The sequence below is a fragment of the Choloepus didactylus genome, chromosome 7 (assembly GCF_015220235.1).
Source record: "Choloepus didactylus isolate mChoDid1 chromosome 7, mChoDid1.pri, whole genome shotgun sequence".
Classification (NCBI taxonomy): Eukaryota; Metazoa; Chordata; class Mammalia; order Pilosa; family Megalonychidae; genus Choloepus; species Choloepus didactylus.
Window position 1 is genome coordinate 122,833,327 of NC_051313.1, and position 72,089 is coordinate 122,905,415.

A 72,089-nucleotide genomic window follows, 5' to 3' on the forward strand; every position below is an offset into this window, starting at 1 on the left:
ATGCTGACCAAATCAAATACATTACTACTAAATGTTCAGTTGTATTCTTCCTAAAACAGAATGCACATGTGAAAACTTATTCTATTAAACATACATTGCTGAGAGTAAGAACTTTATTTTCACTTTTCCAAGATTTTATTGTAATGTGAATTGAGATACTGAAAGCCTTCTAGATCAGTGATGGAAGTGTTCAGAATTAATTCTTTCCATACAATTTCCCCAGAGAACCTTGATTCTTGGTCACTGTTGTGCTTGGTATTAATTGCTCTATTGGGAATAGACAGTTTCCAAGATCACATTCTGGGCCTGACACAATTTCCTGCTTGTTCCTGCTTTGTTACAAGTTTCAACTGCTTTATGGCTCAGAAAATAAGCACTTGGACCCCAAACCTGGTCTTGATTTCAGATATCCATGTTCAGAATCTCATGGTTCTGGAAGGCTCATGTCTAAGTATCATCTTCTTGTCTCATGAAACTAATTAGAAGAGTAAAGAGACAGATTTTTAGAGGTGAGCAAATGGTGAGGACCACATCCTTTCTCTGGCCCATCAGCATAAACTGCAAATTATCTATATAGAGAAACCATGACAGTTGCTTTTTGCAATTGCTCATGTAGCTTTTCAACACACCCAAACCAGTAATTAATGTAGCTTTCATACATGCTTCCTATGAAGTGTTTTGGTTTCTGAATATCACATTAACTTGACTCATTTTTGTAGAAGGAAGTTCTATGTTTAAGATAAACTGTATTTGTACAGTTGCCTTAATTTTGAAGAATGTACATTCTAGAAGGAGCAATGCAGGAAAAAAACACAAAAGGGTGGTTTCTCTATATTTGGGGGAATTTCCTTCTCACACTCAGCTTTCTTACATTCTTTCCAATTATCCAGTTTGTTTCAGACTGAAGATGAACTATTTCTCATCTATCCAAAAATTTGGATACACAAGTATTGCTGAAGCAGATTGTGTTTACATATGTGTATGTGTACACCTATGTCCTTGCTCCTTTTCTCTGGAACATTCTGATTTCTCAAGACTGATTGAGAGTTGAAAAGGCTCCGTTCATATTCAAATATACAGTTTAAAATGTTGGATACTGTAAATCTTGGTCTCATGGATTCTGTTTTCCTAAGGACAAGTGAATTAGGGGAACTGGGGTGACATAATTGTATCAGAAGTAAAGTATATATATATATGTCTATATATTTTAAAGGATATGCCTGATATTGCTAGGGATGTTGATATTTCTTGACTAAATAATTGAGTAGGGTGGTATGTACTTTGAAATACATGGGTTTTTTTAAGTACAATATTATGACTATATTATATTGCTATGTGATTAATATATGCTGTAAACACGTATTTTTTTGCTGGTTAGGAGATGAGAAATCGATGAGAAACAGGAGGAAAAGCAGTTTAATAGAATCAGTAAAGACATTGGTTTATTCAAGCTGAGTTTATTTGATGCCTATTATGTTCCAAAAATAAGCCTGCATGCTGATGATGATAAGAAATACATTTAAGAGAACTATCTTGCTCATTAGGAGTTTATTTGCTATTTCAGGACACATGGTATTCTCAATGAAATGGTCCTCATGCAAATAACAGCTGATTACAAAAAAAGTGGTGCAGGATTCCAGAACAGAAATGTTTTGTAGAAAATAGATTTGAGTGCCTCTTGGAAGATGCTGGCCTAGAGATAAATGTTAACAGGTGGGCAGAATTTGTTAAGAGTAAAGGGAATGGAATAGTCATAGCAAGGAAGAGACAGAGGATAGGCAAATAATTTGAATCAGAAATTAGAACTTTGTGTGAGTAGAGAAGTAAAGGATTATTTTGGCCAGAACAAATTAGATGTGTTGAGAGATAAGTCTGAAAACCAAAAGGGGAATAGAAATTGTGCAGACTGACTAACACAATGATGAGGTTTTTGACTTTCACATTTTAAAAACTGAAAATTGTATTCTGGAGGACATCCTATTTTTATAGATTCTGATAGTAGTAGAGAGAAAAGCATGAGGACTACAGACTGAAAGATAAGAGAACCCTGAAACCTTATCTATGTGCTAGTTAAATCCTATTCATTCTTTAGTGCTTTACTTACACACCCCTTGCTGGGAAAGGCAGTCTGATTGCAATCAGGAAAAATGATCTACAACATTTTTTATCCCATTTTCAAATATACTATCTTTTTCTCATCCTCAACTTCTTCTGCAGGTCAGCAGTGATCTATGGAATAAAAGTACCACTAAATTAATCAGTGGCATTGTGTGGTGTAGTCAAACAGGCTTCTTACTATACTAATGTATAATATAAAGTAATATAAAGGAAAATACAAATTATACTACAAACAAAAATTAAATGAAATTCAAGGAATGATTTAAATTTTAGGTACTTTAGTTAGCATAAAATTAAAATGACCAATTCTAATAAAATGCTATCAGTAAGGCACTAAAATTATTTACAACTTATAATAGTGCTACTTTCTGGAGACTGTTAATGTCATCTAAACTAGACTGTCCAATCTTCCATTTTAAGAAAAATTTGGGAGGAAAGGTATTCAAAATGTAGATGTTCTCTGTGAAGTAATTAAAGCAACATGAGATTCACATTCCATCTTAACATGATATTGGCAAATACATGTATCAAAGTAGAATATTGAAATAATTATACATAAGAATTTTTTTGAGTAAGTACGTGATCCTAATTTACTACTTTTACTACTGACAACTGCTAAAATAGCTACAAAGAATATGTTCATTTATTGGGCAAGAATTCCCTTTTTCTTTTACTTGCAACTTACAAGATACTGTTAAGGAGGAAGGGGGTGGATTTCCAGAAAGATAAAAAAAAAAAAATGGAAAATTTGGAAGTACTGAGAAATCATTAATTATTAATTACTTCTTGTATGCTCTTTTATGCCAATGCTTCTTTTAACAGTTTTCTTTAAGTTCACACTTATATTTTACTTTGGAGACCTGAGGGTTGGTGGGTGTGACAACCCATGGCCTGAGAAAAACAGGCCTGCAGAGTTTTGGTGCACAGCAGTCTGCATGATCTAGGCAGCTAAATGATTAACCTGTTGTCTTTCTAAGCCAGAAAAGAGAAAAAGGGTAAATTGACTTTAAAATGTAACTTTATGCAAGCAGATAGGAAGTGAGAGGCTCTTAGTCTCACAAAAAGAGCAAATTGTAATTGTTCAAGTGCTATTCTAGTCCTCCCCACACCACCCTCCAGGTCAGAGTAACCTGTTCCTGCATCTATGCTCCCCCAATCCTTAGGAGGGCCTTTGTCTTAAACCCTTATAAAAGACTTTCTGTCTTTTTGCATCACTTGGTCATCTTCCCTGTGAATGCGATGCTTGCCTGGCCTGAGAGAGCCATCATGATCTCTCCACAACTTCTCACCCTGTAAGTAAGCCCTGAATAAAGGTTAAAGTATCAGGAAATGCTTGTTGTCTTCTTTGGCCTTTGGACTGGCATGGCCCTCATGGGCTGTGACAATTGGCAGGGCCAGCCTGGAGAATTAAACAGCTGCCAGCTGGAGACTAAGGAGATCCCAGGCACTGATGACATGAACTTGGGGAGGGGAAAGGAGAAGGCCCTGGGTGGGATACCGGGGAGGCCTGTGATGTCTATGTGGGAAGGGCTGCTCCCCTCCCAGTGGAATGGATGTCTATGTGGGGAGGGGTGGCTACCCTCCTACATGAGTGGAATCTGTCAAGGGAGTATGGAAACATCTATAACTCTCTGGCTGGACAAATAGTCATCCTGTATTAGGCCGCAGGACCACTGGAGATTCAGAAAGAAAAAAAGGGCTGCCAGATTGTGGCTGCGGTGGGCTGGCCATTGTTAGAGGCTGTATGCACTGCTACTGAGGAAGCTTTAGTAGCAAAGGTGGCTGTAAGCTACCTGGAAGGTAAATTAAAGCTAGAAAAAGATATGAGGCTAGCACAAGTGGAATTGAAAGATGCTCTGGATAAATGTTTAGAAGTATTGGCATACCAGCACACTAGAGTAAGAGGGCATAAGCTACCCAAAGGACAAGTTGGGTGTATCCTGGCTTCCCCTGACTGGGACCATAAAGTGTGGGACCCTGTTGATTCCTCATCATAAGATGATGACCCCCTGTCTGAGTGGGAAATTGATACTAAGGAAAGTAGGCATACTCGACCTCTGTTCCAACAAAGGGTTCAAGCAGAGGAAGTTCAGCACCCTGATCCCCCATGGAGGGAGGAAGGTGGAGCAGTGGAAGCAGCTTCTAACCAGAAGATGTTCATTTCATCTGGAGTTTTTTCTGCAGCCAAATTAAGAGATATTAGTAACCAATATTCACAAAAACCTAGGGAGCCAGTAACAAACTGGTTCCTCCTGTTTCATTTGTGTTAAACCTTGCTAATATGTTATTTAGAATATTTTTAGATTTTTTCCAGTCAACCTGTGTTAGGCTTCATGTGGGGAAAACAATGGACATTTGCTGTGCTTCCACAAGGAAACCTTCAAATGTGGAAACATCCAGAAGCACCTGACTACTCTATCAAGATCTTGGGTATTGTCTGGTTGGGTAAAACTAAGGCTATTCCTTCAGCTGTTGTTGTTAAAATGCAAAGTTATCCCACATTGCCTACTTCTGAACAGTTGATGGATTTTCTTGGTTTATTAAGTTATTAGGAAGTGTTTATACTCCATGTAGTATGAATTTTAAAACCTTTGTATACCCTAATTAGAAAAGGAAAAGGATGTGTTTAAAAAGACTAAGCAAACTATTTTGCAAACACAGGCTTTAAGGGGGCTGGACCCTGTTATACCCTGTGATTTGGATGTGGCCAGTGCCAATATTGGCTTTTGGTGGGGTTTGTGGCAAAGGCAACAAGCTAAATGTGTACCTATTAGATTCTGTTCCCAACTATGGAAGGGCAGAGGACTCAGATATAGCCCTTTAAAAGAGCAATTGTGCACAGTTTGTAATCCTCCTTTGCAAGTGTTGAAGGTCTAGCTGAGGTGCCCAGTGACCTTACAGAAGACCATACCCATATAGATATGCAGATACAGGACACTATAAATAAGCCCCATTTGGGGAGTGTTCAGGTGAGCATACTGACAAAATGGAAAGTCTACCTCCTATGACATGGCATCTTTGACAACGGCTCTTTAAAAACAGAGATGCATGAAATTTTAGGACCAGCTTCCTATGTGAAATAGCAGCATACCCTGTTTCCTGTTGATCCTCCCAAGTTGGCTCCACCCATGCCCACTATTATAGACAAGGAAATACACCTGAATAAGCATGAATTGGCATGTAGGCAACCTGCTACCTGGACAGCCATGACTGTCCAGCCCAGTACTGACACCATCTGGTGGGAAAACACCTGGGTTGCCTGCTACAAATGTAGGGTAACCATTTTTCATGTCTCTGCCCACAACGCCAATTCATTGCCAAGTAATATAGAAGCAGATGCCCTAGCGAAATTCCACAGCCTAACACCAACAATGCATGAAGTGACTGAATGGCTTTGTCGGAAGACTGGGCACTGAGGACACCAGATTCCTGTCACTTGTTGGCAAGTAAACTATATTGGCCCCTTTCCTCTGTCCAAAGGGACAAAATATGCTTTCACCACCATGGATATAGCTGAACACTTAAAGGATGATATAAACAATGGACTCGAGGACTGTATCAGCATTAACTCCAGATAAAGGGGCCGGCTGCCTTCAAGCCACAATGGGGCAATGATAATAACTCTCTCTTGCCTGTTCCACAAACACTAGAAATTGGGGAAAATGAGGTCAATTGGCTCTGGTTCTGGCCCATGCAGTCATGCTGGTTGAGAATCCTAAGCCCATGGGTATTAGAATTACATAGGAAACTAACTGTAGTTCTGACACTGAGGGGCTCCCTGCACGGGGAGAAAACATGGTGTTTAAAACCCCCTCACCTGGAACCCTTCTATCTACTATGAAGACTCCATTTATATATATACGGGTAAACCACTCAACTGTCCAATTTAATGCTTACATGTGTTGTTAATTCTTGTTAAAAAAATGTGTTACTATTTCAATAATGCATTGACTAAAATGTCTTCAGCATTTAGCCTTCTAACAAGTGTAATGTTATTAGTAATAATATGTTGTGAAATGCTTAAGAACAATTTCCAAAATTATTTTGATGACCTGAATGAAGAGGGCATGAGATGTCTTTTTTAATTATTATTGAAGGAAAAGGAAGTTGTTTTTTCCTAAATGACTGGTTGTATCAGAATAAAAAAGTAGGGGATATGGAACAAAACCTAAATAGGTGTGAAAAGTTGCAGAAAGTTGGTGGAGGGGGAAGTTTCTTTCTGTGGTCAAGGTTGAGAAAATAGTAAAAACTTGATATAAAATAAAGCAGAATGCCTGGTAGTGTTATACTTTAGCTATTTTAGCCCAGGCAGTACTTGTGCTAAATGGTAAAATTCATTAACCTGGCCATAGCACCACTTGCTAATAGGTTTATTATCTCTCTGTACTGGTGTCTTATTACTATGTTGTTTATTGTATTGTTTTGTGAACTATAGATGTAAAGTCTGTCCTTGTAAACGCGATGCCTCAGAGAGCTGTCATGATCTCTCCATGACTTCTCACCCTGTAAGTAAGCCCTGAATAAAAGTTCATGTATCAGAAAATGTTTGTTGTCTTCTTTGGCCTCTGGGCTGGCATGGCCCTCTTGGGCTGCAACAGTGGGCAAGACAGCCATCATCCTGGTCTCCTGCCTGGATCCCACGTTCCACACAACCTTGTACTACTTTCTCTCTAACCTCTCCTTTGTTGACCTCTGCTTAACTACCAGCATTGTTCCCCAGCTGCTGTGGAACCTCCATGATCCAGGCAAGACTATTACCCCTCTGGGCTGTGCCATTCAACTCCACATTTCCCTCACCCTGGGATCCACGGAGTGTGTGCTCCTGGCTGTCACGGCATTTGATCATTATGCTGCTGTGTGCAGACCACTCCATTATGCCACAGTTATGCATCCATGGCTTTGCCAGTCTCTTGCTGGAGTGGCATGGTTGAGTGGAGTGGGCAACACCCTCATACAGGGCACCATCACCCTCCAGCTGCCCCTCTGTGGGAACTGCAGTATTCACCACTTCTTCTGTGAAGTGCCAGCCATGATCAAGTTGGCCTGTGTAGACATTCATGCCAACAAGGTCCAGCTCTTCATGGCATCCTTGGTCCTGCTCCTCCTCCCCCTAGCCCTCATCCTGGTCTCCTATGGCTACATCGCCCAGGCAGTGATGAGGATCAGGTCAGCCCAAGCCTGGCGTAAAGCCCTCAGCATGTGTGGGTCCCACCTGTTGGTGGTAATGCTTTTCTACAGGACCATCACAGCTGTCTATTACCAGCCCAGCAGCTCCTATGCCCACAGTCGGGGCAAGTTCATAGCCCTTTTTTACATGGTAGTTACCCCCACCCTCAACCCCCTCGTTTACACTCTGAGAAACAAAGATGTAAAGGGAGCTTTGAAGAGGCTGGTGCGAAAAGATCAGCCCAAAGTAGAGTGAAAAGTTCTGATGAGCAAACTGCAGCCCTGGCCTAACTACGGGGGGTGGTATTAAAGGAAAAGATGCTGGGAGGCATTACCCAGACACAGCCTGACAGATGGGCTGCAACACTAAAACCGCAAAGTTCTCTGGAAAATCCATAAGCTGCTGAAACTGCTTCTTCCACCCCCCCTCCTTAATGTACCCCAGGCTACACTGACATCCCAGGTTCTTAGCAATGGTATCTCTGGAGAGATCTAATTATATTTATTGATAGGTCTTTATTTCTTTATTTCATTTAATAGATAGAAATGTTTTTTTTTTCTGTTTTAAGCCATGTTTAATTGTATTTAGTTATTTAATTTCATTGAGAACTGATAAAATTTTCTGTAATAGTTTAAGAAAAATCTCAGTGTTCTTTTTATTCATATAGAAGGATATAATTAATTAATTATGTTGGTGGTGACACTCTTCTATGGGACCATCACAGCTGTCTATATCCAGCCCAGCAGCTCCTATGCTGTTTTCTCTTAAAATATAATCAAGCTCTGATTGATATAAAAGGTTAATAAATGCTTATTAAGGTTTAAAATAAAAGAAACAGATTTTTAAGAACATACACCCTTATTGTTTTTGTTTTTGTTTGTTTTTAAGAATCACTGACTTACTTTTAATTGTTTGTGTTTTTTTTTTTAAAGCTGTTTATGCTTTCAACTTTTGAAGTGCAATCAACCAGAATGCAAGGGTATAGGGGAAATAATCTTGCAATAGTTCTCATGTATGTTCAAATTTCAGAGATTCCTTTGGTGGAGTTAAAAGGCTATTTGCCATTTAAAGTTTACTGGAAGTTGCAAATATTATTTCCCCTTACCCATGTTTTTAGAATTTCCTGTATTTCTCTTTTCAATCTTGGCTGCCACAAGCAGACCAACAGAAAGCATGAGGACCTTTTTTTCTTGGATCTCTAGTGGCTTCCTTATATTTTAAATGATGCATTGGCTCTTTAAAAACTTTATTTTTTTTACTCAAACTGCAACTCAGAGTTTAAAAATAAATACTCTGAATTTACTTAATTACTTTGTTTATTTGGTTAGAAGAAAAACAAACACAACAAAACTGCATTAGTTATAAACAATTTAAAAGGTTTTACATGTGAGGTGTAATTATATACAGAAAACTTTCCTGTATTATTCTTAAGATGATTCCATTGAAATATTATACTGCTTAATAATTGTGACATAAAAACAGCTCTATATTATCCTCTTGTAAAAATGTTAGCATAAACTTCTGCTTCATATAATTTTGGGTTTAACTTTGAATAAAAAGTCTAGATAATTTGAATTGTCTATATATCAAACATTGCTTTTATTGAATTTAATGTAACATCACTGTGATTAGTATAAAATTTTTAAAATATGTTTAAATAATTTAATTTATCATAGATAGTTTTTATTTAAAATGAAAGAATTATGTAATGCTTCAAATTGTAGGGATTCAGTATGTCAGCTTACTTGGTGATTTCCAGATTTCATTTAACATTGAAACTATTGTTGATTTCATTTATGACTAATCTTTGCATACCTGGACATGCTCTATGTTAAAGAGAGAATACAAAACACTTGCAACTGAGCGTAGTGTTAAATCTACCACTTTATCTTCTATTTATACATTATAGAATGGACATTGACAAACAGAATAAACAAACATACAATTACGTTTGGATAATGTTAATGTACAAGCTCTTTTTTTTCTAGTTTGAAAGAAATATCTAATATATAATTGGGGATAAAAATAGCTAGACAGTTTTTATTCCATTATCTACTTTCTAATAATCTTTATGCCTGTGATGGAAAGAAAAACAAATTTCTTTGTTTAAATTTTCATTAATATAAACTACCAAGACTGTAGTGTATTCAGTACTTTCAGAGAACATGAATATGCTTGCAAGGTAATGGATCAGATTTCTCTGTTTATTAAGTTCATTAAGATGGAAATTTAATTTAATGTACATTTTATATCATTACTTTCTACTGCCTTATGTTAAATATTTAATGTTAAATGTTTTAATCCCACAACTTCCTGAGGCTATGCATATCAGTAGACTAAATATTATGCTAACCAAGAAGTTTAAAAGGAAAAGGTGAAGAATAAGATGCCCATATAGGTTTTGAAAAGCCCCAACATATTCCTGGAAATCTGGAAGGTCATGTGTATGCCCACAGCTAAGTGGAAATCTCTGGAGAGATCTGAGAAGGCCCTCATCTCTCACCTCTGATGACCCTGAGGCTCTGTGAAAGCAGAAAGTAATGGGTAAGGCATAGTTGTAAACTACCTGGCTGAGTGTTGAAAGTGCTCCCCAATAGGCACACAAAATCCCTCAGAAAAACTGGCAAAGTTATTGGTGTCAGGAATTTAAGGAAATCTCTGTGCAATCATTAACTGCTCACTTAGTTAACAAGTAGAGACTTCAGTGACCACACATGATAAAGACAGAGATTGCACACAGTTACTTCAGCAAAGACACTAAACAAATAAATAATTACAACTACAACAAGAAACAGCAACACTAACCATTGGGAAGGAAGATAATTTGGCTTCCAGAGTTGCTATGATACTATTTAAAATGTCTAATGTTCAAAGAAAAACAGTAAGGCATACAAAGAAACAAGAAAATATAGACCATTCACAGAAAAAAACCAAACAAGCAACAGAAATTGTCCCTGAGGAAGCCAGCCATGAGATTTGCTAGGAAAATACTTTAAATTGCTATTTCATTTTCCAAAGCTAAAGGAAACCTTAAGAAATAAAAGAAAATATCAGAAATATCTCACCAAAAAGAGAATATCAAAAAAGAGAGAAATTTTTGAAAATAGCAAAATAGAAATTCTGTAATTGAAATATGCTGTAACTGAAATGGAAAAAAAAATTTGTTAGGAGGGCTCAAAAGTAGAGTTGAGTTGGCAGAGGAAGAATCAGCAAGTTTGAACATAAGGAACTGAGATTGCCCATTCTGAGGAAGAGAAAGAAAAAAGAATGAGATAAATAAACAGATCGTCAGAGACCTGAGGGACACCATTGGACATAATAACATATGCATAATGGGTGTCCCAAAAAGAGGAGAGAGAGAAAGGGGCAGAAAGAATATTTGAAGAAAAAATGGCAGATAATTCCAACTTTTGATCTGCGGTCGCAGTTGATTCGTCTGGGGGGGGGGGGTGGCGGCCAGTTGCTAAATCCTAGGCTCTCAGGATTGCTCGGAGGGTACCGGCGGCGGGGGCTCTTTCCCGGAGGCGAGGGCGAGGCGGGGGACTTGGCCAGGTCCCCGGCGGGGTGGCGTGCAAGGTGTGGAGGGCGGCGAGAAGGAACAGGCGGGACACGTTTCTTTTAAGGTGAAGAAACCAAGAGAGAGAGTTTATTAGGGGAGAGTACAAGCTTATAACGGGTGGTTTAGAGGGCGGGGTAGCTGTAGAGGTTAAAGGCTTGGATTGGTTCTGAGAGGGCGCGGAGGTTGTCTTTGGTTGTTGGGTGTTGCACAATGATTGGTGCATGCGCACTGGCAGTAGGGGACGTTGCATTGTAACGGAGGGGTTGAGTGGTTAGATGAGGGAGGCGGTCTTACCCGGCAAGCTTCCTCCAACGGTTGGTTTTGGGTGAGGAATTGGGGCCTGCCTCCGGCCTCACCTTCTCAGGCCCGGGGGGCTGTGGAGGGCGCTGTCACCCGTACCCACTACCCTCCCCAGGGGTGGATCCGGTCCCCCGGCCCAGGCCCGCCAGGTTGAAGCACGTAATCAGTAACCCGCAATTCCCCCTTCTTTTCTAATTAAAGGAAGAAGCTTACCGGAGAGGTCCGCTAAGGGATGAGGGAAGGGGGAGGCTGGGGAGGGGAAAAGGGGTTGACGGTGGCTCAGAGAGGCTGGAGCTCGGCATTGGTGTGGCTCCCGGGCGCTCAACAGGGGCCTTGCTGCTTGCGGGATGAACGAGGGTGGGGGGTTTAAAGTTGGAGGTTCAGAGAAGCTGGAGCTCGAGGTTGGTGCGATGTTCAGGCGATCGAGAAGGGCCTCGCGGTCAGCGGGTTGACCGGTGGCGGTGAGGTCGCGGAGAGTTGGTTGTCATCTCGGAGTAGGGAGCGTCAGAGGTGGCGAGTCGCTGGTACTGGACTTGCACGAACGAGGAAAAAATAGCATCCGTTTGTTTCCTTACAAGCTGGACAATTCTGCGGATAATGCAGGGTCCTAAGGTGAGAGCTAGAATAATCATTAGTAGGGGGCCGAGGAGGGGGAGGAGGTAAGGGAGGAGGGAGGTAAAGATGTGGGACCAATAGCTGGTGGCTTCACGGTCTCTTTTGCGTTGTTCCAGTCCCTCTCGGACCTTCTTTAGGCTGTCCTCGGCGAGACCTGTGGAATTGGCATATACACAGCACTCTTCTCCTAGGGCGGCGCAAAGGCCTCCTTCTTTGAGGAGGAGAAGGTCGAGACCTCGGCGGTTTTGGAGCACGACCTCAGAGAGGGAGTTAACAGAATTTTTAAGATGGGAAATAGCGTCTTGTAGGTGACGAATGTCCTCGTCAACAGCCGCCCGGAGGTGAGTTAGGGCGGAGCCTTGACTGGCTAATGCAGCGATTCCGGTGCCAGCGCCTGCAAGACCTAGGAGGGAGGCAATCGTGAGGGCGGTGATGGGTTCTCGCTTTTGCAGGGGGGCAGAAGCTGCAGTTCTTTCCAGGCGGAGGAAGAAGTCTTCCTCGCTGTGGTATAGGACCCTAGGGATAAGGACAATTAGGAGGCAAGTTTCATTAGTTGTATTGAGGGTTTGCACGTTAAGGCAGGGGGTAAGCCCTGTAGAGGAGCAGAGCCATTGGGAGGAGTTATGAGGAATGAGAAATTTTGCAGAGCTGCTGGGAGATGAGTAGTCGGCACAAGCTGTGAGGTTGGGAGAGTTACTTGAGCGAGGGTGGATGCACTTTCCTGTAAAGGAGACTGAATGAAAGGTTAGGGGGACGGCAGAGGTATTCCAATTGCATTCCGAGGGGCTGTCCTCTGTGTTTTCTGAAAAGGAGAGGTTGGAGGTAACTGGCTCATACAGGGGGAAGGAGGTGGAGAGGCAAAGCCAACAAGAGGAGGTAAGATTGGGGTTGGAGGAATTCACTGAAGTGAAGGCCGCTTGGATAAGGCTGAGGAGGGGAGAGGAGTAACGAGAGGGTGGCAGAAAAGGTTGGGGTGGTGGGGTTGGCGATGCACTGTTTGCAGCTGAGGTACGGCTTCCGGTCGCGCTGCTTGTACCTGAGGTGCGGCTGGAGAGCTGTGGAAAAAGGGGGTTAAGGACTTGGTTGGGACCTATGCCAGAGGGTGGTTTTACTGCAGTATTTTGGCATGGTTGGCTTACAGCCTCCTTTTTTATGAGAATAAGTGATCCTCGGTCGGCTCCTTTCTCATAGATTCTGAAGCCCCAAGTTTGACCGAGTAACCAGGAGGGATCAGTGGGGAGCTGCACTGTAAGATTAAGATGTGTGTAGGATCCCTCGCTTTCTTGGCCAAGCCAGTTAACTGTAGGGAGTTTGTACCCTGTAGGGGCCCACTTTAATGTAAGGTAAAGATCAGGAACAGGAGGCTTCCAATTAGTGGCTAATGTTTCACACCCCCAGTATGCACAGTAGTACTCGTTGGGGGAATTACAGTACGATTTTCCAGGATTTGAGGATGGGCACATGTAATATTGGGCCAGGGGATCACTTACCTTTCGAGCGCAGGTTTCTTCGACTCTGGAGACAAAGGTGGCGAAAGGCTTACTCGGCTCCTGGAAGAGCTTGGTGAATTTATTAGGCCGACAGGTAGAGCAGTTGACAAACGCTCGTAAGGCGATTCCCCAAAGGATAGGCCAAAAGGTGGCAGGTGCATTAATATAAGCAGATGCATTTATAAACGCTCCCGTGCCTAAGTAGGCTTCGGGGTGATGATAGACTCCAGTGGCTGCGTCTTGCTCGCTTTGCTTAGCTGCTTCCGCCTGGAAGTGAGCACGCCAATCAACAAACTGGCCGGGGTTAAGAATGGTACGGGCAAGCGAGGCCCAGTCTTGGGGGAGGCAAAAGTCCATGGCGAGATCCTGCAGTATTTGGGAAGCGTATGGGCTACCTAACCCGTCCTCCTTGACGGCCCTGCGAAGCTGCTTGATAGTATCTGAGTCAATGGGATACCAGTCGTACGGTTTCTGTGGTGTGGGGGGTAAGGTTAAGAGGAAAGCAGCGAAAAGCACGAGAGAAAGGAGGACGCGCTTGCAGAGGGCCTGGCACAGGGGTGGGGGCAGGGGCAGCGTTGCCCCAAGGGTTGCCTTGAGGTGTAGAAGGCAGCCAGGGGTTGTTAGTCGGCAGGGTGGGAGGAGCGGCGGCAGCTGCCGGTAGCGGCTCCGAGGGGGAGCTTGTTGAAGGGGAAGGCTGAAGTGGGCGGCCCCAAGCGTCGCAAGATGGCGGCGCGGTAGGCGTGGTTAAGACACAAGATGGCGGACTAGCTCCGCCCTGTGAAAGGGCGGGGCCTAAGGCATAAGATGGCGGACTAGCTCCGCCCTGTGAAAGGGCGGGGTAAAGCGCATGCGGTTTCCGGCCCGGCTTAGGGCTGACGTCATCACTAGAGCACTTCCTCCCCTCAGTGGAAGAAGAAGGAGGAAGTTCGCCATTTTGGAGAGACTCGGTACTGCCTCGTCCCTGGGGGGCGACCTCGAGCACGCCGCCAATTCACTCGACCAAGGACCCTGTGCCCGAACCGCGATCCGCATCTGTCCCACCGTCCGAATCTGTCGATTGAGTCGACAGGGCCCCCCCGGATCCAATGGGGCCTCGACCAGGGGGGAGGGAGCCCTGAAGGCAGGAGCGGACGGCCATCAAGGTGGGGAGCAAGCCGGGAGGGAAGCGCCCGCTCCCATGCTCCACGGCGCTGGTGACCCGACCAACAAGGCGATCACAAGTGACGGGGCCCCAAAGATGGCAAGTGGTGAGCCACGGGTTAAAGGGCAGCAGGAGGTTCCAGCACACCCGCAGCTGCTGGACAGACACCCCGCAACGACGTGCGTCCAGAAGACCCGCCAGAGCCCGAACCCGAGGCTCCCGGCGCGCGGACAGACGACCACCCACAGCGGAGGGGAAAAGAGGGGGGGGCCGTCCACCGAGCAAGAAGAACGAGGCAAACCGCGGCCGCGAGGCTGAAGAAGACAATGAGAACAGAAAGCAGGACCCCCCGGCAACGGGAACAGTCCGGGGGGGGTGCGGCCATGGCGAGGCACACCGCGCCGAACAGAGAAACGAAGACACAGAGGACCACACCAAGGTAATGAAGGGGTAGAGGGAGAATGTTAGGAGGAATGGGGGTCATAGAAAGAGAAGACGAAAGGTAGTCGGGGGCAATAGCCGGGTTAATTCGGGAAGGGAGGAGCGGCCCGGGCGCGGAGCGGCGAGGGAGAGGCAGCTCCGGGCGCAGAGTGGCGAGGGAGAGGCGGCTCTGCGGAGCGGCGAGGGAGAGGCGGCTCCGGACGTGGAGCGGCGAGGGAGAGGCGGCTCCACGGGGTGGCGAGGGAGAGGCGGCCCTTACCTTGCAGGCAAGGAGAAGGGGTGTTGGAGAGGCGTCCGGGTGAGCGGGTGGTTTTACTGGACCGCTGCATGGAGAGGACTTTTAATCCGTATGCCCCACGTTGGGCGCCAGTTGCGGTCGCAGTTGATTCGTCTGGGGGGGGGGTGGCGGCCGGTTGCTAAATCCTAGGCTCTCAGGATTGCTCGGAGGGTACCGGCGGCGGGGGCTCTTTCCCGGAGGCGAGGGCGAGGCGGGGGACTTGGCCAGGTCCCCGGCGGGGTGGCGTGCAAGGTGTGGAGGGCGGCGAGAAGGAACAGGCGGGACACGTTTCTTTTAAGGTGAAGAAACCAAGAGAGAGAGTTTATTAGGGGAGAGTACAAGCTTATAACGGGCGGTTTAGAGGGCGGGGTAGCTGTAGAGGTTAAAGGCTTGGATTGGTTCTGAGAGGGCGCGGAGGTTGTCTTTGGTTGTTGGGTGTTGCACAATGATTGGTGCATGCGCACTGGCAGTAGGGGACGTTGCATTGTAACGGAGGGGTTGAGTGGTTAGATGAGGGAGGCGGTCTTACCCGGCAAGCTTCCTCCAACGGTTGGTTTTGGGTGAGGAATTGGGGCCTGCCTCCGGCCTCACCTTCTCAGGCCCGGGGGGCTGTGGAGGGCGCTGTCACCCGTACCCACTACCCTCCCCAGGGGTGGATCCGGTCCCCCGGCCCAGGCCCACCAGGTTGAAGCACGTAATCAGTATCCCGCATTGATCTAAACATTGAAGAAGCTCAATGAACTGCAACTAGGATAAACTGAAACATCCATCTCTAAGCCCCTCATAATCACACTGCTGAAAGATAAAGAAAAAAATTTTGAAGGCAGGAGAGCAGTGATTCATCACATGAAGGTATTCTTAATAATATTAGAAGTATATTTCTCATCAGAAAAAAAATGGAAGGCAGAAGGCTGTGAGACAACATACTAAAATTGCTAAAAAAAAAACAAAAACAAAAAAACTAAAGAAAACAAAACAAAAAACAGATAATCAGGGACTGTGTATACAGAAAAAGTACCCTTCAAAATTGAAGGATAAATTAAAACATTCCAAATAAGCAGAGACTGAGAAAGTTCTTCATCAGCAGACTGATCTAAAAAAATACTTCAGGAATTTCTTCAGGTTAACACACAGGAATAAATCAAGTATGCAAGTAAATGAAACTGTAAATATAAATATTAAAGACAGTGTAAATCTATCCTTTTACTATCCTAGCTGATTTAAAAGATACCCACAAAAAACAATAATCGCTGTTGATGGGCAAAAAATGTAAAAAATATAATATGTAATAATAAGAACACAATGAGAAGGACGGAAAAACATGAGAGCTAATTTTTTATACACTATAACAAGCTGATGTTAATCTGAACCATACTGCTAAAAATTAAAATCTTGACTGTAATTCCCTGGGCAATTTCTAATAAGTTAATCAAATGTATTGTTAAAAGAATGAAAATGCAATTAAACTGGTCAATGGAAATTATCTTTTAAACACAAATAAGGTACTAATGGAGGAAGAGAGGGACAAACAATATATAAAATAGAAAAGAAATAGCAAATGGCAGAAAGAAGTCCTACTTCATCAGTAATTACAATTAAGTATAAATGGATTAAACATCCCAATCAAGAGACTGTATTCAGCAGAATGGATTAATAAAAGATGATCCAATTACATGCTGTTCACAAGAGAGACATTTTAGATTCAAAGACACAACTAGATTAAAAGTAGAAGTAAAGAAAAAGATATTCCTTGTGAAGACTAACAAAATAAGAACTGGCATGACTATACTAACATCAGACAAAATTGACTTTAAGACAAAAATTTTTACTAGAGGCAAAGAAGGACATTGTATAACAACAAAAGGGCCAATCTATCATGAAGATATAAGAATTAATAGAGCACCAAAATACATGAAGCTCTAACTGAAGGAATTAGAGGGAGAAATACAAATCAAAAATAATAGTTTGAAACTTCAATACTCAATTCCTATAGCGAATGACACAAGTAGGAAGATCAGCAAGGAAACAGAAGTTTAAAATACTATAAGCAAACTAGACCTAACAGATACATACAGGACTTTCTGCCAAACACAAGCAGATGAAACATTCTCTAGGGTAGAGAATATGTTAGAACACAAAAATTCTCATGAGTTTTAAGGTTTGAAATCATAAAAGTATGTTTTTTTCACAATAGAGGGAAATTAGAAATCAATAACAGAAGAAAAATTGGCAAATACACAAATATATGGTTATTTAAAAGCATACACATAGCAATGGATCAAAGAATAAGCAAAAGAGAAATCAGAAAATTCTTTGAAAAGAATGAAGATGAAATCATGGCATACCAAAAATTAGAGAATGGAGCAAAATCAGTGCTCAGAGGGAAATTTATATCCATATATTCAAAAAGAAGGAAAATATCAAAGCAATTACCTAAGTTTACAGCTTCAGGAACCAGAAAAGAACAAAGTAAGCCAAAAGCAAACAGAAGGAAGGAAATAATAAAAGTAAAGCAGAAATAAGTTAAATAGAAAAAGGGAAATAATAGAGAAAATCAACAAAACAAAAAGATGGTACTTTGAAAAGATAAACAAAATTGACAAATATTTAGCTTGTTTGACAAAGGAAAAAGAATAATGATTCAAACTATTATAACCAGGAATGAAAAAGAGGAAATTGCGCCCAATCCTACAGAAAAAAAAAAAAAAATAGAATTACAGGCATGCCAACAAATTAGATAACCTAGATGAAAAGGACACATATTTAGAAAAATGCCAACTACCAAATGGCTCAAGAAGAAATAGCACATCCGCATATATATCTAGCAAATAAAAAAGGTTGAGTTGAGATTTTTTAAAATTCCAAAACAAAAACTCAAGACCACATGACTTCACTGGTGAATTCTACCAAACCTTTAAAGGATTAATACCAATCCTTCTCAAAGTCTTCCACAAAATTGAAGAGGAGGGAACAATTCCTAACTTACTCTATGAGGGCAGTATACCCTAGTATGAAATCATGACAAGCATATTATGAGAAAAAATTACAGAGCAATATCTGTCATACACATTGAAGGAAAATTCCTCACCAAAACAATAGCAAACCGACTGCAGCAGCATAGAAAAAGAATATGCAGCATGACTAAATAAGACCTATCCAGGAATGCAAGGTATATTCATCATATTCAAGATATATTCAAATGCAATGAATCATGTAATAGAATAAATGGAAAAATCACATGATTATCTCAATAGATACAAGAAAAGCATTTGATAAATCCACCAACCTTTCGTGATAAAATACTCAAAATCTAGGAATAAAAAGGGATTTCCTTAATCAGATAAAGAGCATTCATGAAAGACCCACAGTGAACATACATAATGGTGAAAGATTGAGGGATTTCCCATGAAGGTCAGAAAAAAGACGCATATGGACGTGCATTCTCACCACTGTTTGAAAAGAATATAACAGTTGGAAATAGATATATAAAGGATACTCAGTGTCGTTAGTCTTGGAAAATTAAGATTGCAGTGAGAAACCGCTATACTCTTTAGAACAGCTAAACTGAAAAATAGTGACAATACCAAGGCTGGAGGATGTGGAGAAAGTGGTGTCTCAACCATTGCTATTAGGAATATAAAATGGTACAACCACTCTAGAAAATAGTTTGGCAGATCCTTAAGAAATGAAACATATACTTAATATGTGACCAAGCACAAATAAACCCCTGGGCATTTATTTATACTTGAGAAATGAAAACATGTGCAAATAAAAACCTGTACATGAATGCGCATAATAGATTTATTTGTAATAGCTGGAAACTAGAAAAATCCAAATGTCTTTCTATAGGTGAGTAGTTAAATAAACTAATCCATACCATGGATTATTTCTCAGCAATAAGAAGGAATGCACTACCGATATATGCAACAACTTGGATAGATCTCAAGGCATTATGCTAAGTGGAAAAAGAAATCACAAAATTCATATACCACATGATCTTATTTATATAACAATCTCAAAATAATGAAATTACAGAGATGGAAAACAGATTAGAGGTTACCAGAAGTTATGGATGTTGGCAGGAGAATGGAATAGATGTAACTGTAAAGGAAGTAGCAAGAGGGAGATCTTTGTGGTACTGGAATAGTTCTGTATCTTGATTGTGGTGATGGTTACACTAATTTGTGATTGTGAATAAATGACATGGAATGAAACACACACTTTGGGCTGAAATCTATTTTCTGGCACTAAAGTTACTTAATACATGACCATTGGGGGGGGGGACTGCATGAAGGGTATAAAAGACCCTTCTATTATTTTTGCAACTTCATAAGAATCTATAATTATTTCAAAATAAGAAGTTAAAAATTTTAACAGGAATTGAAATGGAACATTTCAAATGAAATTATATTCTGAAATTATACTTGGGATGATCTTTGAAAGCTAGTTACATAATTTCAATTCCTGCTGCTTTAATCGCCAATGTATTTTTTAACTGCATATGAAACACTGCAATGGATATATTGTAAAATCAATAATTCTTAACATTATGCAACTTGAAGCCTATAAACTTCCCTTAGCTGCCTTGATTCAAAAAACTTTGTGTGGATGCAAATTAAGCATTAATATTTCTCCTGTATATATGAATTATTAAATTCATGGAAATGACAAATTCCAAAGGCCAAGTAACTAAAAAGCAGAAGAAATAAGGCAAATGTAGATACTTTAGGCAATTATTTTGGTATGCAATAAATACTGAAAAGACAACAGTGTCATTTCAGAGCTCGCACATTTTGTGCTAGATAAATGGTTACAACATTCACACATATACAATTTCATCATAAAAAGTAGCTATATTTTGTATCCATTTGCACATTCATTGCAACATTCATGACTTAAATATGTCAGTTCATTGGATTCTCCTTTTAATTGGTTATAGCATCTGCCTGGCTCCCTCATTGATGAGTGAATGGATTAAATTCTTTTTATCTTATATCTACATAAGTCCTGATTTTAGTGTTTTCTGAAGAGCATCACTTACCATTGACAAAGATGAAGATGACACACTCGTTCATTGTAAGCAGTCATGTAAGGATAGGTCTCCCTTTCCCAACCCAACTGGACCTCCATGGAGTGCAAGGAGAAAAGACAATTGGAATCTAAGAGAAAAAATCATGGATTTCTCCATCATGGGGGGAGAGAATTTTGAATTGAAAAGGAGGATGAAGTTTTATTTATGAACAGGACTATATTTATAAGTCTATAGTGTAAGCCAAATGTGCTTAATTCTTTATATATACTACCTTTCTTTTATTGTCTCAAAAATTCTTTAAGATACTATAATCCAATTTTAAAGGTAAGAAAGCAGACTTGGAAAATAATCTGCCAAAGTTCAAAGACATGTTAACATGTAATGGAAAACTTCTGTAACGGAAAATGTAATGGGAAACTATGGAAAACTTCCCATCATCATTATTAAGAATGTATTCTAAGCCATTATTGTTTTTAACATTTCCCTTATTTAATGTATAAATTCACTCATTAATTCAATACACATTTACAGATCATATACCAGCCCTATAGAGTTCTATATGTCAATGTGATGAGTATTCTGAAATGATTAATGAATTTTTCACTATATCAATATCAATATATATTTGATGAGGTTCTGTTATATGGGGAAGACCTTTGTAGACACTGAGGAACCAACAATTAATATGTAAGCTTTCATGAAACTTCCATTCTACAATTGCAGTTATATAATAAACAAACAAATAACAGATAGTTTAAAGTTGTATATGAGGAAAGTAAGTAATCAGGAAATTGTGAAACTGAATACAGAGAAAGGAGAGGAATATAAATCTGATCTCAAATATCTCAAATAGGACTTTTTCTCTTGTTCAGTGATTATTAATTCAGGGCAAAATATTCCTTGTGTTCCTATGAGAGTACTGTAGATTGGTTTGTTTGTTTTGAAATGAATTCAATAAGAAATCTAAACATTTTTTTCTCTGAAAAGGGCAGAGGAACAAGGAGATTTCATTCCATTGATCTTCACTCTTTTAATCCTTTAGCTAAACCTGAGATCTTGTCATCATAAAGTGTCTGACAAAATCCAAATCTGTCTAATCATTCATCAAAACTCTTCAGAATTTTCATACATGTTGCTATGAAACCACATCCAGATCTTATTATTTCAGGTATATATGATATTTTTAGCCCATTCTGCAGGAATCATATACATGTACCCATACGTGTATTTAGCAGTGTTTAATTGCCTAATTTTATGCTCTGTTCATCACTTAATGCTTTTCAAATTTAATGGGTTCCTATTTAATCATTCATATCTAAAATAACTAATTTTAGCATAAAAATTTTTTCAGTCATAATGTGTTCCAAGATAACAATTCTTTGATCAGTACAATTCAGTTGTGATTAAACATTCAGTAAGCAATATTCTCACAACTACCTCCAAAGGAAGACAGAGCAGTAATTGATGTTATAGATACAAAAAGGGGCTCAGATAAGATGAAGTGATATTTCAGATACCAGGCAGAAAAGTAGCAAGTGGTATAAATGGGACATAAATAGTTTTTCTGACTTTCAAATCACTATACCACAATTACTACACATTTGAAGCTGATATATATGAGCCAAAGTATACTTTTGAGGATCCAAGTTATTAGGCATAAACAATCATGTAGGTCATCTGTAAAACTATGTACACATGTGTGCATTCTTCCACTTCTACTTACACACACAGACAGAAACACACACACTCACATGCATAATGAGAAGCCTTATGGTTAAGAGTACACTGGAGATATTCTATATGAGTCAAATTCTATTTCAGCTGGGTCAAATTTAATATTTATTGAAGCTTATCTCTCAGTTTACCCATTTCTAAAAGGAGGTAATAAGAATATTTTCTTCATAGGGTTAGTAAGAGGTTTAAGCAAAATATTTCCCATATGCACTTGGAACAGTGATGAAGTTTGCAACAAGTATCATACATAGCAAGGCCTGGATACAGGTGTACACACATGTGCACATGGAACATCACAATAGATTTACTCTCTATTTTGTGTAATAATCCCCAGTTATTCCTCCTATTCATCATCTTCATCTCCATTTCATCCTTTTCTATTCATCTGCTATAATGGTGAGAGGCAAAGCAAAAAAATCCATCCATCCACACATGCATAGCCACACAAAAATTGCCACTTGAATATTATGCCATTGGGAAAAATGATTGTATACTATAGATAAATGTATTACTAATTTGTAATTCATTAAGTTATGCAAAATTTCAAAGAACTAAAGGATAGAGAGCAAGCATACTAATTCAGAACACACTTAAATATGAAATCAAAACTCTTCATGTCTACATGGATCCACTTGTAAAATTGCTTACAAATCTAAATGCCTAGTAGAATGGGTTTACACTTACATCAAAGCACTGATACAAATTTTCTTTAGATTGCATTAAGTTTAGTATTTATATTTCCCATGATTCTAAACAATTAGGCTACATCTCAAGCAAAGAAAACAAAGACAATGTCTTATTTATTTTATTACATAAAAGATTTTCTTAAATATCTCAACTCCTCAATAAGAGTTTATGCAGTCTCATAGAAAGCTCTGGATTTGCAGGGATTATCATTGCAATTGTCAGTTAAATTTAAAACATATGTCAAAATATTAGTTTGTACTTTACTTGCTCAAAATCTTTTCCTTTTCCCATGCACCTTTGGCTTGCGATAATCAAATAGTATCATCATCATAATATAAAATATTGTTAACTGAGGTGCAGTGTCTATTTCAGCTGAGGTCTCAGGATCAAGAGGACACAGGACTTGAGAAGCTCATCCAGATTCCACATGGAGATGACAGGACACATGGGCAGGACTTCTAAAGGAAGTGGATTCACATCTTCTTTCATGATTATATCAGAAATATTTGATCCTATCAGAGAGAGTAGGATATGTTATAGTTAGAAAAGATGCAAAAATCTCCATGGCTTAAAACAAGTATTTATTTCATACTCATTATACATCTATTAAGTTCAGCTTAGGGCTCTGCCAGGTCTCCTCACTCAGGATCACAGCCTCATAGAGTTGCTACCATCCCTAAAATGTTGCTACACATTGTAGCAGAGGGAAAGACACAGCTTCGTAGATTTTTGCCCTGGCGATTGAATATTCTAGCTTGGAATGAACACAGGTCACTTTTATTCACACTTCATTATCCAAAAGTAGTCATAGACTCCACCCAGGTTTAAAGGGTGTGTGGAGTGAGAAGAGGGGAGGTGGTTACATGCTCCATGGGGAACTATGTATACTCTGCATAGAACATAGAGCTGATGTTCCGTAATCATCCATTATCCATATTCAGATTGGGGAATAAGAGAGGTGAGATTTGAAAATGAAGGGAGTATTTCCTTGGCACAGATTTTGTTCTGAGTTTTTCCTCTTCACCTCAAGTCAAGGAAAATTTTTCAGAGGGATTGGTAGGTGTTGCTCGAGTAGTGGGGAACAGAGTGAACTGATCTCATAACACTTGCCTAAGAATGGAAGAATGTGAGCTGTAGAGTAAGACTTGTTGTTGAACTTCTCCCTTCACTGTATGCAGAGTTTTCCACTGACAGTTTCAGAAACTGCATTTATGAAGCTACACACATAGAGGAACACGCACAGGGGGAGAAATAAAGATGCTTAGAACACTCATATCACCTCTGCAGGGTCTCCATTTGGAAAAGACTCAAATTGGGGGAGCACAGAATCTTTAACCATAAATGAAGAGTTACATGGAGTGAATATTTGTATTACTGTTATGAGAATATTTTATTACTAGAAATGGGCATTCTTACCATCTGAAAATATCCAGACCAGAAAAATAATCAAACATTATACAGCTGTAACACAAGAAAATGTAATGTGGAAAAAGAGTCACTCGATGGTATTGGCAGCATGGATAAAAGAAGAAAGCTATTGTTGTTTTCTTTTAATACCACCCCATGAGCAGTGTCATTGTTAACTCGTGCATAGATGAATGTGCACTGAGCTTTCTAGGTGCAAGTCACTCTACCATGCATGTCTCACATCATCTCACTTACTCCTCCCCACCTTGTGCAGTTATTACACATATTCCACCCACTCTAAATTTGGAAACTATCTTCCAGATGGGAAATAGATTGCCCTGGGATTTAGAACTTAGGTTGGTCTTAAAAAATACAAGAAACTCTCCTAGACCTCCTGACTGATTCCAAAATCATTAGGAACATATGAAAATCTCTTCATAATTTGGTCCTTATTTGATCTTCCAGGCTATATCCTGTTATTCCATATTATAATCTCTTAACTCTAAAGCAGTACTTGGATTTTCTTCAAGATTACTTTGTTTCATGCATTAATGAAATAGCTCATGCAAAACGACATTGTGCTGCAGAGGAGGAAGAGGGTATAGTTAGCTCATCAGGAAACACTGAAGAAAAGATGAGATTTAAGCAGGACAGTAAGAAGGAGACATGGTATAAAGTACATGAGGTTAATAAAAAGAAAAAAATTCAGAAACTGCTGAGGATCTAATTACTGAAATACAGAATGACTGAGGCCATGATGTGAAAGGTGAGAGTTCAGTTAGATCATGTTGATGGAGAAGCTGTAAATTTAAACTTTATTCTCTAAGCATTGGGAACCATTTAAGATTAGAATGGCATGTCATATTTGAAAGCTGATAATTGTGGAATAATCAGTTAATCTGGACAAAAAGCAAGACATATTGAAAACAGTTTGGAACTTTACAAATTAGGCCAGAGATACCAAACTTTAAGGACTTCAGCAACTATGATGTAAACTACATGATACCTTGAGCAATCTGTGAAGGTCTGTCATAAAGTAGAGAGCATAATACATGGTAGAGGCTATTCATGGTCATTCAGATCAACTCAGCTTTTCAAAACAAAGGTGCCCATAAACACATTTGTGTCCAAGGGCCACAAGTTTACAAAGTGTATTAAGAGTAAGATAGAGAATCTGAATTAGGGCAGTGATCATATGATTGAGATGGAGAGAATGGGTGGGGATGTTATAGATACAACATTTATATTCATATAAAGGTAGATAGACATAAATACATGGAGGGCCCACATTGAAAGCTTATGCTGAGGCCCACACTTAAAAGTTTTATGAAAGGTCATAGATACTGGGGTATATTTAAAGGTTATTGGAAGGAACTTACAAGTGACTAAAGCTGTAAGAGGGAAATCATCAAATGGGTAAGAGCTATTGAGTTATAGTGAGACTTGGAACCATTTAAATACATTGAAGTAGAAGAAGAACAATTATTGGGTGGTTGCTGTTTGTATATAACACGTTGGACTAAACACTACCTGGATTAGCAGAGTTAATATTCACAGCAGTCAAGTAAATTAGGGACACTAGTTACCACTCTTGTACAGGTGAGGAAATTGTGACTTGATATAGCACACTCGAGTTCCTAAGTATTGACCTAGATAATCATCTAGCTCTTAACAGAATTGTGCTTTGTCCTCATGCACTCTGATGCTAAGAGCCTGCAGCCAGATCCAGTGCTTTAGAGCAAAGATTACAAGGTCAAAATTGACACTTGTGAAAACTGGTGATGATTCAAAGTGGTGTGAAGATGAGAAGAGGAATTGTGGTTGGTGTCAGTGTTCCCGGGAAAATAAAAAAGAACAGAAACAAATACACACCAACAAAGTACAATTTGAGAATTAAGGTGTGAAAATTTGGAGATTTCAAGATCCATGCTTTTTTTTTTTAAATTATTTTAATAATTGTGGTGGTTTACTCAGCATTTACCCAGTACCAGCATTGTTTTTTAAGCACTATGCATGAATTAGATTATAAAATCCTCACTGAAAATTTTGAATTTCTTGAACAAACAGGTTACTTAAAAGCAGAGGCCTAAACATAAATAGGGAGAAGAAAAGAAAAATTTCAGACCCAGGCCATCTGGCTCCAGAACCCACATGTTATCTACTACAAAAGCCCTAAGGAAAGAAAACAGAGTGAAAAGTAGGATTCAATACAATGTTTTTCCAAGCAGGCCCTGGGGCCATCCAAAACTAGATAAAATGAATATTTAGTGATTTAAATATTTTTAATAAATATATATGGATATAATTTTTCCTTCATAACATTTACAGTAGACTCTTATTCTGATTATCCACTACAACCCACCCTAAACATAGTTCCAATTTTTGTTTTGTTGTGTATTTTTCCTGAAAGAACCAGGATAATGTGTACAAACGACTTTAAGTAATATTACACCAGGGATCTTTTTCAAAAGAAATGCTGCAGTGATTTCCTCATGCTAATACATTTTCCATACTCTGTTCAATATTCAAGCACTGTTTTAATTCTGTGCAATAAATGTAGGCATAAGAGAGCATGTGAAAATACTTATTATATGCAAACACAGAAACTCACAAAGGAAGTTCCATGAGCTATACAAGTTGAATCAGAATGGGTTTCTTTTTCAGATCATTTTAGCCTGATTGTATGTACATACAGAGAGGTGAATGACACACATGTTATATAATTGGGAGCAGTTATTTAACATTATGTCTCTTAAATATTTTTCCAGAACTGAATGTCACTGGTTCATGACTTTTCCTTAGGAATTTGGCTGTCTCCTTAGCCATCTCTACAGGGCTCCTTTCATATCCTTGTTCCTCAGGGTGTATATGAGGGGATTGAGGGTGGGAGTCACAACTGTGTAAAAGAGTGTGAGGAACTTGCCCTGGCTATGGCCATAGGACAGTTTTGGCTGGATGTAGATGGCTGAGCTGGTCCCAAAGAAGAGGGACACCACTAAGAGATGGAAGCCACAGGTCCCCAGGGCCTTGCACCAAGCTTGGACTGACTTGATTTTTATCACTGCTTGAACAATGAGTCTGTAGGAGACCAGTATCAAAGTCATAGGAAGAAGGAGCAGCACTAATGTGGCCAAAAAGAGCTGGACTTCATTCACATGGATGTCAACACATACCAGATTGATCATGGCAGGCACCTCACAGAAGAAGTGGTGGAGACGGTGATGCCCACATCAGGGAAGCTGAAGGGTGATGGTGCTATGGATGTGAGTGTTCCTTACCCCACAGAGCCATGCTATTCCTGCTAAGGCCTTGCAGATGATGGATGCATGATAGAAGTGTAGCTGAGAGTTCTGCACACAGCCACATAGTGGTCAAATGTCATGAGAGTAAGGAGCACACATTCAGAGGATCCCAATGAGAGGGACACATAGAGTTGTATGGCACAACCAGTGGATGAGATGGTCTTGGCTGGTCCCTTCAAGTTCCACAACAGCTGGGGGTTGATGCTGGTAGTGATGCAAGGGTCAAGAAAGGAGAGATGAGTGAGGAAGAAATACATACATGTGTGGAGTTTGGAATCCAGACAGGACACCAGGATAGCTGTGTTGCCAAGAAGGGTCAGAATACAGGATATCAAAACTACTGCAAAAAGGACCACCTCCAATTGTGGCTCATCAAAAAATCCAAGCAAAACAAAATCTTACCCAGATGTCAAATTGATTTTCTCCATCAGCCTGTTATAGTAAAACAGAAAAATGGGCATTGGAAACTCAACTGAGGAAAATATTTTGATTTACTTATCTTTGCAGAAAAGGAAAAATAAGTAATTACTTTTATAAACTGTCCTTAAATAAAGGCATTCTTTGGTATCAATATTTTGTCTCAATAAACATTTAACCAATCATCTTTTCTTCATGGGACCATTCTCTATTCCCCATTTCCTGATTAATATTATTGAAAATAATCTACTTAAAGTTCGAGAGAAAACATTGCTGCTTAGTGAGAGGGACACAACGGCATGAATACTGAGACTATGAAATACTAAATAGATCATGAGTGACCATTTTCCTTTATTACAGAAAGTAGAATACAGAAATATGGAGAGAAATGAGTACTGGGTCAGGAAAATAATTGGAATATACTTTGTGTCTTCTCTGTCTCATAGACAAAGTAGGTTGGGTTTCTTACAACTAATTATCTGATCAGGGGGTGACAGCAGTCAATTATGGACCAGTTTTAACATAGAGGGAAGATAAATGGTATTATAGTATTCTTTAACAACTGGTTTATGATTATTCACATGCCAATTTTACATCTCTTAAAGTTGGTGTAGAGAACATATTTCTGGTACATTGACATAAGAATATACAAACTAACTCAGACTAGCACACATTTCCTAACATAGATAGCAATAAATAGCATGTGATGAAAAGAAGGTAAAAACTCACTTATAAATACTCAGTAGTTAAAGACCAGGCACTGCATTTGGAAAAGTCATGAAAAGAAAAATGTCTTGATGTGCTCATTTTACATTTTTCTGCACAGTGAAAATCTAGATTATATATTCCACCATACCTCTTTATTTACTCTTTTTATTGATATTATTACCTGTGTCTCAAATTTATCTCCTCCTAAAATAGTATCTGACTGAATCACTTTTTATAAGGAATACTGAATGAAGGATCAATTTCTCATTTTATTCAGGTATGTTTATATTTCATAAGTCAAATTGTACCTTAATAGAATAAGGTTTTAAAATTTTTAATTCTGGAGCTAAAAGTTCACATTCTTTCAGATAAAAGTTCTTCTCAGAAAACTTGAAAATCATCTTATATAGATTCCCACATGCTGCCTATTTCTAATGCTGCTTAGTATAAAATGCTAACTTATCCCAGATTGATATGTTTTAGTTTTAATATTTAAAAGTCATATTTCAATTTATTTAAATACTCTACTCCTGATATCAAAACAGGAGCACAAGAAGGTATTTCTGTTGCCTCCAGAAAAAACACAGTTTTCATACATTAAAAATGTAAAATGCATCTTCAATTTGAACTTTTTTGGAATGGAATGTCTCGCTAAGTATGAATTTATCTATTACCCACCCCCCCTTTTTTTTTTTGTACTCAGAAATCTAGTAATTACCAGTCACTTAATCTAATATGATGTTAGTTTTGGAAGCAGCTTGAGAAATAACCTTTTTAAATTTTCAGATTTTATAAAGGAAAATAACATTAATGTAAGAACTGATAAGGTCCTTACTTATGTCAAAATCAGAAATGAAATCAAAACAATGTAATTAATCTTCCCATATCATTCCACTGAAATATTCTAAATTATTTTTAAAACTTTTAGATTTTGAGGAATCCTTCTAGAGGGACTTCCAGTACATCCATTCCATGGTCTATATTTTATGCTGTTTGGTTTATATTTTATCCTGTTTATGTAGAACAGGATTTGGAGTTTGAAGTGTGTGTGTGTGTATGAAATTTTAACCCAGCAAAGATTTAAAGAACAATTTTTCCCTACTTGACATCTCACAAAACCTGAAATATGAACAAAGGCTATCAAGTGCTGTTTGGAAGAGGAAAAAAATCCCTAGAGGAATATCCTTTTCCTTTTGACAAAAAGATCAAGAATTTTCTTTTCCCCCATGCATTTTTGTGATTCTTCTTGTTCTGTGAACAATAATGATTCCATTTGAGATAGATTCATAAAGATCAGACCTCAGAAAGAATTCCTAAAAGGAGCTTTGTAGGAGAGACAAAGTGAGCCATAGAAGGAAGGGTCTGACTCAGTCAATGTTGATCAGTATAACTGGGAGCAAACAGACAGGTGACTCAATCCTCTAAATCACCCCCTTCTCCCTTTTACCTGTCCCATTGTGTAGAGAAGATAACCAGTGACCTGACTTTAGCATATTAGGTTTCCTCTCCTGAAGCCAATCGCGATACAAAAACAATGGTAAAGGCTCAAGTAAATAGTTCTTCAGCAATATTCCCTGAAGGAAAACACATAATAATAAATGAGATGTGCATAGTCTACAAATACTTTCATACCTTGGGGAATTGTATCTTCAATTTTCTAATTAACATGGAGTTGTGCGGTGTCCAGAACAGAGTTTTCTCATGAAAAAGGAAGAAGAAAGGCATTTCTCAACTGAACATTTGCTATAACTCCATTCAGAACATCTCATAAGCCAACTCACCCACACATACCCAAGCCCCTAAGAATATATATTCCATTTCTCCTTTGGATGGATAAAAGGAAAAAGAGGCAATGACTTTAGTATTAGTTGTTAGCTCTATATTTGAGTGAAAGATACTTGTTTCTATTTTATAAACAAATATTTTTATTAATAAGCATAAGTATTTTTCTATTATCAATAAACATTAGCCATAAGACCAATGATTGAATAGTGATTCTTTATGAGGATGCTGCAAATTATTTGACTCAATTACAAATTATTGGTCATTATTTTTGTTTGTAATATGACTGTAAATTCTAAACTGTACCTATCAATAGTTTTGTATTTAGAAATGTGCATACATTATTATATATCTACTTCTGTATACTATGTACGTTTGAGCCAAGGATATAACATTGTTAAATTTAAAGGAGTTGAAATATAATCCATCTATTTCTCAATACATTACAAGAGTTCCCCCATCCATTCCAATTCAATGTTATTTGTCTTATAATGTTAGGTGAAAAATTACACATCATCCTCTTTTTTATTTGTTTTGTAAAAAACTTTCCTAATCAAGGTTTATGCAAGTATGCATCCATATTTTCTCCCCATTCCCCTATTAAGATTTATATTTTGCAGTGAGTTCTTTATATATTTAATCTTCTCAGGTATAGTGTAGTTAAATTTATAATCATAGATTCAACATTCTTTAGTGAATTATTGCCTACGGTGTTCAATAATTTATCATTTCCTCACTGACTTGCAATATCAGATTTATGACATTTGATCATTTCAGACACATGTATTTGTATTTAAGTTGATGTTCTTGTCAGTTATACATGTTAGAGTTATATCTAATAATTGCATCAGTTCCTGCAAATTCTATTCTGTTTTTATGACTGTTGGTTTTTCAATGTTTTAATTTCATATGACTAACACGATACAAAACTTCTATCAGTTTTTTTTTCAGAATTGTTATGAAATTATCATTTTAAGTTTGCATTTGATAATAGTGATAGTTTTATATTTTAACTTGACTAGGCTATCATATCAAGTTTTTAATTCAAACACTAAATGTTGCTTGAAGGTATTTTGCAAATATGTTAGCATCTGCATTCAGTTGATTACTGGAGATGACCCTCAATAATGTTGGTGCCTGTCATCCAATCATTGGAAAGATCAGGAGCAAAATCAAGGATTCTCAGACAAGAAGAAATTCTTCCCAAAGACAGCAGCATCAAATCTTAACTGCCCTATGGATTTTTCACTTGATAGCACCCACAATTGCATGAGTCAATTTCCTTAAATAAGTAAATCTCATGTATGTACATGTGTGATATATTCTTTCCATAAACACATCTCCTATTGGTTGTTTCTCTGGAAAACCATAAAACAATGACACTAGATTTCATTTTCAGCTAAACATTATTGCCTTATTGGTTAACTTTCCCTACTCTTCCCTACTATCTCAAAAAAGGTTTCAAATATCCATATTTTTAAAATTTTGAATTGTAAACAATGATATTTGTTGAATGTTTCCTTCCATTTTTCATCATTTGAGATTTTGATCTGTTGTAATACTCTTGAATTCTGAAATAAATTCCACATGAACATGGTGCATTATTCTTTAGTTTCTTCTTGAATTTCATATAAAATATTTCCATTATGATCTTATGTATGTATGCATAGGAAATATTAGTCTCTATTTGTCTTTTTCAACTATTTTGTCAGCTTCTACAACAGTATAATCTTTGTAATAATGAGATTTTTCATTTTTTTTTCTAATTAGACATTAGAAAATGGGAAATAGTTACAATAGTAGTTAATAATTAAAAGTATCTAGGAAGCAGGATAATAAAGCCAAAAACCTATGAAAACATTTTAAAATTTTAAAAAGGGCATTACATTCCTCCTCTCATCATATAATCATACACTTTTCATGTATGAGATGAGCAATCTAAATTTAGTCAGGACAAGGATTCTCTACAAATTAGTCAATATTGACACTTCTTATTGAATAACAAGATATATCTTCCTATTATTTAAGCAGTCTTTATAAAGTTCTTCTGTAAAAGAAAAAGTTGTGAGGCATAATGTAAATGCCCCAAGATCATGGACAACTCAATGATTCTCAATTCTCTCTTAATCAAACTATTAAAAAGGTAGTTTCCAGAAAAAAATATTGTAGTAAATGCAATTTATATTGAAATGTAATTTAAAAAAACAAAAAATGATAGAATTGAGTTTGAATCTGTTTCTGAGATAAAAGAAAAATATAAAGTAGAATAAAAAGAGATTGCTTTGGGGAAAAAATAAATCCACCATTCAGATCATAGAAAATATGAGCAGAATAGACCTCATGTTTAGCATCCTTATCTGCCCCAATCTGGGTGAATTATCTTAGTAATTATGCTGAGTGGTTTACTTCCTTCATCTTCCCTACTCCCATTTTGAGCCTGTGAGGAAGTTATTATCTCCATTTTTCAGATAAGGAATCTGAGCATTATGGTGATGGCCAAGGACAATCATTTTAGAAAGTGCAATAAAATTTGGACACCAGAATTCTGGTTTTCAAAATAAGTATACAAAATATACAGTAAATTGTGTATTGTTTATCTCATTTTAGAAGTCAGAGAGGTAAGAAAAAAAGAGTTGGGGAGAAAAATGAGAGAGTATTTATTACTCTGAATGAGAAAACACTACTTAAATCTGCAGCATTTCAGCATTTATGCTCAAATGTATCCCCTCCTTTCATTTCCAAATTCTATATACTGAATATTGACGACTTTTACACAGATATTAAGATAATAATCTGGCAAGGGCAATTATTTTTCTTCCACTTTTGACAATTTAGTATAACTATGACTTATTAATAAGATATAATTTAGTTCTTAGAAAGCTTTTACTGGAGGTACAGAAATGTCTGTCTTCATGTAATTCATTTTTCTCTTAAATTATGAAATACTGAAATATGCAGAATTAGCCAAAGCCCATGGACTCACCACCCAAAGTAATAAAGGTTAGTGTTGCTATGGATGCAAATCTCTTTTAAGAATAAAACCATTCAGATAGAATGAAAGTCTTCTTTGTTTCATTCTGCAATCTCATGCTCTCTCATCATCCCCAAAAGCAACTGTTATCTTGTAGCTGATGTGTTCTCCTCCAAACCATTTTATAACTTCATAGCAGAGAAATATGTTCACATTGATACAGAGTTCTGCTTTATGAGTTATTAAAGTTTCCATATGGAGGATGTTTTCAAACTTTTTCCTCACTCATTATAGCGGTATGTGGAAAATACTCTATTTTCCTTATTAGAGCAAACACAATTGTTGAATATTTACTTTCAACTTTCTGATGAGTATGAATTTTATACCTTGTCTTAATATGCTTATTTGTTGATTACCAGAGAAGTTGAGTTCTTTTTCTCTTGTCTATTGGCCATTGAGTTTTCCTTTTCTGTTAGCTGACAGCTCCTACCAAGGATCATTCTGGTATTTAATGATATTAGGGATTCTTTCTTTATTATCACTAATAAAACTTTCTTGGCTGTTGGTTTTGCGAATAACTCCTCCCAGGTTTCATTCTGATATCTTCATTTATTGTGCTGCTATAATATGGACAGCTTTTATAAGGTAATCAAATTTGGAAATAACATTTCAAAAGTTTTTACTCTATTTTTGTTTATATCATAAAGCCATATTCTTGCATTTTCCCCCAAATCTTGAAGATGGGGCTCCTCCAAATTGGGGTTCATTGCTTGGTGTGACTTAATACATGGAAACACCAAACAGGCTGTTGAGGAAAAGAGGGTTTATTTACACTGGTGGGAGGTCAGAAGAAATTTCCAAATCTGCTTCCCTGTAGTGACTTTTCACATGAATTTTATATCCCTTAGAGAGAAAGAAAGATAATCATTTTGGGTAATATGTAACAAGAGTCTGGAGAACTTCATTAGTTCTTTATCTCAGTTATTCACTACATTACTTTGGATTACATCCTTTAAGATACATGGTGCAGGGTGCCTCAAATTTTGAGATGATAGATGAGAGAACATAGTTAAGAATGATTAATGTATAGCTTAATTGCTGCCTACATGTGCCTGGGAGCATGTCCCATATTTTTTGCTTCTCAATGGTACTACAACTAAAATACATAGCTTGCTTACACTTTCAAGGTTGCATAGCTTCCTTACAGTATCAAGGTTACATTTAAAATAGTGATTCCACAATCTAACATAATGTTTTTCATCTTTAGGGTTTAATCCACAAAGATATGGATTTTATTTCCTTCTATAATGCTAAACCTAATTTCCATATACATTCATTGAATTAGAATTAATATAAATCCTATGCTCTTAATCTCTCATATTTTCTCTTCAGATAGTCTTGGCTAAGGGAGACCTTTATATTTTGCTTTGAAATTTAGTATTCTTTTATTTTATTCCTAACAAAAAGTCCTGCTGTTAGTTTATGAATCAGTGTTAGTGTTGACATATTTCCAATTCTGAATTTTTTCATCCATGTAAATGGAATATCTGTTTACACATTTAGATATTATACAAAACCTGAATAAGCCTTCTTCTCAGCTTTCTTGACTTGCTCCTTTTTCTCCTTGATCAGTGCCTTCTGTGCCAAGACAGATGTTCACTTTGAAATGTCACACTGACATGGAAGTCTAACTATGTGGAAGTTTCCCCCCCATTGGGTAAAAGCTGAGCCATAAAAGATGAAGAAAAGTGTACCAATTAGATAGGTCCTCTCTCCATTCTCCCATCTATGGACAGTTTGAAGGATAGTTTCTCCTTGCACAACTTCAGGTAAGTCTCACATGCCAGGCAAACATAAATACATGTTTTGCCTCATTCTCCCATTTATGCCTCCCTTTGGCACCTGGTCTTAACACCTCCCAAATACAATATCAGTGCTTAAATTCTTGCTTCCAGATCTGCTTTCTATAGGACCCAAAATAAGATGGTGTTTACAGAAATCTTTATCTTAGATCTTTTATCTCCAGTTCAAATATTCTAACCTATAACTTTGTCTCTGATCAATCAAAGGAAACATTTCAAGTTGTATTATGTTAGTATGTATAGGTGAAGTCTTTTATTATCTGAGATGTTAATTTATTTCCTGAAGGCCAAGAAATTCAGGATTGTTCCTGGAAGTTTAAATTCTAGTCATTCTACTCTCTTTAAAGTGAGCCTAATTCATTCACACACTAAATAACAGAAATCAGTTTATGGTTCTGATGGCAACCAAACACAGAACCAGCACACCTGGTAAATAACTTTACCTCCTTTTAGTGGTATAGTTGAAAGAGCATCTTACAGAAGGAGATGTCAGAAGGAATCTATGTACCTCATTTTTCTAATTCTCTTCAATCAAGTACCTCAACAATAAATGTTTTTGGACATGCAACCCCAAAATATGAATATTTGTATATCTAAACAAATGCATATATAAATCTACACATGTATTTATCTCCTTTATAAACTGAAAGAGTAATTATAACAGCCCCAAAATGAATTTATCAATGTTGCATAATTTCTTGGTGATATGAAGTTTTAATTTTAAGGATTTCACAAGAGTTGATGAGTTTTCAATTCTCTCTCCTTTTATGTTACATATCACAGTTCCCATCCTTTTGATCATTATCTATTTATCAGCTCTCTATGAAGCACTTCTTGGTTCCTCAGCAATTGTGTTTTAACTCTATCCATGTATACATGGATATGTGCATAACTGAACACATAGGTACAACAAAGAGATCTTAACTATCAAAAAATTTATGAATGAATGTATTACAAAATTGAAACTTTTAAGAAGATATTAAGGGGCATGATGGTGCAGTGGTGAGGTGTGGGTTTTAGTTACTCCTCTGGGGTAGCTGGTAGTGATCCAGGAACTGTGTGGAACAGACACCGTCAGCCACTCATTGTACAACAGTCTGGAATGGGAAGAGCAGTTAAGGTCACAGTAAAACCTGTAAGTTCCCATGGCCAGGAGGCCAGTGACACTCCCCACCAGGCATGGCAGACTGTCTTGTAGCTGCTTTCCCAAGGGAAGAGGAAGCAGTTTCTGCTGGGAACCAGCAGGGCCCCAGTTGCAGAATTGATTAGCAAACTCAGACTGTCAAATAAAATCTCCAACCACAGGTAAACTGAGAACACACACTAGAGAATCTGGGAGCAATCAGCCCAGTGAAGAGGAGAAACGGATAGCAAAAATAGCAAAAAAACAAAACAAAACAAAACAAAAAACAGACTTTGGAGTCCCAAATAGCCAAAAATATCTTGAGAAAGAAGAACAAAGTGGGAGGTCTCACACTACCTGACTTTGAAGCATATAACAAAGCTACAGTACTCAAAACAGCATGGTACTGGCATAAAAGCAAAGATACTGACCAATGGAACTGAATTGAGTGTTCAGAAATAGACTCTTGCATCAATGGACAATTGATATTTGATAAGGCAGTGAAGCCAAATAAACTAGGACAGAGCAGCCTCTTCAATAAATGGTGTTTGGAGAACTGGATATCCATTTCCAAAAGAATGAAAGAGGACTCCAAATTCACACCCCATACAAAAATTAACTCTAATTGGATCAAAGACCGAAACACAAGCACTAAGACCTGAAGACTCTAACAAGAAAATGTAGGACACTATCTTAAAGATCTTGTGATAGGAGGTGGTTTCCTAGACCTTATACCCAAAGCACGTTCAACCAAAGAACAAATAGACAAATGGTGTCTCCTCAAAATCAAACATCTTGCACATCAAAGAACTTTGTTAGAAAATTAAAAAGGCAGCCTACACAATGGCAGACAATACTTGGAAACCACATATCAGATAACGGTTTAATATTCCAAATATATACAGCAATCCTACAACTCAACAACAAAAAGACAAACAACCCAATTAAAAAATGGGCAAAAGACATAGAAAGACACTTTTCTGAAGAGAAACAACAAATGGATCAAAAAAATATGAAAAAATGCTCAACTTCACTGGCTATTAGGGAAATGCAAATCAAAACCACAATGAAATACTATCTCACACCTACCAGAATAGCCATTATCCAAAAAACAGAAAATTACAGGTGCTGGAGAGGGTGTGGAGAAAGAGGCACACTTATTCATTGCTGGTGGGAATGTAGAATGGTGCAACCACTATGGAAGAAAGTGTGGAGGTTCCTCAGAAAGCTAAATATAGATTTGCCATATGACCCAGCTATTCCATTGCTAGGTAGATACTCAAAGGAACTGAATGCTAAGACACAAATGGACATTTGTAAACCAATGTTTATTGTAGCATGATTCATGATTGGCAAGAGATGGAGGCAGCCCAAATGTCCATTAATGGATGACTGAATAAACAAACTGTGGTACATACATATGATGGAATATTATACAGCTGTAAGACAGAACAAAGACATGGAACATATAATAACATGGATGAACCTTGAGGACATTATGTTGAGTGAAGTTAGCCAGAAACAAAAGGACAAATGCTGTATGGTCTCACTAATATGAAATAAAACTAATGAGCAAATTTTGAGAGTTAAAAGCTGATAACACAGGCTACCAGGAGATAGAAAGAGGGTACAGATCAGACATTTGATGTTGAAGGACTACAGAAATGTTCAGTGAGGGATTGATTGTTTAGATCCAGAAATGGATAGCATAATACTGTGTGATGGTAGTAAAATATTGTAAGTACATGGAACAAAGATGTCTGTGAGTAAAACTGAAAGGGGTGGGATAGGAGAATGCATGACACCAGAAGTAAAGATAGATGATGAAAACTGGGACTCTATAACTTGGAAAAAACTGGAGTGGCCAATGACTGTTGCTAAATGTACAAATATAAAAACATTCTCACATGTGGGAAAACAAATCAATGTCAACCATCCAGAGTGTTGAAAAAAAAAAGGATGGTATTTGGGAAAAAAACATAATAAAAGCAAACTGGAGTCCATGGTCAACAGTAACATTCCAGTATGCTTCCATTAAATGTAACAAAGGCAATATACCAAAGTTAAATTTGTATGAGAGTGGGATATAAGAGAGAGATATGGGATTCTTGGTAGTGGTATTGTTTTTTGTGTTTTACTATTATATTGTATTGTGTGACATTTTCATTTTTCTTTTATTATCTTTTTTAATATTCACCAAAATAAAAACAAACACTCTTACATAATAATTAATGTGTGCAAGTGCTGACTGTGGTGATAAATGTACAACTATGTGATGCTGCCATGAACAACTGATTGTACACAGTGAATGGTTGTATGTTATGTGAATATATCTCTCTTAGGAAAAAATATAAATAGACATAAAAGTGCTGGAGAAAACATGAAGAGAGTGATGTACCTATTTAATGTTGATGAGGAGCCAGAATGGTGTAGACTTTCTGGAGGTCACTGTGGTGGCTCCACATGAAGCTGAGTATGTGAGACCATGGGATCCTGTGACCTCATTGTGGGGTGTGTATTTGGAGGATCCAGGAGCAGAGACATGGGTGGACATTTGCACACTGGTGTTTGTGGAGGCAGTGTTCATGATTTGCAATGGGGAGAGGTGGCCTAAGGGTACACTGACAGAGGAACGGAATGTGAACTGTGGTGTATGCATACAATGGAATAGTGAGCAACAATGAGAAGGAATGAAGCTGTGAGACATGCAATGAGGTGAATGGATCCTGTAGACAGCATGTTGAGTGAAGTCCACCAGAAACCAAGGCAAACACTATAATGTCACACCAATATGGACTAACTACAATGTGTAAACTCAGAATTAAATTTTAGAGCACAGTGTAACAGGGAAATGATTATAGTAATGGTCCCTAGACTGCAAGCTCTTACAGCAGTCAAATCTATTCCTGAATTGTAATGGCTATCCCCAAACTCTGAGATGTTGATCCCTTAATGTATAACCTGATTGGTCTCTGGAACATTGGGTATCTGTGTTACACCTGAAACTCAGAGCTAGAGCACGGCAGATATGAATATCAGTATTTACACATACAGCAACTGTTAAAAAAAAAAGCTGAAACAGAGCCCAGACTTCAATTAGAGATATGAATAAAACAGATCTGGTTAAGAGTAGAGCAAGTTGGGCCAAGAGGTAAAGGTTCAAACTGACTGTGTTCAAACTTCAACTTTCATGTGTGACCAAGGGAAGAGATGTTTATTTAGTGTAGGATCTATATTTTCTGAACAATATAACTTCTACAGTCAGTTTGTTCAAACACTACAATTACATTGCACTTTGAATAGGAAGTGAGCTATGGTAGGTCTGTATAGATTAGAATGAAATAGCAACATATCCTAAAGAAAGTTGGGTGGAGAATAAAAATATATATTCAGGGGCCCCCCTGAAGAGCTGGGGGAGAATGCAGAGGTGTTGGACTTCCTCACCTGGATTGTTGCTGATTTTCTAACAAAGGTTGGGGACTGGCAGCTCGATGTGCTGAGCCCTCTGTCTTGGGGCTGGCCCCTATGAAGCTAGTTGCTGAAAGGAAAGGCTAACCCTGCTTATAACCGTGCCTAAGATTCTCCCCCTGACTGCCTTTTTGTTGCTCAGATGTGGTTCTCCTTCTCTCTAACTAAGCCACCTTGGCGGATGATCTCACTCCCCTCCCCACTTCATGGGACCTGACTCCCAGGGGTGTAAATCTCCCTGGCAATGCAGGATATGACTTCCGAGGTTGAATCTAGACCTGGCATTGTGGGATTGAGAACACCTTCTTGACCAAAAGGGGGATGCAAAATGAAATGAAATAAAACTTCAGTGGCTGAGAGATTCAAATGGAGTCGAGAGGTCATGCTGGTGGACATTCTTACACACTATATAGATAACACTTTTTAGGTTTTAATATATTGGAATAGCTAGAAGTAAATACCTGAAACTACCAAACTCCAACCCAGTAGTCTTGACTCTTGAAGATGATTGTATAACAATGTAGCTTAAAAGGGGTGACACTGTGATTGCGAAAACCCTGTGGATTGCACTAGTTTTATCCAGTGTATGGATGAATGAGTAGAAAAATGGGATAAAAACCTAAATGAAAAATAGGGTGGGATCAGGGGGTCGGTGATCTGGGTGTTCTTTTTTTATTTTTATTTTTTATTCTGATTCTGATTCCTTCTGCTGTAAGGAAAATGTTCAAAAATAGATTGGGGTGATGAATGCACAACTATAAGATGGTACTGTGAACAGGTGATTGCACACCATAGATGACTGTATGGTATGTGAATATTTCTCAGTAAAACTGAATTTAAAAAAAAGAAGCTATCAAGATAGTATTGGCCAATAATATTAGTAGTATATGTTGTGGGATGTAGGTGAGTGACCTTAACAGACTTTGCAAAGTTCATTTTGATTAGAACGGAAGGTTGTTCTCATTGCCTGTGATTTTTAATGCCCTTTATTTTGGGGATGACTTTCCAGTAAAAATGTGTGTGCTTGTGTTTGTTTAGAAAGTAGTATACAATTGATAGCATTCCTGTAGAAAAGGAAGCCACAAGCCTCTCTCATTCTTTTCTCTCCAGAGACCCATGTATGTCCCTCTCCAATATAGCAAGGAGAAGTTGCCTGGAAATAAGATCTCCAGAGACAAGTGCTGAGTAAACAATCTAAGCTCCATCAAACTGCAGATTATTTGAGCTGAGAGACTGCAGTAGAGACTTTGAGGAAACAGGCTACCTCCACATGGTCCTTCCACTGCATCAATCTGTTACTGTCACTGAACTTTTTATCAAAGCCATCACCATTCTCTACTGCTAAACTGTCATTCCTCCTGGAAGGTAGGGTTTTGTTTTTCACATAATGGGAAAGAAAAGGAAATTTTATTTTAAAAGTTGAGGAAATCTGGGGCTGGTCCCTATTTGCAGTAAATAGAGGGAACTCTTCTTATACAACCAACATTTACTATATTCAGAATCATGGAAAATTGACTACTTTCTCCTCTTTGAAGTCATAAATCTCCTTATCTTCCTTTAGAATAACAAGAATGTGAAAGAGGAGGGAGGACTTTTGGGGTGTGACCTCCTTGGAAAATATTGGTTATTCTTGGGCACAAAAATCCATGGGGCAGAGAATGGAAAGTTACACCAAGCAAAATGAAGACAATCATTTATTGTTTTTTTCATCCAGTAGACATCTAGTCCTTCAACATCACAGTTCTTTCTCTCTTTACTGTATAGTAGAGGAAATGGAGCCAACTAAAATTAGCATCAATTCTGGTGCATTATGGCATCCAGGTTTTGTACTTATTACCAAAATACTTAGACAAAAATTAATGTGACCACAAATGTCAGTTTTCTTTCAATATTATAATTCCACTAGTGGCTTATCCTCCAGTCAGAACACATATACTAGTGTCAGTCTGGCAAGTATTAGAAGGCACTTGACTATTACCACCAATGCAAAAGAAAATAAGCCACATATTCTCTTTAAACTCTACTATGCAACAATTGTGTAAGACTAGACCTGAGATTCAAAGAAGAATGTTTTGAGGTTTTGTTTCCCAGTTAGGATATTTTAGGGCAAATAAGAAATTTCATTTTGAGAGGACTTTTTGTTAGCTTATTTTTGTTTGTAAGAACTGGTTTAGACTTGGATCAAAGAGGTCAACATGCTCTGGTCATTTTGGGAACCCCATCATTTCAACTTTCAGAAGAACAAATTTCCATAACATATTTCTTAATCTATGCAAGTTAATAGTTCAAACTATATTTATAAATTCTATACATTTTATGTTATGAAAGGACAATGAATTACAGTAGATGACCAAATTCATGCATACATAATAAAATCCTCGCCAAGCATGTTGAGCATGGGAGCTGCTGGGGGAAAGAGCTTGCTGATTAGAGTTTGTGAATTAGATTTTAAAGAGCAATATTTATACTGTGGAACAATGACTCAAATAGGGCAAGCACAGTAGTTTTCCTTACTCTATTACCAGTTCTACCTAGAGTAGTTATTTGCTTCCTGGAAAAGCAAATAACTTTATATTAAATATAAGCATGTCTAACTCTCATATTTAAATATTTCTAACTAATCTTATATTGACTGTGCCTCCAAGCCTGTGTGCCCTCTCTCTCCTACTTTCTCAATCAATGTGTCTTTTAATTAACATATTAGTTCTATTCTCTAACTATCATGTATCTATATAAGTAGCAATCTCTAACTTTTAATTTGTTAGCTTCTCCAGAGCCTGCACGTTGATGACCTATAGAGCATCTTCCAAGTGTTTGGAACACGCCTTAAATATATTTTGTTATGTGATTCTAACATTTATTCTTTGTTCATGTGTCTCCTTTCAATGTATTAGATGTTTTCATAACTTAAGTATTTATGCTTCTTCTACATAAAAAGTTACCATATACAGACCTGTATTTTTAAATATTTAAACAGATACAATTGATATTCTGTCTAGAAATTAACACTAAATCACATAAATACAAATGTATAGGATTCACTGGAGACAAGAATACAATGCAGCAAAATTCTCTTCTCCCTGTCTGTCACTTGGAATATTATTGAACCATGTAAAATTTGACATTTTATTATGCTATCTAGTGATTTTTGGTGCCCTCATCTGTTGAACTTAGTTTGGGAGCTTGAGATCCACATATATGAGATAAGCTCTGTGTACATTCCATGAATATACATGGCCATATATATTTGCAGACAGTGAGATACTGAAAGCAGGTGCCAGGGATTTACAGAAAGGAGGATGGGCAGGCAGGGCAACAATTTGGCAGAATAATGCTGCTTTGTCTCACCTGTAACATTTTGTTGAAAAACTTGATCCATAATCTCCTTGTCATGGAAGAACAATGAAGATCTTCCTATCTTTCTTGTTTACTTGTTTTGAATTACAAAAACAAACAATGTAGAAGCAAACCATGAATAAAAAGTAAGTTAGAGCCATTAAAATGCAGTTTATCAATTTCAAACCTCCTTCCCTTTAAAACCTCACATTATTGAATTCATAGGAAACTATATAGAATATTCTATTATTATCAACCTATAAATACTCTGTGTTGAGTCAGTAATCAAGTTATTCTAACTGAAGAAATGGGAATTCATAACAATGATTATTTATAATATATAACCCTATTCAGTGTTTTAAAAGATGAAGTGGCCATGAACACTGGCAAGGTTCTGATGATTTAAATCAGGAGATGGACTTTCAGTGATCAATGGAAATATGAAAGAAACAAAGGAGGGAGATCAGATACCTCTTACATCTCAATAGTTTGGATTCACATGCCACTTTACCCAGTCCCAATATCCAAGGCAAGCACACTTTATAGAATTCTTTTGAAAAAAAATGCAGCACAAATGATTCATTTGGGGCCAGTTTCACATAATTAGAAATGTTCTATTATTCATCTGTGCTTTCATAGTTAAAGGTTTCTTTGTTTTCTATGAACTATAGGAAAATGTGTGATGCACTTAGGATATTATAGGTGAAACACTAAGTACACTGCCAGGCATACAAGAAACACTTGGTAAATGTTATGCTTGGTAAGAAATGAAGCAGTCATTGGTTGAAAATTTACAACTTACAATGTAGCAACTCACTGCATGCAGTGATATAGTAATCCTACCTTTAAATTTCTGAGGAACTGCCAAACAGTTTTCCAAGCACCTGCACTGTTTTACCCCCCCCCCACCACCAACAATGTAAATAGTTCCAATTTCCCTACATCCTCACCAACACTTGTTATTTCTTGTTGTTTTTATTAGTATTATTACATTATCGTTGTAGCCATCTTAGTGGGTGTGAAATGGTATTTCATTGTAGGTTTGATTTACATTTCCCCAAGGGCTAATGATGTTGAGCATCTTTGTATCTTTTCATGTGCTTTTTGACCATTTATATATCTTCTGTGGAGAAATGTCTATTAAAGTCCTTTGTTCATTTTAAATTTGGGATCTTTTTGTCCTTTGATTGAAGAATTCTTCATATGTTCAGAATACTATAACCTTATCAGATGTGATTTGCAAATAGTTTCTCCCATTCTAAAAGTTACCTTTTCACTGCCTTAATAATGTTCTTGAATGCACAAAATTTTTAATATTGATGAAGTCAAATGTATTTTTTCTTTCATTGCTTTTGCTTTTGGTGTCCTATCTAAGAATCTATTCTCAAAACCAATTGTGAAGATTCTACCCCACCTCCCTGTTTTCTTCTATGTGTTTTATAATTTTAACTCTAATACTTAAGTGTTGATCTCTTCTGAGTTAATTTTTATATATGGTGTGAAGCGGTTGAATTTTGTCTTTTCCAAAAGGATATTTAGTTTTCCCAGGAACATTTTTTGAAGATACTATTCTTTCCCTATTGGATGGCCATGGAACCTTTGTCAAATTTGAGTTATGAATTGGCAATAGTTGCATGGGTTTATTTCTGAACTCACAATTCTATTTCATTGGTCTAAATATCTATCTTAATGCCTATATACCACATTTCCTTTATCATTGTAGGTTTGTAATAAGTTTTGAAATCTGGAAGTGTGGGTCTTTAAATTTTGTTCTTTTTCAGTATTTTTCTGGCTATTTTGGGCCCGTTGCAATTTGAGCATCAGATTTTTCCATTTCTGAAAAAGTAAGCCAAAGGAATTTTGATAGGAATTGTTTTGAATCTATAGATTGCTTTGAATGGTGTTTCCTTCTTAACATTATGTCTTCCAATTCACAAACATGAGATAGGACTTCATTATTTAGATCTGTAGTTAAATATATATGTGTTTGTACACATGTATGTACATATCTATATGTATGTGTATATGTGTGTGCATGAATAATATATTTGGATTTTCCACTCATACATTCTTTTCTACTTTCTCAAAGAAGTGTGTTACCATACCATTTGATTGTACATGTGTCATATTTATTGTGTTTCTATTATAATTTTTATGAACAAATTTTGTGTTTGCTAATACTACCTTAGTGAATAGCTGTTCCAGTTTGCTGATGCTGCTGTTATGCAAAGTACCAGAAATGGATTGACTTTTTTAAAGGGGGTTTATTTGGTTACAGAGTTACTGTGGTAAGGCCATAAAAGTGTCCAAGCAAATGCATCAACAGTAGGGCACCTTCTCTGTAGGCTGGCCATCGATGTCTAGAAAACCTGTTAGCTGGGAAGGCACATGGCTGGCATCTGCTGATCCCAGGTTATGTTCCAGTTCCTCTCTCAGCTCCTGCGTGTTCTTGGTTCTTTCTCCCAGGATATTTCTCTCTAAGCAACTGGGGTCCTGTCTCAGCATATCCCAGGGCAAACTCTGGACTTCATCTCTCTTTGCTTTTCTGGAGCAAACTCTGGGCTAGCAAAAGTCTTCTTTAAATGGCCATCTTCAAAATGTCTTTCTTGGCTGCAGCATTTTCTTCTGCCTGAGCACTTATAGGGCTCCAGTAAACTACTCAAGACCCACACTGAATGGGCAGGGCCATATATCCATGGAAATGATGTAATCAAAGGTATTACCCCCAGTTGGGTGAGTCACATCCCCATGGAAACAACCTAATCCAAAGATTCCAATTTAATCAAGACTAATACATCTGCCTGCACAAGATTGCATTCAAGAACGTGGGGCTTTGTGGGACATAATACATCCAAACCTCCACAATAGCACCTTTTGTCACTTACAAAAATTCATCTTTTTGCTGTTCAATACTCTTGCCTAGAGTTCTATTTTTTACTCATTCTCTTTTGCATTAATAAATTTGACTACTTATTTCATGGTTTTTATGTTATTTATATCTCTTGTGCATAGTTTCTAGGTTCATAATCCTTTTTCCCTGTAAAATTACAAATATGCATTTACTTTTTCTCATAATGTGTCAGAAGATAAATACAGTGCCACTATGATTTTCTTTATTTTCAGGCAACCTGGAACATTTCTCTCTGGAAACTTTATGGATTTTTTTTAATATCCTTGGATTTCAGAGTTTGTATTGAAATTTCACAAGTGGCTTTTTATTCTCCATTTTTTATTGCTTGAGTTTAGTGCATTATTTAAATCTGATTCTTCAGTTAATGTATTCTAACTTCTATTCTCTTACAATTTCATTCTTAAATTAGATTTAAAAAGCTATCAAATCAAATCTTTATCTCATAAATTTTCTCTCATGATTCATATTTATGATCTATTCATCTCTATTCTGATATATTTCTTCAACTTGATTTGATGAGTCACTAATGCAACTATTAGTAATCTATTCAAATATGGGCAATCAAATCTTACTTTCCAAGAATGCTTTTATGTTTGCTAGTTGCTAAATTTTCACAGTAAGTGGAATGGTCATTTTTAAAATATTTAAAGACACTAAGAGTTTATACACTGTAAAAGTTTTTGTGAGAATCTATAATGGATCTCCAATGTTTTACAGATGCCTTATTCATTCCATTCCTCCACCTGTACAAGCAGTGTAATATACTGGGAGATGGACTTTAGCTTTAGAAAAGTAAGCTGAACATTTTACAGACTACTTTAAAATGGATGTCTTATATCCTCCCTCTAGGTAAAAAAAAAAAAAAAAAAAAAAAAAAAAAATAGGCATTACTTCTGTTCCACATTATACTGGTGACCCTAACAATCTCAGTCAAGAAAAGAAGGCAACAACAACCAAAAACAAGTAAAAGGATTAAAAAGAAGGAAAAAGTCATTATTTATAGAAGACACATTTGGAGATGTATAAACATTTTTAAATATAAAAATTACTAGAATTTAAGAGTGAGATGCCAAAACAAAATGGTACATCCAGTATGATTCCATTTACATAAAATTCATAATCAGGCAAAAGTCAACTATAAGTAACAGTGGTGGTTACCCTGGTGGCTGTTGTCATTAGTAAACAAAGAAAGTATTTTGTTGTTCTTGTTGCAGGAATTCTAAAGTCCTGGTCCCTAAGTGCACTGTATAATTCTATACTCTCTTTCAATCCTATTAAATTTACCATCTTCTACACATAATATTTCAATCCTATTAAATTCACCATCTTATACACATAATATTTCCCTCTTTTTGAACATTAAACAGAATATTTCCCTACTTAGGAGATTGGACCACATTTTTATCTCTTTTTGACTTGTACCTAAATCCAGCAGAATACTAAACTTTTCAAGAAGGAACTTAATTTCAGCTGCATATGTTCATGTCTTTATTTTATATATATCATTGCCTGTATATCAGCTTTCCCATATTTGTATATAATGTCTATTACCAGTTTATTTTTAGTTTATGACATTAAATGAACTGGGTCCACTTTCAGGATCCTCTCAAAGTTGTAAGTGAGAGGAGTGTTTCTTATGTGCAACTTAGTCTGGCCCTCCCACCCCTTCTGAAATTTCTTAATCTTTGTATGTTTATAACCAGGGATGTATACTTCATGTCAACATCTGATCACCCTTTTTATTTTTAAATGCATATTTCTATGGCAGGGTCTCTCAAGGCTTCTTCCACTAACCTACTTACAAAAGATGTTTAAAATGTTGCTCAGTTAAATGTTTTTTTATCAAATTATTTGGTAATACTGTGGAAGAAATCTAATGAAAGCTGGCATATCTTTAGCTGTATCAATGTACTTTGTGAATTTCTATAAAGGGTCTCTCAAACTTATTTGTCCAGAAAAACATTTTAAAAGTTTTGGAAATGCTGACCAAATCAAATACATTACTACTAAGTGTTCAGTTGTATTCTTCCTAAAACAGAACCTGCATATGTAAACTTATTCTATTAAACATACATTGCTGAGGATAATAACATTCACTTTTCCAAGATTTTATTGTAATGTGAATTGAGGTGCTGAAAGCCTTCTAGATAGATGATGGAAGTGCTCAGAAGTAATTCTTTCCATACAATTTCCCCAGGAAACCTTGATTCTTGGTCACTCTTGTGCTTGGTATTAAATGCTCTATTGGGAATAGATGGCTCCCACGATCCCATTCTGGGCCTGATACCATTTCCTGCTTGTTCCTGCTTTGTTACAAACTTCAACTGCTTTATGGCTCAAAAAATAAGCACTTCCACCCCAAACCTGGTCCTGATTTCAAAGATCCCTGTTCAAAATCCCATGGTTCTGGAAAGCTCATGTCTAAGTACCATCTTCTTGTCTCATGAAAATAATTAGAAGACTAAAGGGACAGATTTTTAGAGGTGAGCAAATGGTGAGGACCACATCCTTTCTCTGGCCCATCAGCATAAACTGCAAATTATCTATATAGAGTAACCATGACAGTTGCTTTTTGCAATTGCTCATGTAGGTTTTCAACACACCCAAAGCAGTAATTAATGTAGCTTTCATACATGCTTCCTATGAAGTGTTTTGGTTTCTGAATATCACATTAACTTGACTCATTTTTGCAGAAGGAAGTTCTATGTTTAAGATAAACTGTATTTGTACAGTTGCCTTAATTTTGAAGAATGTACATTCTAGAAGGAGCAATGCAGGAAAAAAACACAAAAGGGTGGTTTCTCTATATTTGGGGGAATTTCCTTCTCACTCTCAGCTTTCCTAAATTCTTTCCAATTATCCAGTTTGTTTCAGACTGAAGATGAACTATTTCTCATCTATCCAAAAATTTGGATACACAGGTATTGCTGAAGCAGATTGTGCTTACATATGTGTATGTGTATACCTATGTCCTTGCTCCTTTTCTCTGGAACATTCTGATTTCTCAAGACTGATTGAGAGTTGAAAAGGCTCCGTTTATATTCAAATATACAGTTTAAAATGTTGGATACTGTAAATCTTGGTCTCATGGATTCTGTTTTCCTAAGGACAAGTGAATTAGGGGAACTGGGGTGACATAATTGTATCAGAAGTAAAGTATATATATATATATATATATATATATATATATAGATAGATAGATAGATAGATACACATGTCTATATATTTTAAAGGACATGCCTGATATTGCTAGGGATGTTGATATTTCTTGACTAAATAATTGAGTAGGGTGGTATGTACTTTGAAATATATGGGTTTTTTTAAGTACAATATTATGACTATATTATATTGCTATGTGATTAATATATGCTGTAAACACGTATTTTTTTGCTGGTTAGGAGATGAGAAATAGATGAGAAACAGGAGGAAAAACAGTTTAATAGAATCAGTAAAGACATTGGTTTATTCAAGCTGAGTTTATTTGATGCCTACTATGTTCCAAAAATAAGCCTGCATGCTGATGATGATAAGAAATACATTTAAGAGAACTATCTTGCTCATTAGGAGTTTATTTGCTATTTCAGGACACATGGTATTCTCAATGAAATGGTCCTCATGCAAATAACAGCTGATTACAAAAAAAGTGGTGCAGGATTCCAGAACAGAAATGTTTTGTAGAAAATAGATTTGAGTGCCTCTTGGAAGATGCTGGCCTAGAGATAAATGTTAACAGGTGGGCAGAATTTGTTAAGAGTAAAGGGAATGGAATAGTCATAGCAAGGAAGAGACAGAGGATAGGTAAATAATTTGAAATGGAAATAAGAACTTTGTGTGAGTAGAGAAGTAAAGGAATATCTTGGCCAGAACAAATTATAAACATTGAGAGATAATTCTCAAAACGAAAAGGGGAATAGAAATTGTGCAGACTGAATAACACAATGATGAAGTTTTTGACTTTCACATTTTAAAAATTGAAAATTGTATTCTGGTGGACTTCCTATTTTTATAGATTCTGATAGTGTTATAGAGAAGAGCATGAGGACTACAAACTGAAAGATAAAGAATCCTCAAACCTCATCTATGCACTGGTTAAATCCTATTCATTCTTTAGTGCTTTACTTACACACTCCTTCCCGAGAAAGGCAGTCTGATGGCATTCCGGAAAAATGATCTACAACATTTTTTTTATCCCATTTGCAAAATATACTATCTTTTTCTCATCCCCAACTTCTTCTGCAGGTCAGCAGTGATCTATGGAATAAAAGTACCACTAAATTAATCAGTGCCGTTGTGTGATGTAGTCAAACAAGCTTCTTATTATATTAGTATATAATATAAAGTTGTATAAAGGAAAATACAAATTATACCCCAAACACAAATTAAATGGAATTCAAGAAATGATTTAAGTTTTAGGTACTTTAATTAACATAAAATTAAAAGGATCAATTCCAATAAAACGCTATCAGTAAGGCATTAAAATTATTTGCAACTTATAATAGTGCTACTTTCTGGAGACTGTTAATATCATCTAAACTACACTGTCCAATTTTACATTTTAAGAAAAATTTGGGAGGAAAGGTATTTAAAATGTAGATGTTCTCTGTGAAGTGATCTAAGCAATGTGAGATTCGCATTCCATCTTAGCATGATATTGGCAAATACATGTATCAATGTAGAATATGGAAATAATTATATGTAAGAATTTTTTTGAGTATATACCTGATCCTGATTTACTACTTTTACTACTGACAACTGCTGAAATAGCTACAAAGAATGTGTTCCTTCACTGGGCAACAATTCCCTTTTTCTTTACTTGCAACTTACAACTTCTTAAGGAAGAAGGGGGTGGATTTCCAGAAAGAAAAAAAAATGGAAAATTTGGAAGGACTGAGAAATCATTAATTATTAATTACTTATTTTGTGCTCTTTTATGTCAATGCATCTTTTAACAGTTATCTTTAAATTCACACTTAAACTTTACTTTGGAGACCTGAGGGTTTCTCTCTCTTTACTCTGTCTCTGTCTCTAACTTGTTTCTTTTATTTTTTTCTCTGTCCTCTACTTTCCCACACCCAGTCCCCAAACTCGGGGTCAATTTCTCTAAGTGTGTTTCTATTTTCAGTTGCCTCCCACTCCCCAATGGCTGTAATTTCCTACTTGTCTCTCTCCTTTCCCTGAGTAGGGCGATGAAGAGGATTAATGACAGTTTGGGAGGTGATTTCATACTGGTGGGCTTCTCTGACCAGCCACAGCTAGAGAAGATCCTCTTTGTGGTTGTGCTAATTTCCTACCTCCTGACTCTGGTGAGCAACACAGCCATCATCCTGGTCTCCTGCCTGGATCTCATGCTCCACACGCCCATGTACTACTTTCTCTCCAATCTCTCCTTTGTTGACCTCTGCTTAACTACCAGCATCGTTCCCCAGCTGCTGTGGAACCTCCACGGTCCAACCAAGACTATTACCCCTCTGGGCTGTGCCATTCAACTCTATGTTTACCTTGCCCTGGGGTCCACGGAGTGTGTGCTCCTGGCCGTCATGGCATTCGATCGTTACGCTGCTGTGTGCAGACCACTCCATTACACCACAGTTATGCACCCACGGCTTTGCCAGTCTCTTGCTGGAGCGGCATGGTTGAGTGGAGTGGGCAACACCCTCATACAGAGCACCATCACCCTCTGGCTGCCCCTCTGTGGGAACCGCAGAATTCACCACTTCTTCTGTGAAGTGCCGGCCATGATCAAGTTGGCCTGTGTAGACATTCATGCCAACGAGGTCCAGCTCTTCCTGGCATCCTTGGTCTTGGTTCTCCTCCCCCTGGCCCTCATCCTGGTCTCCTATGGCTACATCGCCCAGGCAGTGATGAGGATCAGGTCGGCCCAAGCCTGGCGTAAAGCCCTCGGCACGTGTGGGTCCCACCTGTTGGTGGTGACATTCTTTTACGGAACTGTCACAGCTGTCTATATCCAGCCCAGCAGCTCCTATGCCCACAGTCGGGGCAAGTTCATAACCCTTTTTTACACGGTAGTTACCCCCACCCTCAACCCCCTCATTTACACTCTGAGAAACAAAGATGTAAAGGGAGCTTTGAAGAGGCTGGTGCGAAAAGATCAGCGTACAGTAGAATGAAAAATTCTGATGAGGCAAGTGCAGCCCTGGTCTAACTACAGGGCAGGTATTAAAGGAAAATACGCTGGGAGGCATCACCCAGAGACAGCCGGAAAGATGGGCTGCAACACGAAAACCACAGCGCCCTCTGGAAACTCCGTAAGCTGCTGAAATTGCCTTCTTCCATCCCTCTACTTAATGTGCTCAAGGATACATTGGCATCTCAGATTCTCATCAATGATAACTCTGGAGAGATTTAATGACATTTATTTATGTCTTTATTTCATTTGATGGATAGAAATCTTTGTTTCTGTTTTAAATCATGTTAATTGCATTTAGCTTATCTAATTTCCTTGATAATTGATAAAATTTCTTGAAATATTTTAAGAAAAAATCAGGATTCTTTTTATTCATGTAGAGGGACACAATTAAAGTCTAATTTCTCTTAAAAGTTAATGGCGCTCTGATTGTTACAAAAAGCGTAAGTGCTTATAAAGGTTTAAAATAAAAAACATTTTTAAGAACACACATCCTTATTGTTTGTGTTTCTTTTTTTTTTTTGTTTTTAAGAACCACTGACTTGCTTTTAATCAAGTTTGTGTTTGTTTGTTTGTTCTTTTAAAGTTGTTTAGACTTTGAACTTTTACAGTGCAATCAACCAGAAGGCAAGGTTGTAGGGAAATAACTTTCTAACACTTCCCATGTAAGTTCAGGTTTCGGAGATTCCTTTGGCAGAATGAAAAGGCTATTTGCTGTTTAAAGTTTAGTAGAAGTTGCAAAGATTATTTTCCCTTCCCCATGTTTTTAGAATTTCCAGTATGCTGCTGTTCAATCTTGGCTGCCACAATCAGACGGACAGAAAGCATGAGAAGCTTTTTCCTTTGGATCGCTAGTGGCTTCCTTATGTTTTAAATGATGCATTGCCTCTTTAAAAACTTTATTTTTTTACTTAAACTACAACTCAGAGTTTAAAAATATATTTTCTGATTTTAATTAGCAACTTTGCTTATTTGGCTAGAAGAAAAATAAGAAGCACAGCAAAATTGCATAGTTATTAGCAACTTAAAAATTTTACATGTGATATGCAATTATATACAGAAAACTTTCCTGTATTATTCTTACTTACAGTGATTCCATTGAAATATTAGACGGCTTAATAATTGTGACATAAAAACAGCTCTATATCCTCCTCTTGTAAAAATGTTAGCATAAAGTCTACTTTATATAATCTTGGGTTTAACTTTGAAAAAAAAGTCTAGATAATTTGAATTGTCTAAATATCAAACATTGGTTTTATTGAATTTAATGTAACATCACTTTGCTTCATATAAAATTTCAAAATATGTGCTTTAATAATTAATCATAGTTACTGTTTTCATTAAAAATGAAAGAATTACATAAAGCTTCAAATTGTATGGATTCAGTGTGTCAGCTTAATTGGTGATTTCCAGATTTCATTTAATGTTGAAACTAATGTTGATTTCATTTATGACTAATCTTTGTGTAACTGGAATGCTCTATATTAAACAGAGAATACAAAACACTTGTAACCGAGCATAATTTTAAATCTACCACATACTCTTCTATTTATACATTATAGAATGGACATTGACAAACAGAAGAAACAAACATACAATTATATTTGGATGATGTTAATGTACAAATTCTTTTTATTCTATTTTGAAGGGAAAATGTAATGTACACTTGGGTATAAAAATAACTAGACAGTTTTTAATGCTGTTATCTAGTTTCCAATAATCTTTATGCCTGTGATGGAAAGAAAAGAAAGTTTCATTGTGTAAGGTTTTCATTAATATAAACTAATGAGACTGTAGTGGGTTCAATACTTTCAGAGAATATGAATATGCTTACAAAGTAATGAATCAGATTTCTCTGTTTATTAAGTAAATTCTTACAGTTCATTAAGATGGAAATTTAACTTCATGTATTATCTTAAGTATTTTATTTGAAATGTTATCTACTGTGTTATCTTAAATATTTTATGTTAAATGTTTTAACATCACAGCTTCCTGAGGCTATGCCAAACATTGTACTAACCAAGAAGTTTAAAAGGAAAAACTAAGAATGAGATGTCCATACAGGCTTTGAGAAGCCCTAACATATTCCTGGAAATCTGGAAGGTCATGTGTATGTCCGTGGCTATGTGGAAATCTCTGGAAAGCTCTGAGAAGGCCCTCATCTCTCACCTCTGATGACCTTGAGGCTCTGTGAAAACAGGAAGTGATGGTTAAGGCATAGTCGTAAACTATCTAACTAAGTATTGAAAATGCTCCCCATCATGCACCCAAAATCCCTCAGAAAAACTGGGAAAGTTATTGGTGTCAGGAATTTAAGAATATCTCTGGACAATCATTAACTGTTCACTCAGTTAACAAGTAGAGACTTCAGTGACCACACATGTGAAAAATAAAGATTGTACACAATTACTTCAGAAAAGACACTAAAATAAATAGCAACAACTACAACAAGAAACAACAACACTAACCCTTGGGAGGGGAGATACTTTGGCTTCCAGAGTTGCCACATCAGATTATTGAAATGTCTAATGTTCAATAAAAAGCAGTAAGGCATGCAAAGAAACAAGAAAATATAGACCATTCACAGAGAAAACAAAACAGGCAATAGAAATTTTACTTGAAGAAGCCAACCATTAGAATTACAGGAAAATGCTATAACTTGTTATTTTATATTCCAGAGCTAAGGAAACTATGTTTAAGAAATAAAAGAAAATATCAGTAATATGTCTCACCAAAAAGAGAATATCAAAAAAGAGAGAAATATTTAAAGATAACATATTAAAAATTCTGAAACTGAAATATAGTATATCTGAAATGAAAAAAAAAATCAATAGAAGGGCTCAAAAGCAGACTTGAATTGGCAGAAGGAAGAATCAGCAAGTTTGAACATAAACAATTGAGACTGTCCATTCTGAGGAAGAGAAAGAAAAAAGAATGAGAAAAATGAACAGATTATCAGAGACCTAAGGGATACCATTGGACATATTAACATATGCATAATGGGTGTCCCAAGTGAAGTGGGGCCCCCTTTCCCCTTAATCCTATAACATCTGCAAAGCAAAAATGTTGTGTAAATGGCATTAGGCCATAAGGAGGAGGGAGTGAGACTGTACCAGTTAAAGGAAGTGAAACTTTACCATTTAGGGGAGGCGAAACTGCGGTTGCATGCATCAGCCAAGCATAACCCTTTAACAATCAATAACTGCACCAGTTCCAAGTGAAACTCTTTGTGAAATTGTTTTTTGTAACCAAGAGCTAACTGCCGATGCTGCTTCTGTTAAAATAGCTTGCTTGCATTTCCAGGATATGGTTTCTGTCTATATAAGGCACCAGCACACAAAGGTCAGGGCTGCTCACTGAATTCCTCTGTGGAGTCGTGGTGAGCAGTTGCCGGCTGGCTAATAAAGGCTTTTTAAAATTCTAATTGGCTGTCTCAAACTTTAACTCGTGGGCACCATAACACCAAGAAGAAGAGAGAGAGAAAGGAGCAGAAAGAATATTTGAAGAAAAAATGGCAGATAATTCCAAAATTTGATCTAAACGTTGAAGAAGCTCAATGAACTGCAAGCAGGATAAACTGAAACATCCACCCTTAAGCCCCTCATAGTCACACTGCTGAAAGACAAAGAAAAAAATCTTGAAGCAGGAGGAGAGCAGTGTTTCATCACATAAAGGTATTCTTAATAATATTAGAAGTAGACTTCTCATCAGAAAAAAAACAGAAAGCAGAAGACTGTGAGATAACATATTAAAATTGCTAAAAACAACCAAAAAAAAAAATCCCAGTTAATAAAGAATTCTATATCCAGCAAAAATATCCTTCAGAATTGAAGGAGAAAATAAAACATTCCAGGTAAACAAAGACTGAGAAAGCTCATCATTAACAGACTTCACCTACAAGAAATGCTTAAGGAATTTCTTCAGGTTAACACATGAAGAAAACAAATGTGCCAGTAAAGGACACTATGTAGGTACATATTAAAGACAGTGTAAATCTACCCTTTTACTATCCTACCTGATTTAAAAGACAACAGCAAAAATCAATAAATTAACATCTTTGTTGATGAGCACACACTGTACAAAGATATAATGAGTAATAATAAGAACATAATGGGAAGAATGGAAAATCATGAGCTAATTTTTATATACTATTACCATTAAGCTGATATTAATCTGTACTATAGTGTTATAAATTAAAATAGATATCTGTTAGGTCTAGTTTGCTTATAGTGCTTTAAAAGTCTCCTAAATCCCTGCTGATCTTCCCTGGGCAGCTTATAAGAAATTAATCAAATGTATAGTTAAAGGAATGAAAATGCAATTAAACTGGTCTCTAGAAAATATCTGTTAAGCACAAAAGAAGGCACTGCTGGAGAAAGAGAGGGACAAACAATACAGAAAAGAAATAGAAAAGAAATAGCAAATAGCAGAAGTCTACTTCATCGGTAATTATAATTAAGTATAAATGGATTAAACATCCCAAACAAGAGACAGTAATCAGCAGAATGGAGTAATATAACATGATCCTATTACATGCTGTCCACAAAAGAGACATTTTAGATTCAAAGACACAACTAGATTGAAAGTAGAAGGAAAGAAAAAGATATCCCTTGCAAACAGGAGCAAAATAAGAACTAGCATGACTATATTAATGTCAGACAAAATTGACTTTAAGACAAAAACTTTTATTAGAGACAAAGGACATTGTATAATGACAAAAAGGCCAATCTATCATGAAGATATAAGAATTATAAATATATACACCCAAAATAGAGCCCCAAAATATATAAAGATCTAACTGAAAGAATTGAAGGGAGAAATACAAGTCAAAAATGATAGCTGGAGACTTCAATACCCCAATTCCTATAGTGAATGGCACAACTAGGAAGATCAGCAGGGATTTAGAAGACTTTTAAAACACTACAAGCAAACTAGACCTAACAGATATCTACAGGACTTTCCACCTAACACAAGCAGATGGAACATTCTCCAGGGTAGAGAATATGTTAGCACACAAAAACATTCTCATGAATTTAAAAGGCTAGAAATCATAAAAGTATGTTTTTTATCACATTAGGGTGAAATTATAAATCAATATCAGAAGTAAAACCAGAAAATACACAAATATGTGGGCATTAAACAGCACACATATAGCAATGGTCAAAGAATAAATCAAAAAAGAAATCAGAAAATTCTTTGAAAAGAATAAAGATGAAAATATGGCATACCAAAAATTAGAGAATGTAGCAAAATCAGTGCTCAGAGGGAAATTTATATCCATAAGTGCCTACCTTCAAAAAGCAGAACGATATCAAATCAATTACCTAAGTTTACAGCTTTAGGAACCAGAAAAGAAGAAGAAACAATGCCACAAGCAAGCAGAAGGAAGAAAATAGTAAAAATAAAGCAGAAATAAGTTAAATAGAAAATGGGAAATAATAGAGAAAATCAACAAAATGAAGAAATGGTACTTTGAAAAGATAAACAAAATTGACAAACATTTAGCTGATCTGACAAAGGAAAAAGAGGAATGATTCAAACTACTATAAGCAGGAATGAAAAACAGGAAATTACTTCCAATCCTACAGAAAAAAAAAATCGAATTACAAGGGAATACTATAAATAATTGCATACCAACAAGTTAGATAACCTGGATGAAATGGACACATATGTAGAAAAATACCAACTACTGAATGACTCAAGAAGAAATAGAAAATCCAAATAGATCTATAGCAAATAAAGAGGTTGAGTTGAGAATTTTAAACTTTGCAAAACAAAGGCTCAAAACCACACGGCTTCACTGGTGAATTCTACCAAATCTTTAATGAATTAATACCAATCCTTCTCAAAGTCTTCCACAAAATAGAAGAGAAGGGAACAATTCCTAACTTATTCTTTGAGGGCAGTAATACCCTGGTACCAAAACATGTCAAAGATATTACAAGGAAAACAATTACAGAGCAATATCCTCATATATACGGAAGCAAAATTCCTCACTAAAACAATAGCAAACCAAGTGCAGCAGCATATAAAAAGAATATACAGTATGACCAAATAGGACCTGTTCCAGGAATGCAAGGTATATTCAACATATTCAAGGTATATTCAAATGCAATGAATCATGTAATAGAATAAATGGTGTTCTGGTTTGCTGATGCTGCCTTAAGCAAAATACCAGAAATGGATTGGCTTTTATGAAGGGGGTTTATTTGGTTACAAAGTTACAGTCTTAAGGACATAAAATGTTCAAGGTAAGTCATCAACAATCAGGTACCTTCACTGGAGGATGGCCAACGTTGTCCAGAAAACCTCTGTTAGGTGGGAAGGAACGTGGCTGGTGTTTGCTTTCAATGGCCATCTTCAAAATGTCTCCCTAAGTTGCAGCTCCTCTCTCAGCCCCTGTGCATTCTTCAAAGTGTCCCTCTTGGCTACAGGTCCTCTTCAAAATGTCACTCTCAGTTGCTCTTCAAAATGTCACTCACAGCTGCACTGAGTTACTTCTGTTTGTCAGCTCATTGATACAGCTCCAATGATTTAATTTAGACCCACCCTGAATGGGTGGGGTAACACCTCCATGGAAATTATCCAGTAAAAGTGATTGGGTCATGTCTCCATGGAAACATCCAATCAATCTGCCCCACAAGATTGCATCAAAGATAATGGCATTTTGGGGGCCACAATACATCCAAACCAGTACAAATGGAAAAATCACATGATTATCTCAATAGATACAAGAAAAGCATTTGATAAAATCTACCATCCTTTCATGATAAAATACTCAAAACCTAGGAACAAAAAAGAATTTCCTCAATCTGATAAAGAGCATTCATGAAAGACCCAGAGCAAACATACTTAATGGTGAAAGATTGAAGGATTTCCCATGAAGGTCAGGAAAAATACGCATATGGATGTGTACTCTCACCACTTTTTAAAGTGAATATAACAGTCAGAAATAGATATATGATGGATACTCAATGTCACTAGTCAAAAAAAATTAAAATCACAATGAGACACCACTATTCTCTTTTTAGAATAGCTAAACTGAAAAATAGTGACAACACCAAATGCTGCAGGATATGGAGAATGTGGCTGCTTCAAACATTGCTATTAGGAATATAGACTGGTACAGCCACTCTAGTTTGACAGATTCTTAAGAAATGAAACATACTATGTGACCCAGAAGTTTTACACCTTGGCTTCTATTTATACCTGAGAAATGAAAACTTATGTGCAACTAAAAACCCATACATGAATGTTCATAATAGATTTATTTGTAATAGCTGGAAACTAGAAAAATCCAAATGTCTTTCTATAGGTGACTAGTTAAATAAACTAATTCATACCATGGATTAATTCTCAGCAATAAGAAGGAATGCACTAGTGATATATGCAACAACTTGGATAGATCTCAAGGCATTATGCTGAGTGGAAAAAGTAATCTCAAAATTCATATACCACATGATCCAATCTATAAAACAATCTCAAAATAATGAAATTATAGAGACGGAAAACAGATTAGAGGTTGTCAGAGGTTAGGGCAGTTGGCAGGAGACTGGAATAGATGTAACAGTAAAGAAGTATCATGAGGGAGATCTTGATGGTACTAGAATAGTTCTTATCTTGATGGTGATGGTGGTTGCACCAGTATGTGATTGTGACAAAATGACATGGAACTAAACACACACTTTGTGCTGAAGTCTATTTCCTGACACTAAAGTTACTTAATAGTTGACATATTGGAAGAAACAGAGTGAAAGGTATACAAGACCCTTCTCTATTATTTTTGCAACATCTTAAGAATCTGTAATTATTTCAAAATGGGAAGTAAAACTTGTAACAGGATTGAAATGGAATAATTCAAGTGAAATTATATTCTGAAATTATATTTTGACTGATCTTTAAAAAATACTTAAATAATTTAACTCCTGCTGCTTTAATCCCCAGGCTATTTTTTAATTCTATACTAAACACTGCAATGGATATACCATTCAATCAATAATTCTTAGACATAATGGTTCAAGCTGCCTTGATTCAAAAAACTTAGTGAGGATGATAAATTAAACATTTATATTGCTGCTTTACATGTGAACTATTAAATTCATGGAAATGACAAATTACAAAGGCCAAGAAGCTAAGAAGCAGAAGAGATAAAGCAAATGTAGATATTTTTGGCAATTATTTTGGTGTGCAATAAATACTGAAAAGGCAACAGCATCTTTTCAGAGCTCGTGTATTTTGTGTTAGACAAATGGCTACAACATTCACACATGTACCATTTCATCATAATAATCAACCAGTTTAGCATTGATTTGCACATTCATTTCAACATTCCTTACTTAAATATGTCAGTTCATTAGATTCTCTTTTTAATTGGATATAACATCTGCCTGTCTCCCTATTGATGAGTAAATAGATTAAATTCTTTAACATGTATTTGTCTTATATCTATATGAGTCATGATTTTCTTTTTTTTTCTGAATAATATCTTTTAGCATTGACAAAGAAGAAGATGACACACTCATTCATTGTAAGCAGTCATGTTAAGGAAACATCTCCCTTTCCCAACCCACTTGGATCTCCATAGAATGCAAAAAGAAAAGACAATTAGAATATAAGAGAAAAAATCATGAATTTCTCCTTCATGGAGAGAGGGAATTTTGAATAGAGGAGGAGGATGAAGTTTTATTTATGAACAGGACTATATTTATGTCATAAGTCTATAGTTTAAACCAAACATTGTGCTTATTTCTTTATATATATTACATCTTCAATTGTCTCAAAAATTCTTTATGGTACTACAATCCAATTTTAAAGGTTAGAAAGCAGACTTGGAAAATAATTAATCTGCCAAAGTTCAGAGATTTGTTAAGATGTAAAGGAAAACTTCTGTAATGGAAAATGCAATGAAAAACTTCTTCCCATCATCATTATTAAGAATGTATTCTAAGACATTATGGTTTTTAACATTTCCCATATTTAATGTATAAATTCACTCATTAATTCAACTAACATTTACAGATCATACACCAGCCCTAGAGAGTTCTGTATGTCTATGTGATGAATATTCTAAAATCAGTAATGAATTTATTCACTATATCAGTATCAACATATATTAGATGAGGTTCTGTTATATGGGGAAGACCTCTGTAGACACTAAGGACACAACAATTAATATGTAAGATTTCATAAAACTTCCATTCAATTGTAGTCATATAATAAACAAACAATCAAACAAATAACTGCAATAATTTGAACTTGTATATCAAGAAAGTAAGTAATCAGGAAATTGTGAAACTGAATACAAGCAGAGGGAGGACAGGAATATAAACCTGATCTCCCCAAATATCTCAAATAAGACTTTTTTCTCTCATTCAATGATTATTAATTCAGAGCAAAATATTCCTCATATTTCTATGACTGTACTATGGTTTGGTTTCTTTGTTTTGAAATGAATTCAATAAAAAATCTAAACAATTTTTTCCCTGAAAAGGTCAGAGGAACAAGGAGCTTTCATTCCCATTGATCTGCACTCTTTCAATCCTTTAGTAAAACCTGAGATCTTGTTATCATACAGTGTCTGACAAAATCCAAATCTGTCTAATCATTCAATAAAAGTCTTCAGAATTTTCATACATGTTACTGTGAATCCACATCTGGGTCGAACTATTATTTTTTTTGTATGATATTTTCAGTCCATTCTGCAGCAACCATATACATGTACCCATACATGTATTTAGCAGTGTTTGCCTGATTTTATGCTCCACTCATCATATAATGCTTTTCAAATTTAATGGAATCCTATTTAATCATTCATTTCTAAAATAACTAATTTTAGCATTAAAAATGTTTTTCAATCATAATGTGTTCCAAGATAACAATCCCTTGATCAGTACAACTCAGTTGTGATTAAACATTCAGTAAGCAAAAGTCTCACAACTACCACCAAAGGAAGTCAGAGCAGTAATTGATGTTATAGATAAGAAAAGGGGCTCAGATAAGATGAAGTGATATTTCAGATATCAGAGAGAAAAGTAGCAGTAGCAAGTGATATAAATGAACTGCAAATAGTTTTTCTGACTTTCAAATCATTATACTAAAATTGCTACATATTTGAAGCTGATATATATAAGCCAAAGTATACTTTTGAGGATCCAAACTATTAGGCATAAACAATCATGGAAGTCATCCATAAAACTATGTACACATGTGCATTCTTATGCTTATACTTCCACCCACAGACAGGGGCACACACAATTATACACATACTGAGTATCTTTATGATTAAGAGTATCCCAGAGATATTCTATATGAGTTAAATCCTAGGTTAGCTGGGTCAAATTTAATATTTATTGAAGCTATCTGTTTCTCAGTTTGCCCATTTCTAAAAGAAGGTAATAATATTTTCCTCCTGGGGTTGGTAAAACATTTAAGCAAAAATAATTCCCATATGCACTTGGAACAGTGACAAAGTCTTCCACAAGTATCATATATAGCAGGGCATGGTTACTTGTGTAGACACATGTACATGGAGCACCTCAATAGATTTACCCTCTATTTTACATAATAATCCCCAGTCATTCTCGTATTCACCATCTTCATCTCCATTTCATTCTTTTCTACCCATCTGCTACAACAGCGAGAGGCAAAGCAAAAAAATCCATCCATCCAACCACACATACATACCCACACAAAAATTGCCCCTTGAATCTTATGCCATCAGGAAAAATAATTGTGTATTATAGATAAATGCATTACTAATTTGAAATCCATTAAGTTACACAAAAGTTCAAAGAACTTGAGGATAGAGGGCAAGCATACTGATTCAGAACACACTTACATATGAAATCAAAACCATTCATGGCTGCATTGACCCCCTGTAAAAATTGTCTACAGATCTAGATGCCTCTTAGAATGGGCTGACATTTATATCAAAGCACTTATGCAAATCTCCTTTGGATTGCATTAGCTTTAATATTTATATTTCCCATGATTCTAAACAATTAGTTTAAGGCTGAAGCAAAGAAAACAAAGACAATGTCTTACTTATTTTTTTATTACATAAAAGATTTTTTTTAATATCTTAACTCAATAAGAGTTTATGCAGTTTCATAGAATGCAAATCTCCTTTGGATTGCATTAGCTTTAATATTTATATTTCCCATGATTCTAAATAATTAGTTTAAGGCTGAAGCAAAGAAAACAAAGACAATGTCTTACTTATTTTTTTATTACATAAAATTTTTTTTAATATCTTAACTCAATAAGAGTTTATGCAGTTTCATAGAAAGCTCTGGATTTGAAGGGATTATCATCCCACTTGCCAGTTAAATTTAAAAACATATTTCAAAATATTAGTTTGTACTTTACTTGTTCAATATCTTTACCTCTTTCCAAGCACCCTTTACCTTGTAATAATCAAATAGTTCCATCATCATAATATAAAAGATTGTTAACTGAAGTGCAGTGTCTATTTCAGCAGATGTCTCAGGATCAAGAAGAAACAGGACTTCAGAAGCTCATCCAGATTCCACATGAAGATGATCAGACAAGTAGGCAGGACTTTTAAAGAACATGGATTGACATCTGCTTTTGTTATTATATCAGAAATATTTGCTCTGATCAGAGAGAGTAGGGCATGCAATAGTAAGAAAAGGACAAAAATCTCCATGGTGTAAAATGACAAGAATTTATTTCATACTCATAATCTATTAAGTTCAGCCTGGGGCCCTGCCAGGTCTCCTCTCTCAGGATCACAGCCTCTCAGAGTTGCTACCATCCCTAATGTTGCTAGAGGTTGTAGCAGAGGGAAAGAGACAGCTTTGGAGACTTTTGCACTGACAATTGAATATTCTGGCTTGGAATGAACATGGGTCACTTTTTCTCACATCTCATTGGTCAAAAGTAGTCCTAGACCCCAGCCAGGTTTAAAGGGTGTGTGGGTGTGGGGTGTGGTGGGGGGAAGAGAGGGGAGGTGGTTACAGGCTCCATGGAGAACTGTGTATCTCTATGTAGAACATAGAGCTGATGTTCCATAATCAGCTGATTATCCATGTTCAGATTGAGGAATAGGAGAGATGAGATTTGACAATGAAGAGAGGATTCTTTGGCACAGATTCTGTGGGTTTTTCCTTCTCACCTCAAGTCAAGTAAAAGGTATTCAGTGGGATGACTTAGAGAACTTGACAGGTATTTTTGGGAGGATTGGGGAACAGAGTGAGCTGATCTCATAATACTTGCCTAAGAATGCATGAATGTGAGAGACTGAGTGAAGCAGTTGTTAGTTGTAGAGTAGAGTAAGACTTGTTGAACGTCTCCCTTCACTGTATGCAGAGTTTTCCATTGCCAGTTTCAGAAACTGCATTTATGTTTCGGAGGAAACACAGAGGAACATACACAAGGTAGAGAAATGGAGACACTTACATCCCTCGTATCAACTCTGCAGTGTGTCTGTTGGGAAAGGGCTCAAAGTGGAGAGCACAGAATCTTTAACCATAAATGAAGGGTTTCATGGAGTGAATATTTGTATTACTGATAGGAGAATATTACTGATACAAGTAGTAAACTAGAAATGGCCATTTTTTACCATCTGAAAATGACCAGACCAGAAAATAATCAGACAGTATAAAGATGTAACACAAGGAAATGTAATGTGGGAAAAGAGCTGCTCAGTGATATAGGCAGCATAGATAAAAAAAAAGAAAGCTATTGTTGTCTTCTTTTAATACCACTCCATGAACAGTCTCTTTGTTAACATGTGCATAGACAAATGTGCACTGAGCTTTCTAGATGCAAGTCACCCTACCATGCCTGTCTCACACCTTCTCTCACTTACTCCTCCCCACCCTGTTCAGCTAGTACTCATATTCCACTCACTCCAGATCTGGAATCTTATCTTCAAGAGGAGAAATGGCTTGCCCTGGGATTTAGAACCTAGGTTGGTCTTACTCTAGAGTCCAGGGATTTATACAATACAAGAAACTCCCCTAGATCTCCTAGATTATTCCAAACTCCTTAGAAACAGAGAAAAAAGGCCTTTCTTAATTTAGTCATTGTTTACTCTTCCAGGTTACGTCATATTGCTCCCTATTATGATCTTTACCTCTCAACGATAAAAGAGTACCTGGATTTTCTTCAGGAACACTTTGTTTCATGCATTAATAAAACAGCCCATGGAAAATGACATTGCACTGCAGAGGAGGAAAAGGTATGATAAGTTCTTCGGGACACATTGTGGAAGTCACAAGATCTAAGCAGGACATTAAGAAGTAGATACGGTGTAAAGTGATGAGGTTAATAAAAGGAAAAGCATTCTGATACTGGTGGGCACTTAATTATTACTGAAAGATAGGGTGACTGAGGGCATGTTGTAAAAGCTGAGGGCTAAATTAGATCATGTTGGTGGAGAAGGTGTACATTTTTACATTATTCCCTAAGCACTGGGAACCACTTAATAATAGAAGGGTATAGTCATATTTAATAGCTCATTTTTGTGAAATAATCAGTTAACATGATTTAAAAAAAAAAAAGATTTGAAGAAAGCATTTTAGGGCTTTACAAATTAGGCTAAAGCTACCAACACTTTAAGGACCTCAGTGACAGAGGTAAATTACATGATAACTTGAGCAATCTGCAAAGGTCTGTCATAAAGTAGAGAGCATATTACATGGTGGAGGCAATTCATTAAATTCAGTGTTTCAAAAAAGGGGGCCCATAAAGCCATATGTGCCCAAGGGTCACAAATTTATATATTAGGAGTAAAATAGAGGCTCTGAATTAGAGCAGTGATCATATGATTGAGGTGGAAAGAATGGGTGGGGGGGTAAAATGATATGACATTTATATTCATATAAAGGTAGGTAGACATAAATACATGGAGGGCCCACATTGAGAGCTTATGCTGATGCCCACATTTAGAACTTTATGAAAAAACTGGATATTGGGGTATATTTGAAGGTTAATGGAAGTAACTTGGAAGTAACTAGAGCTGTAAAAGAGAAATCATTGGATGGGTAAGGTCTATTGCTTTATAGTGAGGCTTGGAACTATTTAAATGGCATTGAAGTAGAAGAAGATAATAATTGGTGTCTGCTTTTCATATGTAACAGGATTTGGACTAATATTCACAACAGTGAGGTAAATTAGGAATCTTTCTATTGCTCTTGTACAGGTGAGGAAACTGTGATGACACAGACACTTGAGTTCATAAGTATTGCCCTAGATAATTATCTAGTTCTTAATAGAATTGTGTTTTATACTCATGCACTCTGAGTCAAAGAGCCTTCAGCCAGAACCAGTGCTTCAGAGCAAAGATTACATGGTCAAAATTGACACTTGAGAAAAGTGATGATTCAAAGCAGTGTGAAGTTGAGAAGACAGATTGTGGCTGGTGTCAGTGTTTCCAGGAAAGTTAAAAACAGAAGAGAAACAAATACACACCAAGAAGCAAAGTACAATTTGAGAATGATGGAGGAAGAATGAAGAATTTGAAGATTAAGCTACAGTACAATTTTTGGAAAGAAAATTATTAATTATTAAGTTTTATTTGGCATTTACCAGTGCCAGACATTGTTTTTTAACCACTATGCATGAATTAACTTATTTAATCCTCACTGCAAACTATGAAGTTCTTGAACATACAGGTTAGGTAAAAACCAGAGAGTTAAACACAAATAGAGAGTAGAAGAGGAAAATTTTGAACCCAGGCTGTCTGGCCCCAGAACCCATGTGTTATCTATCACAAAAGGCCTAAGGAAAGAAAATCGAATGCAAATATAATTAAATAAAAGTTTTTTCCAAGCAGGTCCTGGAGCCATCTGAAGCTAGATAAGCTGAATGTTTAATGATATAAATATTTTTCTTAAATATATATATGGATATAATTTTTCCTTCATAGCATTTCCAGTAGATTCATATCTCTGATTATTTATTGTAAGACCCCTTACACAGTTTCAAATTTTGACTTGCTGTGTATTTTTTTCAAACAACTGGGATAATGTGTACAAAATATTTCAAGTAATATTACATCAGGAATTTCTTAAAAGGAAATGCTATAGTAATTTCCTCACCCTAATGAATAAAACTAGTATATTAAAACATTGTTTTAATTCTGTAACCATATATGAAGGCATAAGAGAGTGTGTGAAAAGATTTGTTCACCCAAACACAGACACTCACAGTGGAATTTTATGAGCTAAGCTGAATCTGAATGTGTTTCTTCTCAGATTGTTTTCACCTTATGGTATATACATACAGAGAGGTAAATGACATGCATGGGATATACTGGGGAGTAGTTATTATCATTAATCTCTTAAATAAATTTCCAGAACTGAAAGTCACTGGTTCATGATTTTTCCTTAGGAATTTGGCTCTCTGCTTAGCCATCTCTACAGGTCTCCTTTCACATCCTTGTTCCTCAGGGTGTATATGAGGGGACTGACTGTGGGAGTCACAACTGTGTAAAAGAGTGTGAGGAACTTGCCCTGGCTATGGCCATAGGATGCTTTGGCTGGATGTAGATGGCCAAGCTGGACCCAAAGAAGAGGGACACCACTAAGAGATGGGAGCCACAGGTCCCCAAGGCCTTGCACCAAGCTTAGACTGACTTGATTTTTCTCACTGCTTGAACAATGAGTCTGTAGGAGACCAGTATCAAGGTCATAGGAAGAAGGATCAGCACTAATGTGGCCATAAAGAGCTGGACTTCATTTGCATGGAGGTTGACACATGTCAGCTTTATCATGGCAGGCACCTCACACAGAAGTGGTGGAGATGGCGACGCCCACATCAGGGAAGCCAAAGGGTAATCGTGCTCTGGATGAGAGTGTTTCTTACCCCACAGAGCCACCCTCCTCCTGCTAAGGCCCTGCAGAATGATGGGTGCATGATAGAAGTGAAGCTGAGAGGTTTGCACACAGCCACATAGCAGTCAAATGCCATGATAGTAAGGAGCACACATTCAGTGGAACCCAATGAGAGTGACAGGTAGAGTTGTAGGGCACAGCCAGTGGATGAAATGGTCTTGGCTGGTCCCTTCAGGTTCCACAATAGCTAAGGGATAATGCTGGTAGTGACACAAAGATCAAGAAAGGAGAGATGAGTGAGGAAGAAATACATAGGCGTGTGTAGTTTAGAGTCCAGTTGGGAGACCAGGATGATGGCTGTGTTGCCAATGAGGGTTAGAATATAGGATATCAAAACTACTACAAAAAGGACCACCTCCAATTGTGGCTGATCACTGAATCCAAGCAAAACAAAATCTTCCCCAGAAGTTAAATTGATTTTCGCCATTGGCCTATTACAGCAAAACAGAAAAATGGGCATTGGAAACTCAACTGAGGAAAATACTTTGATTTACTTATTTGAAGTATAATTGAAGTAATAGTTGATGTAAACTTCTAGATGAGGTTTTTTGTGGGTCTTTTCAGAGAAGGAAAAATAAGTAATTACTTTTTTAAAAGTGTCCTTAAACAAACACATTCTTTTGAATCAATATTTTTGTCTCAATAAACAATTAACCAATCATCTTTTCTTCATGCGACCATTATGTATTTCCCATTTCCTGAAAAATATTATTGAAAATTATCTTCTTAAAGTACAAGAGAAAACATCCCAGCGTGAGCATCTGTAAAATACTCTTAATGAGGGGGCATGAACACTGAGACTATGAAATACTAAATAGATCATGAGTGGTCATTGTACTTTATTACAAAAACTAGAATATAGAAATATAGAGAGAAATGAGTAGTGTGTCAGGAAATCAATTGGAATATATTTTGCATCTTCCCAGTCTCATAGACAGGTAGGTTGTTTTCCTTATAATTAATTATCTGATCAGGGATTAATCATGGTAAAACATAGGCCAGTTTTTGTATAGAGGGAAGCTAAGTAGAGTTATAATACTCTTTAACAACTGGTTTATGATTATTCACATGCTAATTTTATATCTCTTAAAGTCTGTGGAAAGAAATCTCTGGTACATCGACATAAGAATATGAAAACTAAGTCAGACATGCACACATTTCCAAGATAGATAACAATAAAATGTGTATGATAAAATTATGGTAAAACTCACCTGCAAATACTCAATAGTTAAGACCAGGCACTGCGTTTGCAAAAGTCATGAAATGACAAAATACATCTTGTTCAGTTCATTCTATGTTGTTCTGCACAATAAACAAAAACCCAGATTATATATTCCACTGTACCTCTTTATTTACTCTTTTGTATGATATTATCACTTTTGACCCAAACTTCTCTGCACCTAAAATACTCTCTGACAGAATCATTTATTAGGAATAATGAAAGAAGGATTAAACTGTCATTTTATTCAGGTATATTTATGTTTCATAAGAAAAATTGTGTCTTAAGTAGAGAGAATAAGGTTTAAAATTTTAAGTTCTGGTGAGAAATGTTCAGTTTCTTTTAGTTAATAAAAAGTTCTTCTCAGAAAACTTGAAAATCATCCTACATAGTTTCCCACATCTTCCTATTTCTAATGCTGCTTAATGTAAAATGCTAATTTATCCCAGATTGTTGTGTTTTTGTTTTAGTAATTAAAATCATATCTCAATGAATTCAAATACCCTACTCCCAGGATCAAATGGGAGTACAGGAAGTTATTTCCATCACTTTCAGAAAGTATCACAATTTACAAACATTAAAAATGTATAATTAATCTTCATTTTGAACTTTTTCAGAATTGAATGTCTCCCTAAGTATGAATTTATCTATTACCCAACCTTTTTAATCAGAAATCCGGTAAATTCCAATTTTCTAATTTGCTATCAAATTTCAAAGTTACATAATCTAATATAATGTTAATTTGGAAGCAGCTTGAGAAATAACCTTTTTAAATTTTCAGATTTTACAAAGGAAGATAACATTAATGTAAGAGCTGGTAAGTGTCCTACTTACATCAGAATCAGAAATGAAATCAAAATTATGTAATTGATCTTCTCATATCTTTCCATTGCAACATTCTAAATTATTTTTAATACTTTGGGACTATGAGTAATCATTCAAGGAGGGCCTAGCACTGCACCAATTCCTTGGTTTATATTTTATCCTGTTTATGTGGAACAGTAACTGCTCTCTCCCATCCAATAGGAACAGCTTATTGGATAAAGTGAGATGAGGAAGCATCAGCCTTTTGCTGGTTCAAGTCTGAAAGTTGTGGTTTTACAGATCTGAGGAGAGTGATCAGTTTGGAGTTTGAAATGTGTGTGTGTGTATAAAACTGTAACCCAGCAAAGATTTAAAGAACATTTTTTCCCTATCTGATTCTTACAAAATCTGAAGTATGAACGACAGCTATCAAGTGCTGTTTGGAAGAGGAAGAAATCCCTAGAGGAATATCCTTTCCCTTCTGACGAAAAGATCAAGAATTTTCTCTCCCCCCCATGCTTTTTTGTAACTCTTCTTGTGTTATGAACAATCTTGATTTCATCTGAGGTAGATTCATAAAGGTCAGACCTCAGGAAGAAATCCTAGAAGGAGATGTGTAGGCGACACAAAGTGAGCCACAGAAGGAAGGAGCTGAGTTGGTCAATGTTGATCAGTGCAACTGGGGGCAACACACGAGGGAGGAAGAAAGGGTCAGATGAGAAAGTAAGACGTGTGTCCATCCTCTAAGTCACCCCCTTCTCCCTTTTACCTTTTTCATTGTGTAGAGAAGATAACCAGTGACCTGATTTTAGCATATTAGAGTTTCTCTCCTGAAGCCAATGTCACGGCGCAATAACCATGAGGGAGGCTCCAGTAAATAGTTCTTCGGCAATAGTCCCTGAAGGAAAACACATAATGATAAATGAGAAGTACATGGTCTACAAATACTCTCAAGTCCTTGGGGATTTGTATTTCCAATTTGCTAATTAATATGGAGTTTTTAGTGTCCAGAAAAGAGTTTTCTCATGAAAAAGGAAGAAGAAAGGCATTTCTCAACTGGACATTTGTTATATTTCCAGTCAGAACATCTCATAAACTAACTCACCCACCCATACCCAGGTCCTTAAGAATGTATCTTCTATTTCTTCTCTGGGTGGATAAAAGGAAAAAGAGGCAATGACATTAGTATTAGATGTTAGCTCTATATTTGAGTGAAAGATACATGTTTCTATTTTATAAACAAATATTTTTATTAATAAGCATAAGCATTTTTCTATTATCAATAAACATTAGCCGTAAGACCAATGATTGCATAGTGCTTTTTATGAGGAAGATGCAAATTAGTTGACTCAATTACAAATTATTGCTCATTACTTTTGTTTGAAATATGACTAAATTCTAAACTGTACTGATTAATAGTTTTCTGTTTAGAAATGGGCACACATTATTATATATCTACTTGTGTATACTATGTATGTTTGAGCCAATGATATAACATTGTTATATCTAAAGGAGTTGAAATATAATCCATCTATTTCTGAATCTGATAGAAGAGTTCCCCATCCATTCCGATTCAGTGATATTAGTTGTTTTATAATCTTTTAGATGAAAAATTACACATCATCCTCTTTTTTATTGTTTTGTAAAAACTTTCCTAATCAAGGTTTATGCAAGTATGCATCCATGTTTTCTCCCCATTCCCCTCTTAAGATTTCTATTTTGCAGTGAGTCCTTTACATATTTAATCTTCTCAGGTATATTGTAGTTAAATTTATAATCAAAGATTTAATATTTTTTAGCAAATTACTGCTTACTGTCTTGAGTAATTTATCATTTCTTCACTGATTTGCAATACCAGATTTATGACATGTGATCATTTCAGGCATGTGTATTTGTATTTAAGTTTATGTTTTTTTCAGTTATAGATCTTTTAGAGATATATCTAATATTTGCATTAATTCCTGCCATTTCTATTCTGCTTTTATGACTGTTGGCTTCAAAATGTTTTAATTTCATATGACTATTACTATACAAAACTTCTATACCCTGTTTTTTCAGAATTGTTATCAAATTATCAATTTAAGATTGCATTTGATAATAGTGATGGTTATTTTTATGTTTTAACTTCACTAAGCTATCATATCAAGTTTTTAATTCAAACACTAAATGTTGCTTGAAGGCATTTTGTAAATATGGCTAGCATCTACATTCAG

General features: G+C 36.6%; 2 protein-coding genes and 2 pseudogenes across 2 annotated transcripts; 2 read left to right on the top strand and 2 right to left on the bottom strand.

Annotated features, from left to right (window-relative positions):
- The first annotated feature begins 776 nt into the window (after positions 1–776).
- On the top strand, positions 777–7,540 carry LOC119540751 (olfactory receptor 2G3-like). The gene is made up of 2 exons (XM_037844711.1): positions 777–861; positions 6,717–7,540. The coding sequence occupies exons 1-2, from the start codon at positions 777–779 to the stop codon at positions 7,538–7,540; spliced, it is 909 nt and encodes a 302-aa protein (XP_037700639.1).
- Positions 7,541–26,796: 19,256 nt separating this feature from the next.
- LOC119540752 lies at positions 26,797–50,005 on the bottom strand (annotated as a pseudogene).
- A 1,029-nt stretch (positions 50,006–51,034) lies between these two features.
- Positions 51,035–51,976, top strand: LOC119540753 (olfactory receptor 2G3-like). The gene has a single exon (XM_037844712.1). The coding sequence runs from the start codon at positions 51,035–51,037 to the stop codon at positions 51,974–51,976; it is 942 nt and encodes a 313-aa protein (XP_037700640.1).
- Positions 51,977–67,376: 15,400 nt separating this feature from the next.
- LOC119540754 lies at positions 67,377–68,280 on the bottom strand (annotated as a pseudogene).
- Positions 68,281–72,089: the final 3,809 nt, after the last annotated feature.

Excerpts from the sequence above, each read along its gene's own strand:
- LOC119540751 (XM_037844711.1), top strand. The coding sequence starts at position 777 with ATGTACATTCTAGAAGGAGCAATGCAGGAAAAAAACACAAAAGGGTGG. Across the intron at positions 862-6,716 it reads GAATTTCCTTCTCACACTCA|TGGGCAAGACAGCCATCATC; the intron begins GCTTTCTTACAT and ends GGGCTGCAACAG.
- LOC119540753 (XM_037844712.1), top strand. The coding sequence starts at position 51,035 with ATGAAGAGGATTAATGACAGTTTGGGAGGTGATTTCATACTGGTGGGC.